This window comes from Clavelina lepadiformis, chromosome 4 (genome assembly GCF_947623445.1).
Source record: "Clavelina lepadiformis chromosome 4, kaClaLepa1.1, whole genome shotgun sequence".
In the NCBI taxonomy this organism is placed as follows: Eukaryota; Metazoa; Chordata; class Ascidiacea; order Aplousobranchia; family Clavelinidae; genus Clavelina; species Clavelina lepadiformis.
The window spans coordinates 2,896,545-2,957,492 of record NC_135243.1 but is presented as its reverse complement, the minus strand read 5'-3'; the positions used below and the strand labels follow the sequence as shown (position 1 = coordinate 2,957,492).

Genomic DNA, 60,948 nt, shown 5'->3' with positions numbered 1-60,948 from the left:
CAAATCGACGACGGTTGTTCACACTCGTTGATGTGACGGAAGCGAACGATGTGAGGACGCATCACCGTCAATAACTAATTTACAAGTTTATTCTGCAAAAAAATATCATCACTTTGCATATCTCTTTGTAATTATATGAGAAATTTTAAGAATAGGTCTTCACACGGAAGTGACGTAAACTAAGAAAAGTTGCCAAGTATTAAAGTGTCAAAGGAGCAAGCGCTACCCCAAGTTCGACCTTGACAGCCGTCAATCAACGTCACAAGATTTCAACTGAAGTCAATCGCGACTTAAATTAATCATTTGCTTGTCCTGAATAACTCGCTAAAGTGAAAATAATGTTCATGGTTTACTTTGTTTTATTTATTCTTATGATAAAGAAAGTGTCTAAACTACGGGAGCACGACATATGGCCGCGGGAAAGTGGCCGCGAACAAACTCACCGGGGTCAACTGAACGTGACGTAAATTGACCGCAGACAAACTGACTGTGACATAAACTGGCCGGCGATCAAATTAACCGTCGATAAATTGGCCGGCGATCAAATTAACCGGCGACAAATTGGCCGTCAAAAGGTCAAAATTTTAAACTCGGTAGTATATGATATGTAAAGTAAATATTTGTTTGTAACTATTTCCTTTGTTTTTAACAAAATTGTTTTTTATTTCAATACACATTGAAACGTTTATTGAAATAAACAGAAGTGACTAGATAGTGAATTAGAATTTTGACCTTTTGACGGCCAATTTGTCGTCGGTTAATTTGATCGCCGGCCAATTTATCGACGGTTAATTTGATCGCCGGCCAGTTTATGTCACAGTCAGTTTGTCTGCGGTCAATTTACGTCACGTTCAGTTGACCCCGGTGAGTTTGTTCGCGGCCACTTTCCCGCGGCCATATGTCGTGGAACCCTAAACTACATAGATTATAGAGTGACGCAAACTGTGTAAAATCGAAGCTTGCCGCTGTGTAAAAGTTCGGTTCAGTTTTTCCTGTAAGTTATATCAGTGCCAGATTGAGACAAATTAGAGGCCAAGTTACATTAACGATAAGTGACAGGTATAGGACGATAGGTGACGTATAAATAAGCTAAAAGCGATATTTTTATTTACATTCATCTGGTTATGAGCAGGAAACGCTGGAACGTTATTTAGACTTCATGCAAATTATGACGCTTAATCTGCATAATTTTAAGCATATGCGCAAATTGTAGACTGTGAATTACAACTGTTGGGATGTATGCCAAAGCGCTGGGATGTAAAGGAATAAAAGTTAGTTTAAATTTTATATGAGAAGTTTGTCAGGAATTGTTTGTTGCTTTGCATAAGACTTGTGCACTGTGATGGAGAAACAAAATGGCGGAATAAAGGAGGCGGCGAAATATTTAGACAAGCGCAAGTTTCAACTTCCTTGTGCGTGTTTTCGTAACGGGATCATCATTGTGACGTCACATACACAAAGCTCATCGTCATTAATTGTATAGTTTTTATAGAACTATTGTATTAACGACACTTGGACTAGATTATGACTCATTCGACTGAAGTCCACAGAATAGATGAGCAACAACTTGCATAAGAGAGCCCATAGGCGTATTTAACGTTGTCAAAACTTTAAAATGCTCGCATTTATCAACTCGACTTAATATCATCAACTACTCGACTATATCATCTCAAATACCGCGATAAGTTAATCAAGGTGGATCGAAAGCATGTTTCTTGATTAGACGTGATTTTTAATCACTTCATAGCTTCGGGCAGTCAGCTGCCATAATGCCATGCAACATTTTGTATGACTTTCTGTTTCCTGTTTCCTGGCTAAGATTAATTATCAGTGCGTTGCATTGCTGCTTTTAAAAGTGAGTTATAATCTTCACAGAGAAATGAATCTTTAATCAACATAAAAACTGTGCAACCGTTATGTGGATGCAGCAATGCTTCTAAATTAACTGCTTCTAACTTCGAGGCAGTAAAATGACCATTAAAACGAACCAAGAGTTCAACAAGAGCTAGTTTGTGGGTCCGTGGGTTGAGGTGACCCCACTTGGCTGAGGTTCAGTTAATGTTGAGTCGTGATAGAATGTGAATGACTTGTTGTTTCTTCATCGTTTATTTAAAGTGAAGCGATGAAATCCACCATATGCCTACTCACGATATGAGGTCGGCAATTTTATATCGTCTTATTATTTTAACGTTAAGCTGAAGGCTGATCAAGAGAAGCCCTCGGGTGTTTGCTGAGAGTCGATGTTTCAAAACTGTTGTTAATAGGATATTTCAATGGTGAAAAATAAAAGTCACCATAATTCCATTTGTTTTATTTTGCAGGTTTCAAGTTAGATGTATGATTAATACTAGCAGTAATAGCTGATTTATATTAATATCTATTGTATTTTCAACGTTTGCATCTTGAAGATCAAGTAAATGTTGTTGGTTATTACTTAGCTATATCATGTTGCTATCACCTGAAAATAGCGTAATAACAATGTTGCTGTTATGTGCCGTGTATCAAGTAAGCTTATAAGATTTACCAGTACAAGCAAAATAACCAAACGCTTATTTAAGCTTAAAGTGATCTTAAGCAATTAGCAGAAAATGCGAAAAACTTTGTTTTATTTGATAAAACACTGAAGTTGAAAATATGTCCAAACTTTTTGAATATTTTAACGTAGTGTTTTAATTTAATTAACTCTTTTACTTAGTCAGTTGTAGAGTCAGTATTTATCATTGATTGTGGCGTGATGTTGCTGACAAGTAGCTTGGCCACTAAATCCGAAATTAAAATATAAATATAAAAATGACCATTCTTCTTTTTATGGTCGGTTTCCTCTTTGAACAAATATGCAGTTATGTAAATGTGTTGTGACGATGACGGGAGCTGTGTTAATGTTTTTGAATGATATAAAACCAAAGGCTTTAATTGTTTGATTAGAATTTTTTTGCCTTTTTTACTTTTGTCTCGGTTGCTGATTATTTGAGCTTAATTGAGCTGAACAACAGCAACACGCTGAACACATGATGTCACAATGGCAACATGCCTACAGCAGTAGTAAGGATTTTATTGCAAATACGTCAAATGTTCAAACACGGCTTGAGGCACGAGATTTTCCTCACCAATGGCGCACAATTATTCCCGCATAAACTGTGAAGGTTTTAAGTCAACGAGCGATAAATCTTCCATTAACATGTCTGTGTGGTCTGTGCGCTCCTCGAAGCTCTTTGCAATTAAATGCTATAGTTTGTCAAAACACTCAGCGCCGTCATGAGCTTGGAGACCTAGCTGCGATCGCAGTTGCGAATGTGTCATTGTTCCAAGGACTAAAATATATCGTTGCAGTTGCGTCATAACATGACACATGTCCAGCTTACATAGGACTAAATTACACCATGATTCGACGTCTTCGGGAAAATGGCCGTAATTTAAGTTGTTGAAACGACGTGGTTGGTTGAAGCGCTGTCGCGTTTGATGGTCGATGCGGCCTCGATGGTCCAGACTTTGTCAGGTTTTGACCACGGATTCCGGCCGTCTCTATCCTCTTGGTATTGAACTTGCGTGATCTTAAATAATACTCGTGTTGCGTGGTTTTAGAACTTGGTGTTTCCAGTCGAGATGCTTTCATCGACCCAGTAACCTTTCGAGTTAGCAAAATCGCCCTAAATTTATATATATATATATATCTATGGATAAATTTATGAACTAAAAATAATCAACTCCGATACCATGTGTAGCAGGTTGCCTGCGGTATTACGTTGTGGTAGGAAATAAGAGCTTGCGTGGCTGGAGAGAAATTTGTATCAGCGGCAGTTAAAGATCAGTTGTGCAGTTATTGAGAATGTGGCGTTTTGCGTTGTTCTTTCTATTAGGGAAATCCTCCTGATCACCGCATTCATAATCACAAACTGGCGGGAAACGTACCATCGCAGATTTTATGTCATAATCGCTATTGTCTGTCTCAGTCAACAAAATATTATTTTATTTAAAATTATATCCGCTATATATATTCACATACGCGCCTACTTCCCGCTTAAGTCTGTATTATGTGAAAGATATTGAAAATGAAAGCTATTAAGCCTGTTTTGTAAAACCCCATATTTGGTTGTGTTGCTTAAGTGCCGTTTGCGTCAAGGCTGTGGTTGATTTTACATTCGTGTTGCAGTTGGGCCGACATGTCTCTGCGTATGCGCTGAAATCGAGACGGATAAGCAAGCCTGATTTCCTTCCGCATTGAAATGACTTAAACGCTGTCACGGTATGTGCTCACTGTAAACAACTCCGCCATTTTATGTGATTCGGTCGACTGCGTTGCTGGATTTGGATTTTCCATAGAAATTCATTATACGTTTAATTTCTCAAAACCACAACGCATTAACACCTACTTGACAAAAAACGCATTTTGCAGTTTAACGACACTTTTGACCTCAATGTGAAGTAAAAGCACGGAAATACAATTGTGACTTTTCCCACCAAGGACTCTTTCACCCAAAGAGCAGCTTTTACTCGAATTTTTTCAAATCACCGATGCGGTCGTGTTTGAAATAATTCGCTGTGAAAAGCTCGGCATGATGACAATATTACTTGCATCGTTGGCAGGATCATCAGTGTAACGGGAGACCTGCTTGTGGCAATTATGCGATCAAAGTGAAATACACGGCGGCGTGTGAAGGTGAACTCTTGGATACAGCGCACAGCGCAAAGCTCTGGAACGTGACACATCAAACAAAACCTGGAAAGATTCGAAAATCATCTAACATGCCCACAAAGCCATACGATGTCGCAAAGTACCCAGTACTCGTTTCGACAGGCATATGATTGATTGATCATGTATGTCAAACGTCAGCGCAAACACCAGCGATTAAGAGCGGCCCTTAAACAATAAGATTCAGCAATTTATTGTTTTTAACCGATAGTTTCTTGAAATAACAACTATCGCCGAGCGTCTTTAGCATCTAAACAAAATCCCGCGCACTTTGATGGAGCAATTGGTCAGGTTGGACTAAATCTGATCGCAGCTCGTGGGAAGCTCAACGCTGTTGGTAGCCTAGGTTGCATGTTGAATCGAAGTTCATTGATACTATTGTTTTTACCTTGGATTTTTTATCTCGAATCATGACCGATGGCATCCAGGAACAGCAACAAACTCAACATAAAAGATTAGTCACAAACTCACGGTTTTTACGGACACCAGGCTATATTGCTACTTCAACGGGCTTGGCTGACAAATTCAAAGTTTTCGTCATTGCTCCATCTCTCCATCTAGCGGTGATTGAAATGCAGAGATGACTTTCGATTCACTTGAAGTAAATAATTTTTTACAAAACATTGATGACTAAATAAGCTAGCGTATTAACTGTAAGCATAAAACTTATATTCTATTTTTTACTGAGCACAAAAACAATGAAAAAAATGTAAGTTATATTGACGAGTTATCAGCAAGCGTTGTTTGCTCAGCGTAATTCGGTGCCAGGACGCAATAAAGTATCCAGGGGATAACCCACCATATATCAACGTAAGCAAACAAGCTCGGCGCTCATGGCTTTTCTCACCCAGGACACTTTCCCATTTTCAGTGCAAAAATGCCGCTTTTAGTTGATTTTTTCAAATCACCAATACGGTCATGTTTAACCAGCTACCACGAAACCGTGTCGCAAAATATCCAGTCTCAATGCTTTCATAACTTCGGCGGCAAAGTGACTGCTCTGCCAACACCGGCAGCAACGAGATCGCTCCGGATATCCGGCGACAAGAAGACGGCTCTTGAACTCCTGCGGCAAAGAGGCGGCATTGGAACCACCGGCGGCATCGAGACGGTTCGGCAACTCCGACGGCAAAAAAAACAGCTCTGGAATTCCGGTGTCAAGGAGGTGGCACCGGAACTTCAGCAGCAACAAGACTGCTCCGAATGTTTTGTTCAGGAACTCAACTCTGTTGGTAACTTCGTCTCTTTGCGTATAAGTATCAGCTCATCAAACGTACTCGTACTCTCGTCCCGTCTCGTCTCGTACTTTGCCTCTCCACCCTGTCGACTTATGAAGACCTTAATATAAGTTTTAATTCGTGACTACTTACATTTATGATACAACTCAATTAAGTCAGTGCAATAACAAAATTGAAGGAAACGGTAATAACATACGTCATATTTACAACGCAGCATTCGCTGATCCCTGAAAAAGGGATTTATCCACAGACATATATTTGTTACGCAGGGGAGCCATCTCGCGGTTACAGTTTTACACTCTATTGCCAAGTTAGTTACACTGGTCAATTAAAAAACCTAATTCTAGACGTGGTTCTGACTTGGCTGCGGCTCAGTCCTACATGTCCGCCTCTACGTCAATGATTTGGTGGCATCGAGGCTACTCCGGAGTTAGGCTCAGGCGGCGAAGACCCTAGCCCAGGATCGTCGTCGAAAAAAAAATTGAAACAAGCTGCACCGGAATTCAGCTCAATCTACAACAAGACTGTTCCGAAACACAACTCCAGCGGAAACGAAACTGGTCCTGAATTTAACTTTTGTGGCAAAATTTTACGTATGAGTATAAGCTCATCAAATGTACTCGGCCAGATGTTGGAGCCAGCTCTACATCTCCTGGTCCAAAAATGTGAGGCTTTGCGCAGTGTTGGGAGGGCGAATGATCCCACGGTCAAATAGTATATGGTCCGCGGTCTGGGACCCTGCTCCACACTCGCATGCTGCTGATGATTTTAGCTCCCAGCGCTGCATGTTTGCGCCAAAACGGTCACTTCTGTTCTAGGGTGGTTTCGGATGAACTAGGTGGGGCGGTGGCTCTGGGCCAAATTTTTCTTGCAGGTTTCAAATATTTTGTGGTCAGGGTGTAATCAGTGTCTTGTCTCTTTTGTAGTGTCTTGCCGAATAGCAATAGAAAGGGGTGGCATGAACTCAGACATTGAGGAACAAGCATCTGGAACAAGGTTGTGCAGATGTTGTGTTCTTCATTAGCCCATGGCTGATAAGCTGTCTTGTTCGTAGCACAGTTCCTTCTCAGTGATGCTGGAGCAGTTCCTTGTAGTACCGGCAGCAGGTGTGTAGTGGCAACAAAACAGTTTCAAAATTTCTTCCCGTGTCAACAAGATTAAAGTGCTTGGAGCAGTCTGGAAAACTCTGGAACTTTACTCGGAAAAAGACGGAAACGGAAACGCGGACACGACGCTGTTCTAGGAATTTCGGCAGAAAAAAGGCAACTCTGGAAAGTCGTCGGAAACGAGAGTGCTCTAGAATTCAACTCTGGCGGATGGAAGTCTACTCCGGGAACTTTGGTGGAAGCGATATTTCTCCGGAATTTAACACAGACGTTAACTAGGCTGCTCCAGGAACTCCGGCAGCCACAAAACAGCTCCTGGAACTCTATCGGCAAAGAAACTGCTCTAGAATTTAACACTGGTGTCAGCGAGACTGTTTCGGGAACTCCGTCAACAACGAGGCTTCTCCGGCAACTCGGACGGAAAAAAGACTGCTTCGAAACTTAACCCGACGGCAACGACGCTGGTCTGAGAAATCCGGCGTGAACGATTCTGCTTCGAGGACTTTGGTGGTGACGAGGTTGCTCAAGGACTTCGGCAGAAACACGACTGCCCTGAAAATCAACTCAGGTGCCAAGGAGGCTGCTCCAGAACTTAGGAAGAAGCGAGACTGGAACTTAACTCGGGAGGCTAGTCCGGAAATTTGACCCAAACGAGATTGGAACTTTACTTCAGCGGCAACGACGTTACTTCGGAGTTATACTTTGGTGGCATTGACACTGCTCCGGGAACCTCGAAGTTTACAAGATTTCTCCGCAATTCCGGAAGAAACAAGGCTATGCAGCAACTTCGGCATAAACAAGCCTGCTCAGGAACTCAAATTCGTCGGCAACGCACAGACGTGCTCGTGCTGGCAGCAGCAGCACATATAATCATCATATATATATATAAACTAATAAAATACTAAAAATACTAAAAATAAAATACTGAAATATAAAATGCAAAAAATACTAAAATAAAATGCTAAAATAAAACTACATAGAGTTATAGACTAAAGAACTAATCGTCATATTAACAAAGTTTAAATTTCAAGTTCACGTCATCAACAATTTTGACGAGGTATAAAACATAAGCTAAGATAATTACTGCTACGTTGAAGTATGTCGAAGCCAGAAGAGCAAAGATTGACCGAAGATAAACCTCAACTTGTACAACCTGGTAACAGTGAAGAGAGCTCATCAAGTGAAAGTGATGAACAACCTGGAATTTCACGTGTTGTTGCAATGCGAGCGGGGATGGCTCATGGTGAGTAATCTGAGATTGAAATGATTAAGTCTTCGTACTTGGCTGTAAATACATAAAAACCTGTTAATATATTACTTGGTATAAAAGTTTTATTTTTCCTTTGCTTTAAATCCAGGGCCTGCAGATGCAGAAAATCAAGTCTTGCAAACAATGCAAAATGCTGAAGCTTCTCAGAATGTTTTAAGTAGAATTGATCCAGGGTTGATTGAGCTTACAAGCAAAGTGGCTGAAAGCAGAGTTGGTAAGTTTTATGAAACTGTGTCGCTGAATACGTAAGCACACAATTGTTTTTAAATACTTAGGATAAAGCCTATTAGTTGCATTTATCAAATTATGTTTCCATATTATTGTGATGCCTTTTTATAGATGAAAATCATATCTTTTACCGCAAATCAGGGCCAGTCATGATTAATTATGCTCCTAAAATTTACCACCACGACGAAAGACAATACCAACATCACGATCAAAGACAATACCAAGACAACAGAGAATATAAGCAAAAAGACATCAGGGACTTGAAAAATATAAAACCAACACAAGTTAAAGAGAAACAAATAAATCCTTTAGGTAAGCATTATAAGACCATACAACTTTTCCTTGTAAAATTCTTATTGTCTTTCATTATCGTATCACATTTTGTTTCTTTCCTCTTATCACTTCCTGAATTATTTTACATGTGCCGCTACCTGTTTAAGTGCTTCGCGTTTCTTTTCTCCAACAGCGGTACAAGACCCATGCATCTTTGCTTAAATATTACATCTTATTTCAGGACCTAATAATCCACAAGTAACAAATTCACCTTGTGGACCTGGGACCAGTCAACACCAGGATGACAACAAAGCCAACCAGCATATAATGATCAGTTATAACTGGAATGATTCAAAGGATCTCGCTCATAAGGTTTGTAAATAGATTTTATATTCTCAGTTTACAGCTTTTAACGAAATACACGAAATGTTAATAGAATTAAAAATCAAAAAATGTTTGAAACTCCAAATTAAAACTTTGTCTTTTGGTAAATACGTACTAGTTTCGTTCTTCACTTTCGCTGTATCTTAACTTAAATATTTGTGCTAGGGCAGGGGTGGGCAACATACGGCACAACATACGGCAGGGTACAACAACAACATACATACAACATACATACATACAACATACATACGGCACAACATACAACAGGATAGGAAACATACGACGTGATTTTCAGCGGCCCGCAGACAGTTTCCAGTCTCACAGGATATTGTGGCCTGCGGCCACATTCTGCTGCAATCCCTGTATTGCGTCACTGAATAAGTCCAAGTTTGCCATCCTGAGAAAGATGGCCATGAATCTACTTGTTCTGTTCGGGTCTACATACATTTATGAGCAAACATTTTCGACCATGAACATTAATGAGACAAAGCTGCGTTCCAATCTATTTAGGAATCCGGCCCGCTAAGTACTTCATTTTCTCATATCAGGCCCGCCGACCGAAGAAGTTGCCCGCCCCTGTGCTAGGGTCAGGAAGAAAGTTTTATTTTATACACATATCGAAAATATCAGTTACAACATCACTTAGATGATGTGGAATATTATAAAATGTGCTGTTCTGTTTTCGTCTTAGATTTATTTTGCAAATTACTAATAACCGAAACCGCTTGTTGGTTTTAGAAAGATTACGAAAGCAGAAGAGTTGCAAATTAGCTACTCACAAACTTAACTTAACAATCTAGTTTAATTTTTTCGCCCTTTTGCAGATATCCGATGAACTCTCTGCCGCTGGTTACAAAGTGTGGATTGATAAAAACGAGATGAGAGGAGACATTTATGACAAAATGTATGAAGCTGTTGACAACGCTTACTTGGTCCTCATGTTTCTGTCCGAAAATTATAAACTCAGGGAAAACTGCCAAAGGGAAGGCAAACTTGCTGCTGACAAGAGAAAACGTATAATACCCATTATCACCCAAGACAATTATAAAATGGAAGGCTGGACAGGTATGCATTTTTATTATACTTTTCATTTGTGCTTAGTTGTTTTCAACGCATTTTTATGCCTATGACTCGTTAATTTTTTTAATTGATTACTACGTCACAAAATGGGATGTTGCTTAAGGTTTGAATGGTAACATTATATTTAGTATTGTTATTTTCATTATTAATCATAATTGTTACACCAGAAGACGCAAACTCAAGTATACGAAATCTTGTGGCGATAAATCATTGTTAACTTTAAGAGTGCTATATATTCTGCCCTTGCCTTAACTAATCATTTATGTAAGTTATGTTAATGTTTGTTTCTATTTTTACCTTTCGATATTCTTTACTGAATTGATTTTTATCGCCAGCTTTCACCACAGATAACATTTTTATTTTTACAAATTTTATCAAAAGCTCTTTTGGTGTCGGGAAAACTCTACTACGATTTTAGCAAAGAATCATTTGAGGATAACTTTGACAAACTTATCCAAGAAATAGGTAATTAAACTCATAATTTAAAGTAGGAATTTTCACAACATTTTATTATTAAAAAATTAACTGAAGTTATTATTTGTTATTATTTTTTACAACCAAACTGCTTTTATTATTATCATACTACCGTTTTTTAACAGATTGCAGCTGTACATAGCAACGATTAAGAAACAATTTAAACTTTTAGTCAAGTTTTTGCATTTTTGCACTGTCATGGCTTGTATTTATTTGGGTTTGGAACCAAAACCAAAATGATTCCTAAGAACCTTTTTCCTTTCAACGATGCATAACTCTTTTTTACCTGTTCCATAGATCATCCCAGTGAACAACAGCAATTCACGAAAGGTTTGGAGACAAATAAAGCAGGTTAGTGTATACAATGATGTATTTAATGGACCATTAATGTTTATTTTATATGCCGTAGTTGCTGAGGAAAACAACATGTGCATTCTGCATCTGTTCCGATTTATAAATATATATATAACCTTATGCAGTTCCCTTTTTAAATATTCATGCTTTAAAGCTAATGCATCTAAATGCTAAATGATCTGATACGCTTATACCATTGTTACAGTCATCATTATTGTGTGCTGAGTTTATTTAGGCTTTTAATTGTCCATCTTTACAACATCTGGTATATTTGCAAATTTCCTTGAAGTTGCTAAAATCAACTGTTTAAAATTGTATGATTTTTAATTTGCAAGTTATTATTTGTTGCTTGCAACTAAACCTTCATGCTTTATATAATGTGTTCATATTTTAGAGCAAACCGGTCTTACGCAACCTAAACAACCAATTTCAGCATCAACTTCACAAACTGCAACACCAAGTACCAGACCATCAGTTGCCAATCCACCAACGACTTCATCTGCAGGTATGTTTTGGAAGTGTGCAACATTGCACCTTTTTAAAGTTTTATTTATACATCGGTTTAAAATGTTACTCGAGTTAAGCCTATAAGTAGACTTCATAATATCACTCAAGTCAAACTCTGCCAAAGTTTTGTGTGAATCAGCTTTTTTTTAAATACTGTAGACAAAAAACAAATGCAATGGCATTACAACGAAAGTGCAATGGGTATCGAACACTGGTTAAAGTACAACGAGTCAAGCGCTCTAACCGCACCGTCACCATGTAACCATGTCTAGTGAAGCTAGTGATTTAGTGATCTAGTAAAGAGATGTGATTTCCCTATTTATGCTGACTGCATGGCCAGCACACAAGTATGCATCCAAAGTTTGCTTTCAGAAAGCTTCATTTTAGTGCCATTTCTGTTGAAACATGTTTTCTTAGGTCCCGGCAGAAAAGTAATCGGTTATTGCACAGAAACATTTAGTGATATTTCTGTTGAAACATAACGCTACTTTACTTAGTATCTAAATCGCTATACCTTATGATTTGCCTATTTGCACAATATTAAATCAAAGTTTGGTTTTAGGAAACAATGCTTGGAGCTTTGTAAGTTATTTCAGCTTTATCGAAGTAGTTGCTGATTGTTCATTAAAACTTCTTCTATTGTGTTATTTATCAGAAAATAGAAAGGACACAGAAAGAAGGATTAAAGAACAAGAAGCCATTGAAAAAGTCAGGCAGGAGCAAAAGAAACATCGAGGAGCTGATCTTCGGCCCCAAGCTGGCATCAACGTACCACTACAAAACTTTCCTGTGGTGCATCCTAACCTTGCCGAAGTGACGTTTTATCAAGGAGGAGCAGCACCTAAGCAAGAAACATTTGTTGCATCTACTAATCACTTAAAAGATATATCACATGAAAGAAGTATTGACTTCGATAACCTGGTGAGGTCAGACCAACGCTACACCGGTGTGATCGGGAACCCCGGTGCAGGGAAATCGACCCTGTTCAAGCGTCTTGCGAAAACTGAGGAGTACACTACCTTTCACATCAACTTTATGGATTTACCCGATGATGACAAGCTCACTTTACCTGAGATGCTAATTAACATTAATTATCCTAATTTAGATGAGGAAACCTGGAAAAACGCATTTGAGTGGGTTAAAAACAATCAAAGCCAGTGTCTACTGGTATTTGACGGGCTGGACCAGGCCGATTTCACATTTAAGAAGAAGTTTGCTAAACGCACTTATGACACTAAACAATCTGTGCAAAATATCATTGCTGGCCTTTTTAATAAAAAATACCTTCCTGGTGTTAAAATCATAATTACTTCACGACCTCATAGCATGCTTAATCTTCCCCACTCCCTACAACCAAACCGTACCATTTTTATTCGTGATTTGTCTGATGAGAACATGAAATTACTATTTTACGCTTACACTGGTAAACGTGCTGACGAGTTGTGGTTTCAACTTTCTCAAAACGCTCCTGTTGTGTTTTCATTGTGTTACAATCCGTTGTTGCTTCAGTTAGTAATCGCAGCTTCTCTAAATCCTTCAAAAGATGTTGGAGAAATCACCACAACAACTCGTGTCTTTGCTACCGTTTTGGAGGGTCTGAGACGTAGTGATAACACTCGGCACTCTGATATCACTGCGCTGATACTGCAGGTTTTCAGATTATAACTGGTCATTCAAAGCTTGTTGAAAGTATTCATCATACAGTAGTGTGTCTTTATTGCATTGCAGATTAGCAGGTTGGCTTACAATGCCACTAAAAAGTCAACGGTTGTCATTACACCAACCGAAATGGAAGAAGAAGGTCTTTCAACTGATGATGTCCAGGATATCATAGTGGCACTTCATGCTTATAGTGGATTGTCACAACGCGTTTTTGATGGCGACCAGAAGTACTTCTTCTCACATCAAATGTTCCAAGAGTGTTTCACGGCTTGGTACTTCATTAGCCAAATGTCGCTGGCTGAATTTCAGATTTTTGTTACAAACGAGGCTTTTGCTGATGAGAAGTGGTCAGTCATTCGACGATTCATTTGTGGCTTGTTAATAGATATGCTCCGAGGTATGTCCACTTTATTAAACTGGTCATCTTAAGCACTAGCTGATAATTTGCTGTTTCTCAGCAATTACACATCTGCTTTAGAAGTAGGTGATTCATAAGTTAAAATCAATGAAGTTCCTGAACACATTCGTTGATTCTTGATGTTTTGGCCAACTCTACAACAACAAAACATCGTTTTCTTTCTTTATAGCAAACTTGTTCTGTTATTGTATTAGCGTAACATGTTTTAACTGGTCCATCTTTAAGATTGTCATGGCAGAGGTCCAGTGTCGTCAACAAACATGCAGACAAGAAGCACATTTTCCATGAAAGGTCTGTCGCCATCAGGTTAGTTGATGTTCATTGCGTGTCGGTATATAGGCCTATGCTTTTTCTATATGCTTGATTATGCTTGATTCTATTTCACTTTGAGATAAGTGTAACGCAATTATGAAATGTCATAAGTTTAACTCTGATCTATGTGAATTGTACTGGTAATTTCAACCATCGCTATTTTTACATTAAAACTCTTAACAAAAGTGATCAGTTTAAGATTACCCAAATTTAATAATGTAATTTCAAATTTATATCTACATTGCAGAAATATGTGTTGTAGTTAGAGAGAACCACTGGGTTGAGATTTTGTACAATAATATAGATTAGATATTGTTAGAAATTTGTTCAGAAAAGTAAGGTTCGATGAAGGAAAAGTGGATAGCTTATTGGCATCCGTAGAAAGTCAATAGAAGTTTTACAAGATTTAAAGAGAATAATATCCTACCAGACCAGGGCTGTGTTATTGGTTTTGTTCATAATGCAAATGGTTTATGGTTTGTTTGAATTGATTTGAAGGTTACTTGGAAAGTAATTTTTATAGTTATTATCTTGTCCTGGGTACTTTGTGTAGCTTTATTTCTGAGTAAACGTATTAAGCCTTTTATTTTGTTAAATTTTTTTGTTTATATTTAGTGGTTTGTCATCAAAAGATAGCCCAAAGTTTACCAACACACTTGTTAGACCTGATACAGACACAGTTAAAACCTTTGTGACTACCCAGTTTACACACCATTTACATAGACACATTGTTTGTGCTAGAGATATCGAAATATAAGTTAGTACCCGTACTTTGGTCGTCTACTTGCTAGTATTCAGACAGAAAATTTGTAAAGATTACAAATATAACAAACAAAATGGCACCTCTGCCAACAGATCATTCCAGTTTTCCGACATTACATTAGGAACCATTGCTAGGCATTACAAAATTGCAGTTAGAAACTGCATAGGCTACCACAAACCATTCATCAGCGTCTAGCCAGCAGCCAGCCAACGTAGGTTATTATATTTCATGTTCATTGTGCTGATGTGAGAAATTATTTGTTGTTTGGTGAGATACATAGCTACTGGTATAAAGGTTTATTGGTCGTGCTAGTTGTTACCAGCAAATATCAACGTTATTTCTGTTGAGCACGTTTTAGGCCTTTTCGGTTTTGTAACTTTTTCCTGTTCATTGGCGGGTGTTAGTAAAAACTGGATAAAGGACACGGCTTGATCAGTCTACTGGTAGGCCGCTAAGAAACACTTGGTTACTAAGCACCATATCTTACTAGTGGACTTTTATTGACTAAATACAAAAATGTGCAATATTTTTACATTTAATTTACGCAGTTACTTGTTTTTTTTAAAAAAAAAAACGGGTTTATCTCGTATTATATAAAAACATAGGCCTACATACCCATACAGGTAAATTGAAAAAAGCAATTTGAAAGCGTCATCGTAAAAACATCGTCTAAAAATACATAAGCTATTGTGAAGATGTCATCTGATTTTATCTGTTGCGTCATTGTTTTGAAAATAATGAAAACAATAACAAAGTCAAGTGATAGATTCATTGACTTCTTTTGATAACAAACCGATCTAGCCTGGGAACTGCTAAAGTTAACTTTGAAATTGTGCTTGCACGGTTTAACAGTTTTCAAAATTCTGTTGCATTCCAGAAGTAAGTAGGTTAATGGGAAGCTGAAATTGACACTATTACGACATTGAGAAAGGGAGTTTTTTCTGTCGCCGGAATAGTTAGGCTACACATCAGACATCAGCACCACCGATATAGGTTTTGCAAACTCCCAGTATGTTATTATACAGAAAAATAAGCCGATGACTATGACAAAAAGCAGCCTTTTATGTATGGTCTAGACTCTAGCCTATACTTAGTGCTAATTTAAGACAAGTTGCTGGAGATTAATCCACGTTCCTGCGTATGGTGAAATCAGTGAAGAACCTGGCAGCAGGTAAAACCAGATAGGCTATAAGTTCTTGACAAAATAGCCTACTTGGTATAACACTTGGTAATACATACAGATGATAACAATAGAATACTCATTTGGTTTCCAGAAATACTCCCATATGTTGGTAAAAACACATCTTTATATGTATGCAGATTGTTACTTAAGGTTAGATAACTTGAACACTATTACGCAGTTTGGCAGTGGTGGTCAAAGTAACCACATCAGTTACTTAAGTAAAAGTATTATTACTCCGAAAAATCTTGCTCTACTACAAGTATTGCTGTTCAAAACTACTCCATGATTCCTCATCGATTGAGCCCAGCTTTCTGAGGTAACCTTTGTGTAAGTTGCGATTGTCACGTACATTTTTTAGTTTGATTTTTTTATAGTATTGCTCGAATTTAGAATTGTCCACCAGGACCACTGAACAGGAGCAAGTGTTGTTAATGCCTTGTCCTTGCATCACAATGTTGAGGCGCCTCTGGGTGTTGAACACGGAACCTGAGTCACATATATTACATTGCCAGTGCTCGAACCACTCAGCTATTTAGCCGATTCAAGTAGTTTAAGGATTACCAGTACTGATAGTTATCAATCTAAAATATGAGGTTGTGAAAGGACAAAGTACCAAGATCTTACTAAAAGCAATACAACTGCAGGAAAATACATAGTCTTATGAAGCTAATTAGTTTCAGACATAGTTTTGTTCTTTGTCAGAGCATTGTTACTTGAAATTCAAATTATAGACTGTATATAAATGGTTTGTGCAGATGTGATTGCAAATGAAAATTACTGCAAATTATCTTTGAACTAAAACATTGACTACTTCAGCTTTCGGTAAACCGACTCAAGTATGTTACTTTGGTGTAAAAATTACTTAGGTAAAAGTACCCATAAACCAGACTGGAATCATGGAATTTTTGAACAAGATCTCCAGGGTGCAAGGCATCTAGATTTAGGTTTACCTGGTGTAAAATGGTACATTTTGCTGGACATCTGGAAAGCAAAGTGCAGTGCCTGTGGGCTCTTTTTTGGGAAGTAAATAAATGTGAAACGTTTGGGTGCAGCAAACATAGTCTACAAAAATCTCAAGGGTGCAGTTGCCATGCGTTCCACTATGGCCCATGAACAAAACTACTTAAGTAGCCAAAGTAAAAGAAATTTACTTAAGTAGACTATTCAGTAAAACTACTCTGTTACTGACTAGAACTGCAATTTAGTAAAAATATACAATTGACAAAAAGCAACCAATTAAATTACATGAGTAAAGTAAAATTGGCTGCAATTAACCATAAAAATATGACTGGGATAATGGTTGCATATTTATCACTATTTGTTTTTGCTTGTAAAAGGTAATGTCCAACTGTTATTGCTACTTACAGTAGATCTGGTGCTGTTGGCCTAGTCTAGATTTATCATTAATCAAAGTAACCTTTCTGAACTGCTTTCTTTCTTGGTTTTATTCATTTTATATTTCACCGTAAATGTTTGAAACGAAAAATTGTGCTGACACAGATGGTTGCAAACAAAATAGCAATATCGATGATAATGATAACTGCCACAAATAAGTCAGGCAAATGTGGCAAGGCCTTGAAGGCAAGAACATGCATTACGAGATAATATAAAGTGAAAGGATAAAGTTTTTAGCGTCAGCATTTGGCAGGACATAAAAGTTGTGTCACCGTCAAGTTTAGTTAATTCTTCACATTACAAATGTTTCTAATGTTGTGTATATTTCAGTAGCCCTTGACTTAGGTTCTTAAATTTTATGCGCTGGAGTCTACTTTAGCTTTGAGTAGAATATAGAAAAAAATTAATAAGTTTAGAGAACTCTGAATTTCTAGGCTATGACAACCCATTTGTTAAGCGAATCGTTATGGTGTATATAATGTTATGCTGTTTTAACAGTGAATGATTTTTTACCATTGTTGAGATAACAGCAGCTACTTATGGCCTTGAAACCACAAAAACACTTGAAATTATTGTTAGTAGTTCACATACATATTAACGTAAATATATGGCAAGCACACAAACAAACAATAATAAATAAAATTTACGCATATGTTTGTTTGGACAGTGTAATGCACATTGTTTGCAAGTGCTGTGATTCATGTAAATATAATGTGAATCCATAATTTGATTCTTCTTATAAAACACCACATTGTTAGTCCATGAATTATGATTTTTATCTTCTGGTGGCGTATGAGAATGTGTGTTGTTGCAGTATATAATACTATTCAGTGTCCATTGTCAGTTCAGGTAATTAATGTTCAGTCTACTTTAGGCTGCAGTTGTTACTGGAGTAAAGGTCAGTGGTTGAGCAGTCTCATTATTACTAACTGCTGTTTTAAGCCCATACTTAAATCTATTCATTACCTTTTGCAGGTTTTGTTTTGACACACAGTTCACTCAAAGGTCTGTTGCAGTTTAGTCTGTAGCTGTTACTGGAGTAAGAGTCAGTGGTTGACTTTTGGGTTGACTATTGATCAGTTTCAGTATTGTAACTGCTGTTATAAGCCTGTACTTAAATGAGGCTTTTCATTAATTTTCATCAGTTTTGGATTGACACACAGTTCACTCTGGTCTGTTGCAGTTTGATAGCATGTTGCAAGCAGCACAAGGTGGTATTCACATCAAACAAATGCATGTGATGTTCGTGATATGGTTGCTCCTTATGATAGACATCGTATTTGTTGCGCATGTCTCGGAGGTTGAGTGCAGGTGGTGGAGGAATACATCAGTGGCTGTTTTGCACATGAGTTGTCATTCTAAGAATATGAATTTCATTAAATTTAAAACAGAGCAAATGTATTGCAATTTAATTACTACTTACTAGTAGTTACTAATTTACAAGTTTTTGTGTCACAGCTGGAAAGCATTTATATTGCCATTTTCCTATATACAAGTATTTTGGCACTGAAAATCACAACTAAACATACTAGTAGAAAATTTGAATAAACTAATTTGGAGCATAAGCACAGTTACAGTCATCTGTATAATACAAACTTTTACAATATTATAATACATGGTTTGGTCGCAATGTTTCGATTGATTTTCAAAAATTTGGTTTTGAAACTGATAAACTGATTCATTACTCCTCTACTTATTATTACAAAAGCAATTACAGCATTACTACTAAAGCAAGCAAAACCTGTTTCTGTTTGGTGTCTCGGCCAACAGAAAATAATATAGCTCAAATATGGTTTAGGCGAACACTTATGCTATTTTACTCTGGCCGCCCCTACCAACTAATGTAAAAAAATGATAGCCACCATATGGTGTGCTACACATTTATATGCAATAAAGTCGACTGAATATGACCACCCGCTTTATATGACCATGTTGATATAGTCCCAAATTTTGCCAGACAAATGACTCTGTATACTATGACCTGTGTTTGAGTATTACGACCACTTTTTCAATTTTATTCCCCCAATGTTTCTTTGTCAATTATGCAATGTGACAGGAATGATTGTGCCATGTGAGTTTTCTTTCACACCATGTAAGAAATGTATGAGATTTTAGAAAGTTTAGTCAATTTGTTTCTGACTGTGTTGTTACTGCTTGGTGCGTGGTGCTGTATCGGGTTTGCAGCTTTGGTTATTATGACTAATTCCGATGTTGTGACCAGAATGGTTTGGTCAAGAGAGTCATAATAAGCGAAGTCTACTGCATTAACATGCAGTGTAATAATTTCGTTCATTTCTCTTTGCTAATATGGTTTTAGAAGATAGTTTTTACACGACCTCAGAGATGATTCCCCACCAATCAAGCATCGGTTATTGAGCAAGACTTAGTACAGTTCTCAGAGGTGAGCAGTACAGCAGTACTATAGTACCAAAATATTTTATTGCGGTACTTTATTCAGTACCGATACCATCGGTACTTTTAGAGAACAGTACAGAATCCCTGTACTGAATTACTTTTTTCTAGAAATTTAACTTGGTCCCAGTGCTTGGTACTTCTAAAATGATTACTTCAAGGTTTTCAGAAGTTTGCTTTTTAAAATTTCATTTTAATTGAAACTTGATTTCAATTTTAGTGTTTTTTGCTCTTTTTTATTCTACAAATGTCTAATAAAGTCGCATAGAGTGAGTTCACATTGTTTTTGACCTGAAGTAACCTTTAGTAGTATCCATATTATCAGCAAAAGTTGCACTTGCAACATGATCCACTGTACGAAAAGTAGTTTGGTACCGAGTACTGGCAAAGTACTGAACTACTTTTTTGAAATAGTACCAAATACCGGAACCATTGGTACATTTTTTGCCAAGTACCGTTACCGACGGTACTTTCAAAGTACTGACTGTCCACCCCTGACAGTTCGTGATCCATGTACTTTATAATAAAACAGTCTCATGCACAGTTTGCTTATTATTTAGAACAATGCGTTGTATTTGTTATATATAACCGTTATAAAATAAAAGATCCTCTAACAACTGCTCTTAACATGCAGTCTGAAAATATTACTGCAACCCATTTTTTTGTTTTTAGCAATATATATACTGTGCCTATTTCGAAGACTACTGTTTATCAAATTTGGATGAAAATAGTGTTTTCAAACTGTAGTAATCAGCATCAAAACGATAAAATAGTTGTCTGTTTTATGAGCAGCCATTCGCCCAGTTTGGTAAACCAAAAATGCAACTTCAGTAAATGGCAGCCAGAAAAAATGCAAATTCGGTGGTATACAGCAAGCATATGCAAAAAATGTGCGATATTTGAAATTAGTACAATTCACTGCATTCTAGCCTACATTTTATTGCAAGCTATTTCGTCTAGGCCTAGACTATATTTGTCACCTGTCAGTATTAAGCTTGATAATAATTTATTTCCAGATATTGCTGAGAAGAGGAGGATTTGGACAGAAGCACTAAAGTCACAGCTGGTACGATTTGAGAAAATGCAGTTCACAGATTGGTCACGTAAGTTTATTTTCTGACTTTGTCCTAAATCTGCGATTAAATGAATAAACTGCATGTGCATGTTATGCATTATTTGCCATAGACACGCATCAAGTGCAGCAGAACACACATTTATGTTGAATTTCAAAACTTACCTTTACTTGGCCTAGTACAGTAAGGCTGCTGGCTGACTGGTGATGCTGTGAAAATATTTGTGTGATAATATTTTGTGAAACTTGATTGAAATGACATGTAGCCTATTTAGCCGGGAAATATTTCCACATAATCACTGGTAGATTAGTACAGCAGCCTACTAGGCCAAGTAAAAGTAAGTTTTGTAATTTACATGTCTATTGCAAACATATTGCCAGTGCTAGTGTACAGAGCCTAGCTTAGTAGGCTGCCGGTAATTCTGGTGAAAATATTTACCGGCTAAATAGGCCACATGTCATTTAGATCAATTCTGGTTGTTGTATTAAGTTTATCTTCAGTTTAAAATGCCTGCTTCTTTTTTTAATTCGTCCCGAACAGATAATTTAAAGAAAAGTAAGTTTTCGCTTTCAACTTGACTTTGTTGCCTAAACATGAAAAATTTCCGTCTTAAATTTATTTCTATAACGCGGCGAACTACAACCGGTAAATAATTAACTATTATGTTTGTTTAGATGAGGACAACCAACGCAGATATATTTCGCTTTTATGCGAATTAAACGAATCCAGCGACATGGAACTCTTCAATATGGCGTCACAGCGCTTTCCAACAGAGATGAGTCTGTCTGGTTTGAAATTGTCATCATCGGAAGCCGCGATCTTTTGTGACGTTTCAAGAAAACAACGAAATGAGTTAAAGGAGCTTGATCTGAGATTTTGCTTCTCCCCTGATGATGTGGAAAGATTAATTTCGGCGATCTCTGAGATGCCTGGAAAGGTTTGACGATTTATTCAACTTTTTATCGTTTGCTTAGAACAGCATATGACGTCATAATCAATTGTTTATATTTGTTCTTATGACGTCATAATCGCTTGTACGAAGATATTTTTCAAGGCAGTTTGTTGAGATTACTGGGCAGTGTAGGTCGGATATTTTGTGCTAATTTATATAAAATTGCAGAATGATTTTGCGACGGTTTAGTGATTACTTGAATCTACAAGGAATGTGGAATCTGCGATAAACTTGGTCGCTTGAAATTCCTTCTTTTTAATGAAAAAATGACAAAATTTTAATGGATCAGTTTTAGCCTGGCATGTGCAAGTTAATTTTTGGGTCAACAGAAAAGTTTCAATTTTTTTAAAATTGAAAATATTTTTGCAAACTTATTATCAGGATTTGTTTCTACAACTAATACTCGATACCAGTTTTAATTGGTCGCTCAAAATTATTTCTATTTAATTCAAAAACCAAGAATTTGTGTTGGACCAGTAGGCTAGGCCTAAATCTGACCACATGGTGCTGGTTAGTTATTAACCAATTAATAGTAATATTAACTTGTATGTAGTAATATATTAGCTTCACCAATACACCAGGTTGTAGTTTACAAACATTTCATCTGCAGGTAAAATGGTTGGACATCAGTGGCAACATAATCAAAGACATTCCAGGACCAGAATTTTTCGCTAAAATTGAAGAAGGTCTGTTTATGGCTGGTTGCTTCGAAGATGGAAGAGACGCAAATGCGAGCGAGAAACAAAAAATTCAACTCGTCCTTGACCAGCTTCATGACTCGGTATTCTTTATATCTTGTCATGTTTGTGTCAACTTGAACTTTGCACAGAAATTTAATTTTTAACAAAAATTTTAATTTATAGCTGTTGGGAGTTGATGTTGGTGACAACAATCGCGTCATACTGGTCTCTAATTGGTCTCGATGACGATGGTAATGGCGTCATACTCACTCCGCGCAAGAACTGCTGACGTAATAATGGTAAGTAGGTTTAATTTTTAAACAGAAATTCATTATTTACTCAATTTTTATAAAAATTCCTTCCACACATCTATTCACTTTCATAAAAGGAATTGCGTCGTGGCCGGGATGCGAACCGCGGACTTCTGCGACATCGATCAATCGCTCAACCCGATGCGCCATCTACAGATTTACAAATTCATTGATAAAATTGAGTTATATTTGTACATAAACTAATAGTGATGTCATAATTATAATTGTTAGACATGTTTATTCAAATAAATATTCACTGCATTATGTTAAATGGTGAATTTGCTGCAATGTTTTAGATATGCTGATTTTTGTGATTTGAAATATCCAGAGTGAGTTTTGTGGAAATAAAATTTGTTGTAAGACAGAAATTGGTTTTGTGTCAATATTATTAGCATCATATTTCTGCCCAAGCGTTATAAGTAGGTTTTTATCATCGCTAATTGCTTTGTAGAGTTCAGCTCTAAATTGCTTATATCTGCTCAAATCTAATGAGACTGGTGCTATGGCTTGTGGGCTAAAGCATCTGCCTCGAATGCTGCCTCTACCTTGTAACCAATGATTAACAGAACTATAAGCTACCAAAATTTTTATATCAACTTCAAGCAGACAAATAACAGCAGTAATAATAACAACAATGCGACGTGTAGTTGGGACAAGACATCAAACACACAGAGTTATATCAGGGGATTAGCTCCCTGCTGCAACTTTCGCTACGAGTTGTTCGGCTGGAAATTTATGAAAACAGTCGCTGTTATGCGTTCCTGAGATGCGGAAAGAAACTGCGTCTTTGCTTACACCCCGTGCTTATGACAACCAGGTTAGCAAGCAGTGACGTATTTTGAATTGCGTTGAGGAGCGGGGAAAATTGTTTTAAAGCCCGCTTTAAAATACCAGCGTCTGCCCACTGTATGGTCCTATCAAAATGCGGGAAGTGAAAAAGTTTTGCTTGTTACGCTTGATAAACTGCTTAACGATTCGAGATGTACTGCATACTCTATTACTCTCATATTAAGGCAGGGGCATTTGAACGCGCTCCTATTCTTTAGGAACGATCTCGAGAGGTCGCTCTTGTGTCAACGTTGGAACGGAACCACGCCGCGCTCCCTTTTAGGGGTTATTCGCTCTTCGCTCTTTTTTTGCACAAGCAACGCTAGGTTTATGGACTGCTGTAAGAACATTATTTTATGTAGTGACTAAAAAATATAGCTTCGAGACTAATTCAACAACAAAACGGTGAAAAAGATACAACTTAATACGCAACACAATGCACAGCAGCACGTCAGAACCTTGTTTTAGACTTTAGAGGTTCGATATAAACGCTTTGTTTTTAAGCTGACATCATTGTGTCGAGACTCGTAAGTTTGTCAATGTCGTGCGTGATCTACTTTCGCATGAGATGCGAAAGCGATATTTGTCTTGAGTTTTATGCAGTCTGATATCACTTTAAAAGCTTAGCAGGGTCACTGCCATACTTTCATACTCAGTTTATGGTTGTAACAATTGTTATGAAAGGACGGTTATGACGACACGTCATCAACATCGTTTTCTGATATTACCCGGCTTGGAAAAACGGCAAAGTTGTCAAAGAGCCGAGTGCAGATGTCGCATTTCAATCGCATCTACACAGCGAATTCATACAGATAAAAAGCTATTTAACGATGGTTTGTGTGCATAGAATGTACCAAAAAAGAAGATTGCGTAATAACGTAATTTGTAGCAAACATTCGTGACAGGAGCTCCGTTACGTGGTTACGTACGTTGCGTAATTATTTAAAATTTCGTGCAACATTAGCGAGCACACACACTTGATATAAACCTATTGAGGTGCAAATGAAAACTCTCCAGGGAAGTTGACTCTCTTGCGCAGCGAAAAACTGGTAGTTATACCACATCATTTTCACGATGGCCAGTTAAGGTGAAAAGCGAGACTCGGCGGGGTCCTGGATGCATAATATTTGCCTCTTTTACTTTTATAAGATGTCAAAAATTTCCTCTTACTGGATGAGAACTTCAAAGACTTTCATCGCGGAACTGAAAGATCGACCAAAGCTTCCACCTTTGAAGTCGTGACAGAGATGCCTCTGGTTTTGCGACGACAATTCCGGGCCATCTCGGCGTTGGTGATGGCTTTGCTGACGGCCGCTTGCGATGGCATCCTCACCCCAGTCTTCTGCATGAGCTCATTTCTCTTCGTTTGGCGAAGAAGTTCGAGGTCGCCGGAATCCCATTCGATGATGCAGCTCGACATGAACTAACATTGGATGAGATACTTTAGTGCACCTCTCAGCTAAGCGACGCATGAAGCGCCAAACAATAAGCCACACGATAAGGTGAAAATTTAGAAATTTCCGCAGCGATTTTAAATGTAGCCTAAGTACGAAAATAAATTTAACTTTTGAGGCATTTTAAAGCGTTTTATATGAGGTGTAAAAATAGAAAAGTTTTGCGTCCCTCGCGTTCTGAGCTGGATGGTCGAAACGCAGGAATTTAACAACCAGCCTTTAAGCACTTTCGGCTTTCTACGAAATTCAAAATATGGCTTCAGGAATGGGGCGATATTTTCTGCCTTAGCGCAGGGCGGCTAAAACCTAGGTTACGCCGCTGTTTCAGAATAACTATGACGTGGTGACAATGGAGCTCCACGATTTAAAGAGCTAAAACATCACATCATCATCATCTGCCAATGGCTTATTGGAGTCTGCCTCGCGTCCATCGTAACAAAGCGACTGGTTTGCATAAAGTATACACATGATGACGCGTGTAGGCGCATGACGTATACACAGTGGTGAAAACAAACCGGAACGGTCCGGAACACAGTTCCCGTAAATGAGTTATTGCCGGTACGGTGCACCTGCAAGGGAGAAACGCCAAGATGTCAAAAAGTAATAAGTTAGTTAGTTTAAGTAGAAAGTTAAAAGTTTTGATACGAAATGAAACAAAAATTTCCGTTTAAAGTTTTTAATACATATTTGCACTAAACGTAGTCACCGCTTTATAAACCAGCTCGAGACCAGAATTCTTTTACACTCAACGACCGTGTCAATTTATCTTACTTGTTGTCCTGCTTTTAGCCCCTCTTGTTCAAAAGTTGGAGAGGACAGTACCCCTTTTTCGAAAGTTGAGACATGACCCAACTTAAAAATAGGCCCTACTCCTTGGTTATTGCTGCATTTAATAGCGTCAATATTTTGTTTCTCTGATAAATTTTGGAGTCTATCATGATATATGTTGCAAACACAACACTTCTTGTCAAGATTCTTGAGATAAACAGTGCATGGTTATGCCTGCATTTACTAACGTGGCCTGACAATTATAGCAAATATCGCAGCTACCGCCAACTAACGGCTAATGCAATCCAGCTGTCAGTTATAGAAAATTCTCGCCCAACACAGGAATCATTTAGACCTAAATAGTTTTAATAAGTCATATCATATAGTTTGGAAATAACATAGTTAGGGGAAGTATTAATAGGAAAGAAAGATATAATTCTTCGAGAGGTAGTCTACTCAAAATATGTCGCAAACGGTCTTTCATTAAAACATCAATTGCTATTGTTGCACTTAGTGCAGAAGTGCACCGTCAGTCTGTTCACGATGTATCGATTCGAACAAAGTTAATATTGTTGGAATTGGAGTAGAATTTGTTTGACCGTCAATACATCGTTGGTTCTGGTGAAAATCCAACACAGCGCCAACAAGTGGGGACTAAACTTACAATGAATCTGTTACCAAATGACTCGTTACCTAACAACAACAACAATGGGAAGCTTCAGCCTTTCTACGTATTCATGTTAATACACAATTCTTTTATAAATTTTTTTTTTAAATATTGCATTTTTATAGAAACTTGTTTGTTGACTTATACATAGTTTGATGTAGGATCTGCTTGACGTCAGAGGCGGTATTGCGAACGCACCTCGCAAGGATTTAGTTTCTCGTAAGCGATGCTTTCACTCACAAATTTCTTCCGAGTTGTACCGGAGTGCTTCTTGGAAGGATAATGAGGTTTAGTGGCTCGTAATATTTACAAGTTCTTCGTCAGACCACCCTAGAGCACATTGCAAGGAAGTAGGCTGCTTAGGGGAGTGTATATGACGAATGCTTCGAAACAGTTGTGTCTTTGATGAGGTTAACAGGTACAGATAAATCAACATTAAAATGCTGTCTTTTCATAACTTACAAATTTTCAAAAATTCTTAAATTTAGTTGCAAAATTTTCCTTGTTGAGTAGTTGCTGAAAGGAATGGTTTTATTGCGACACAATTTCCCACAGTATAAAAGAATCTAAAAATACAACACTTCTACGGGCAAGTGCGGACGACACGCGCAACTAGACACTCAGAAATCGTGGTTTATAAAAAAAAGATGACTTAATTGTACAAAATTACAATCCAAGTTTTGAAGATCAAGATTGCAACAAGACAATTGAGTAGAAAAATGGCATTATGGAGTTATAAGTGAATACTTAATATGGCCTCGAATTTACACTCTAATTGGATATAATTCAACTTCAGAAGAAATGGCATCGCGCAAAATTAAATTTTCTTCATAATGTAGTTTACCATATGCTTGGGTAGTTAGTTCAGTGCAGGGCTGTATAGAGTACACGGTGTCGTGGTGGATTTATAAAATTGCATTGATCAAGCTTGCTGTGTTCATTGAAATCTATGCTCAGCTGTTTCTTTTATGATTGCGGTTCGTTGTTTCACTCGAACTTTTAATGTTAGACTTGCATGTTTCACTCATGACTGTTTTCGCTTTCTGTCGTCTAGGAAAGATTTATAAGTAAGGTATAATGAAAGATTTATAAAGTTATTGTTATAGCCATAGAAAGCCCACATCTCGTTGCAATAAATGCAAAAGTTGTAGTGCGAGGCATCTGATTTATAACCAGAGCAGAAGATATGTTCAGGAATTAATGGGTATGCTTTTGTTAATAAAATTAGTTGGGATAAAATTAAACACGTTTTTTCGCTTTTTTCTGCATCAGCTATAAGCTTGTATAAGAAAACTTTCAATTAATAGATTGTTCAAGTAATGACGTCAATGAAAATGATGTCATTCTCGTAAAAATGAACTTGGCCGCACAGGTATTAAGTCAAAGTACAAGATAGATGATAAAATATGACGTCTTATGCCTAATTACCGGGCCACGTCGCTGTAACTTGCATTTTGACGTTGTCAAGTAACTAAACTAAGATATGTGTAGATATGTAGAGCTGTTTATCAATGTGGTTATGACTTAACAATTGCTGTAGTTTATAACTCTACGTTTATTTTTGATCAATCAAACTTTCCACCAAAACAAAACCAAGCGTCATTTTCTGCTGCTAGTTTTCAACGGAAAAGTTCTTTCAGAGATTCAACGCTTTATTTTCAACTTTTTAGTAGTCATGAGTGTCTTAATGTTTCATTAAGTCTGCCATAATGTTGGCGACTTTGACTAAATCTTTAAATAAATGTGAAATATTCAGAGCGAGATATAGAATTGATGGAAATAGAATTGTTGTTTATAAAAGATTTTTCATATTTTATTCTGAAATAAGTAAAACTAGTTGAAACCGAGTTATATAAAAAACTAAACCAGAAAAACCTGTCGTTCATTCGAACTGAAATACGATTTAAGCCGCAATGACGTAACAAGGATCGGAAGTAACGTGGACTATGTATCACCGCTGTGAGAAAGCGAGTCTTCTTTTCTTACATCACTTTCATATACCAACAACACTTCTGGTGAGTTGTACAGAGTTGATTGACTTTTAATTTTTGTATTTTTCGTCACTTTTATTCTTTTCTTAGTTGATGGTCAGTGGAATCACTTCAACAAATTTGGACAAGATGTGCGCCAATTATAGGTATTCGCTATATATCCAAAATGATGTCATAATAGTTCTCTGTGACGTCTTATTTTAGCCGAACATGCTACTACTGTATTTTGAATTTCCTATTCGACCCAGCCAAGAGCCCCATGACAAAGAAATTGAGTTTCTGGGAGAGAAACAGACGAGTTGCGTCATCATTGCCAAATTCTGTCAAAATTACACCAATGTTCCCGGTAATAATATGACGAAACAATTTCTTGTTTCAATCTCAACTAACAAACATGGAAACAATTCCAATTTTTCACAAAACTAGAAATTTTTGATATTTCCACAAAATTCTCATCTTTCTTTCCTTGTTAAAGTTCACTGCCCTTACATCAACACTCACGTGACCAACATGAATCCCCCGGATGTCTGCTTTTCCCAGACGCTTGGTGGCGGCATTGCCTACACTAGATGTTTTAAGAAGTTCAATGGAGTTCATTACAACAATTCATGTATGAGGGTTTTAACCTGGATGACATTAAGTTATTTACAGTATACTTTCTATATTCTTATTGCAATGGAGCTGCCTATATCACTGTTTACAAATAGATAAACTTAGAATTTTATATGACATTCTATAACCTACAAGGTTATCGATGAAAATAAATGGAACATTTATGAGTTACGTTCTTTGAAATCCAGTTAACGCGACTCGCAAGTGTAAATCAGACGGAAGATGGTCTCGCATTAATTTTACTGCTTGTCGTCCCATACCGGACTCGGTCAGTTCTGCATGAATGCGTTTACATAAAAATTTTATAACCTGCATGGATAGATTTAATAATTCCAGAATAACAACAAATAGAGCTTACATTCAATTAACTTTAAATAAATTCAATCTGGAGTCAAAAAACTTTATCAACTTATATGATTAAGATTGCTTGTTTCGAATTATATGATTCAATACTAACATCGCATCAGGATAGAAATTTTTAAATCTAAAAATTGATTTACACGATTTTTAAATTTCAGAGTGACCCTGCCGAAGATTACGTCAATATTCATCTCAAGATTGTCGTCATGATAACTTACGTAGGCAGGGGACTTTCCCTCTTCACATTGGTCATCGCTTTTTTACTCTTCTGGAGACTCAGGTACATCTATGGTGGGCGACATCGATTTTAAAACATCGCGATAACTCGATTTAGAGGTCATTGACCCCGTATTCTTTGATCTCAGTCTTAGCCATTTAAGACTTTGAGTCATAATTATACTTTGACTTCAAAGTAAATTCAATTATGACCTAAACGTAGTTTGGGAAAATTCACAGCGAGGTGATGACGAAAATTCGCGGCTTTACGCGATGGAAGTTCTGCAACGATTCAATTATAAGAAACTGGTTATAAGAAAGTGTAGCGTTTGTATGTTGAAAGTTAAAAGACTAATGTGAGAAAAATATCTCTTGCATAGGGAGGGCTCTATCGAATAAACTCTATGCTAACACTTTATACAAAGCATTAAGTGATGTCCAATTCTGTTGTTCTCTTGGCAAAAATAGGTTATTTCGGCTTTATTACGGCATGCATACGTCATTTTGTTTACGTCATCACATTGTAGAAGCATCCGGTGTTGGAGAAATATCATTCATTGGAATCTTGCTACGTCACTCATTCTACAAAACGTCATCTGGTTAATTCATAGTTTCTTCACCAGCTATCAAACAAGAAAAAACAATGAGGTATTTTGACGTAATTAGTATGACGTAAACGATATCTTATGCTTACCATTACTCTTACAACGAAGCTAATTAAAATGTTTAAGTTTAAGTTTAATTACAAATTTACGGTTTATTGTATCGACATTTTTTGGTAAACAAAATATCTTTGTATAATATGTGCAAGTCTGCACAAATGTTTACGCCACTTCTTCTTCACACAATCACCCAGGTTTGGTTCCAGGTTCTATGTCGAGTCCTGGCCGCCATCTCCATCTACTCTCAAGTGGCCACCTACTGCTGGATGTTCGTAGAAGGCGTCTACCTTCACATGATGGTGGTCATGGCTTACACGTACGACAGGTTCAGCATAAAGCTATATATCGCGCTAGGTTGGGGTAAGTCAGGATTAGTAACAGCTGCTTTGATCAATATTTCGATTTCCATTTTACGAGTCAGTGGGTTTCGACCTACAGTCAGTTCTGAAGAAAGAATTATTCTTCATCACACATTTATTTATTTTTGCCAAGTTTGGTGACAGGGTATCATGGTCACGTGGTAGTCTCAAAGCTACCTACACACATACTGACTATTGTGATGTAAGATAAGTCCATTGTTACCGCCATTGTCTTTGGCTTCTACAAAATCCTGTTCAACCATTGACTTAGTCAGGTTATTTAATGTCATATATGTCATGCAACTTAAAATTGGTCCGAATATTAACCTCCTAAAACTTGTCCTAACTCTTTTAGATTGCGCTAGGAACGTTTTGTTAATAGCGCTGTATGAGTATAAAGGAGTCTTTTGTGTTTTTATACGTGTTTCTGAGATGTTGCATAAACCAAAGCTTATACCTGTTTCATTAAGCTGTTTGTATCAGATATGTTCAGCACAAATTTTCACCGAAAACATGTTAATTAATTACTAATAACACAAGATGTCTATGACGCAGGCACACCGATCCCAATCACAATTATATGGGCGGTGCTCAAAGCGGTTTATGAGGACAAAGAATGCTGGATGCAGAACCCGACAGACACCTGGGTCGAATATTTCTACCAGATTCCCATCTTTGTCTTGTTCGCGGTAAGTTTTTTATGACGTCACATTATAACAATGATCAGAATAAGGTATTGGCAATAGCAGTCAAGATCAGAACTACCAGTCGCTCGGAGTAACTTATTTGAAATAATTTTTGCCATCTCTTAGTAAACCTGAAGAAGAAACTTATGCTTGCGAAAGCTCGTGTAGAAGAATCAAAAATAAAGTTAACCTTCTGAGTGCAGTCAGCTTATATCTTGTTTTTATTTTACTATCTACTGGGTCAACACGGTTCATCCACCATCAACCAAGTAATTTATGACGCTTTGGAATTAAAACATTTATTTCCTTCTAAACAGATCAACGCGTTGATAATGGTGAATGTCGTCCGTATTTTGGTCACTAAACTCATCAAGCAGAACTCGCTGGAAAGTGCAGTAACCTATTCAAAAGCAGTGAAGGCGGCTTTCTTTCTTTTCAACCTTCTTGGAATTACTTACATCTTGTTTTTTCTCAGTCCGGGAGATGGCGCTGGTGAAATCGCTTTCTTCTACGTCAACGCCATCTTTCAGTCATTTCAGGTAAATTTGTTGATTCCTTCGATTGTGCGGTCAGAATTGTCTTTCATCTCCGAAATGCAACTGGCAACTTTAACTACATGTCTTACAATCGCGATCTGCACATAATTGCGCTTCTCTAACTTACCATTTGTGTATTGACGTCATAGCACTCTGGCGTTTCACTGACGGAGCCATAAATGTTTTGATTGATACATTTCGGACGAATTTCAGAGAACTTATTGTTTTCTATGACACGGCAGGGTTTCTTGGTCTGTTTGATTTATTGCTTGAGCAACTCGGAAATTCTGAACGCGATTGGAAGGAATTGGCGGCAATGGCGTCACAATACAAGAGTACCCTGCTTCGAGAAAGACCTCCGTGGTATTGGCTGATGTTTGATCTGCAATTTATTAAATATTTTTTAACAAATGAAGTTTGCCCCCCACCCAGCCATAGATCGAAGATGTCATGTCATTACTTGATATGATCGGTCTGTTTGGCTTATGACGTAACAATCACAGTTAAGGCATGATTATGACTATATTTAGTGAGACGTCACTCGACTCAATCCACATCACCGACCACTCATTTCCACGTAACCGTCAAGCTAGACAGGCATTGTGACGAATCCGGAACTGAAAGACCAGAACCATTTTCTTCCCACCAATTGCGCTCGGTCATTTTGCATGAAACGAGTGCTCCGACGCTCCATCCAGCGGAAAACGATTTGTAGGAGCACAGTGTATTACTTTGTGGCATCATCCCTGCTTAATACCATGTACTAACTAAATGCCTTTCATGTAAGTTGTTACCTCACTGTATTACAAAACCACCAATGAAAAGCTTCGATGACGTCACACCTTGCCAACATAGCAAACGCTGTTACACGTCACACTCAAGTAATTACATATTAGGTCCTATATTAGGTCCTATACGTCCTATTACGTCCTATAGATAGGAACCACATTTTTTAGCTTAAATTAATGTTATCTTGAATATATTTGCTATGATTTTTAACATAAATGCCATGTTTTTATGTTAAAAGTAAATCAATTAATCGTAGCTCTTGTGTGCGTTAGCATTCCCGGATTATTTAAAAAAAACGTTTTTACGTTTCTAAGAAAGTACTTTTGGTTGTGACAATTACGTCACACGTGACTCGCGAGTCATGAGTTGTTGTGGAAATGCTTAAATTTTAATTTGGGATCTTGCAATTCAGTTGCAGACCAAGCTTAAATTCTCCTTAATGACGTTCAGAGAAACTACCTGGCTTGAACTGGTGTGCCATATAATTACCGATATAATGTTTGCAATCTTTCTTTTTACTGTTCCCATTCACTTGTTACTACTGCACAATGTAACATTCAGTAAGATTTGCCCAAAGGTGTAAGCCTTTGTGTCTGATAATAAATAAAAATGGGACTTTAACGTTTACTAATATGCATAGACAGAATTTAAGCAACTAAAACAGCATAGTCACGCCGTTTGAGAAATGAGAACTCATACCATCGAGTGAGAAGTAAAACAACTATCAATCAACATTGAATTTCGCTCATATGGTAACACGAACAGCCAGAGAAAATCCGGTCTTTATGGCAAAGGTGTTTGTTGTGTAATAATTCAAGCCAAGTAATACAACAACGAAATTATTATTTGTCATAAATTAATTTTTCATAGGTTAATGAAAGTTGTAAAAAAATGTCGGCCTGTTATACTTACACAGGAGTACTTCTAAGTTGTTTTGACCTTATTGCACCTTGCATTTAGTAGAAAAATAAAAACTCATAAAAATATGACATTGCAAGGATAAGGAATCTTTTAAACAGTGACGAAATGTCACCATGTCAATGTTAATGTGATATTTATCGCGATAACAGCAACTATTAGGTCAATAACTCTGACTGTGTCAAGTGGTTCCATATATTACATGACACGAATGAGATTAAGCCACTAGTCTTTCACATATAACGAAGTAAACGCCAATCACATCGTATAATGGGTTTTAGTTAACCAGCATTGTTTCCAGTGCATCGGTGGGACGTAGTCAGCCATAAAAAGGCGTTGCAAACTGTATGTAGGTAGATTTGTGGGTACTTGACCACAATAAGGCATGGCAAATGTTTTTGAACGAAATCAGCGTCTTATTAGTCAATGATAAAAATTTTGGACTAGGCCTAATGACGGTCACTTTTTTTCCAGTGTAGTTGCTGAAGAATTGTTTGGTTTTAAAAGAATAATATTTGAAAAGCAAAATTTTTAAGTAAATGGCCTTCAGTAGGCTGTATAAGAACATGTATACACTGGCTGTCTGAAAAATGTTGACCCTGGTTTGTTTAGCCTGGAAAATATAAATATAGGAAATATAATAATTTTGTAGTCAGTTTCGATATCGTTAGCCTAGTATTTGTGTTCACCTGAATGCAAATGATGTTCGGCGAATCTATTCTAGTTTGGGTTTGTATCGGCCTAACTTTACAGGCAGCCTTGCAAGTGCCTTTTATTATGGCATGAAAGAAAATAATGGACGCACTCCGACACTATGCTTAGATTTTAGGAAACACTTAACATGATAAATGCTGCATGAGCAAGTTCTAAGAAGAAACAAATTTTGAATCAGAAAAGTAAACACAAGGGGAAGGATTTTGAAGGATTATGGAAGAGGTTTGTGACAAAAATAAACATATAGCCAATATGGTAAAGTTTATCATAATTTTATTGATGATTTTATGTCTCATAGTTGTTTCAAGTTTACTAATTTCTTCGTTGACAAGGCTAAAAAGATTATTATGAAAAGTAGTTTGATTTCAAGGCTGGTGTTTAATTACAAATATATCCGTAATTTTGTCTCTAATTAAACTTAGCTTCCCTTCATTTCCTCAAGTTTAACCATTTGTCGACTTGGTGAAAACCACTGCTAAGAATTGTTGTTTAATTCGATAGACTGCCTAATTATGTATACATAGGAGTTGAAAATTATGATGATCGAATCATTCGACTCAAGTAAGATCGATTTCATCCAGATTGGAACGACGGTCACCACAAATGCTCTCCTTGAGAGGAAAGGTGAAAGAATGGCACTTGCTCTCACTAAGGGTTGGATAGATCTTCTTTACATTGGAAATTAGTCCAGACTGAAATTATTCAACCTCGTAAGCTGATCAACTCTGATGTTTCCAGTTGACAATGCAGTTGTATTAAGCTACTACCCACTGGTGACGCTAAATGTGGGTTTTGTATTTTTCGTCTTTGCTTATTTTATAGTTTCTATGGTTTTAAATACTTAATCAGAGATGAGTTTATTACCACTTTTTACTTTGATTTAAAGCAGCGGTTCTTAACCTTTTTGATCTGCTTTCCCATTAAAGCCAACCAAAAAACTCAAATTTCCCCTTACTGATTTTCTAGTTTTCCGTTAGTTTTAGTACAGTAAATACTAGTGTGACTTAAGCTAGTGTCTGACTAGAGCTCAAGTAGGCCTCACTTCTGTATGTAATTATAGTAGTTTATTTGTTTCATGCTGTTGTAGCTAGAAATAGAAACAAGTGAGGACTCAAACTAATTATGACGTCATTTGTGCATATGGTTGTGCCTGCCTGTACAAACTCAACACCCACAGCAACCCATGAGTTCAAAACTGTTGCCCATACTGGGATTACATCTTCTGATATAAAATATAACATCTCACACTCCTCTATGCTCAGGTTCAATGAAAGTTGAACAATATTATCCGGCCCAGCAGGTGGCGTTATGTGGTACGCTATAACGTCATTTGAAGACTAACATAGCATTTGGGTACAACATGAGAGGTATGGTGCCGCTAATATATCCAGTATCAGTATGAGCATGTACATTGCATGCATGCACAAGCTAGATAAATATTAATAAGATTACGTAAGTTATGTCCTTGTGTTGTCATCGTGGTATCCCAACCATTTATTCCAGTGCTTGGTGTTGTGGCCGTGTGGCTCGACACTTGTTTATAGAATTTGTGAATCTCCTGACAAGTTCTTTGTTCTGTAATAAAGAATGATTTTGTGACATGCAAATACTTAAATTGTGATGAAATTTATGACACTATTTACACAGGAACATCAACAGATCTAAGTCGATACGGCTGGGAATATGAGCATGTGTTCAAGTCTACTACAGCTGGTGTCACCATACAAGCACCACAGGTATTTTGTTTGCAAATCTTAAATTAAAGCAAAACTTCAACAATGGCACAAATTTTCCTGTTAATGTCAACAACAGAACAAAGTGTGTTTTTTATTTCAATGTGCCGATATGTGCTGGTATGTGTTGTTTGGACTCTACATGCTTTGTTATATTTTTGTGTATATGTTGTATTGACTATCTTGTTTTCTTTCAAGCTTTTTGATATTTTTACCTATTTAGCTTTTACAAATTAAAGTGGACGTTCAAAATTTGGAGAAAGACGACTTGTCTCATTTGTTCTTGTCTCGTTTTGCATTATTTCTACTGACAGTAGAATATGTTGTCTTATTTTGTTTGATTTCTATGACAGCTGAACATTTTCATCACAGCTTGACAGCGACACCGTCGCAGCACGGTCTGGTCTATGCAATTTTTCCGGTTGGGTTTGTTTGTCGTCAGCCCGAGTCCTCCCTGAATCTGTTGGGGCCCAACCAGGCCCCACATGCTACAGAAAGGGGATTCTCTAACTGTGACGCCAATCTGTGTCTGGGAATGTTGTTGCCGGAGCAAATGTTGTACGACAGGTAACAATATGATTTGTGATGATTAGGACAACAAGTTTTTTGACCTAAAAATTTTAAATTTTGACCTTATTTTGACCTAAATCGTTTAAACTTTGACCTCATTTGGAAAAGCGCTATACTGATAGTCTCTACACTGTCTACAGCAACTTTCTTATCTAAAGCTGCATTTAAAAATGATAAAATGCTTTTCTAGTGTTGACTTTTTTTCGTTTCTGCGTATTAAGATTGACAACTTGCAGTTTCAAATGCAATGCCGTCACATCGTGACGTCACCAAACGCGCTGAAAAGCCTTCCCTCTCTTTGTGGCTTTGGTTTTAAGTAAAATTTGCGGGACTGGAATTGTTTGCGGTACAAGAAAAGAGAAAAATGGAAGAATAATATTACAAAATGGTTACAAAATTACAAGTTTAATAGATTTTGACCTAAGAAAAAGACCTAACGAAACAATTTGACCGTATTTTGACCTAACATAACATTTTGACTTTATCTGACCTAATAACTTCTATGCCACCCGTCGTACAAAGCTGAAATTTGTTTTGTGCTTGTTTCATAGCATTCTGAGCAGGTAAAAAAATTGAACATATTGACTTTTGGTTGCCCTAGTGATGATGTAAAGTGTTGTTAAATATCAATGCTAAATTTTTATTTGCTGCACCTATGTGTATGTTGTGCTATCGTCTTATTACAAATACTTAAATCACAAACCGTGCATAATTGCTTCAATCCGAGGTAACTTATAAAGTGATTGTGAAGATAACATGCTACAAAAGGTATCTTCGTCGCAGTTTGTGCTACTACTGTCACTAAACGTTAATTAAAATGGCAAAATTTACACACCCTAAGTATGCTCTGATTCTCTGTGCGTAAGATCTTACCAGACATAAGAGCAAATGCATGTCGTCAACTGCATGCATCGACTGTTTATTACAATAAGTGATGTGATAATAAAGCATGTGTGGTGCAGGTGGTGTCATGTTATTTCGATGGAGGTCATCTCGACATTAACGTCCATTTCATTGAGGACCTGTCAGGTGATTCACGGTCCAGCGATCATCATCCACAAGAATAGCACAATCTTGGTCGAACCCGACTGCAAGACAGAGATAACTAAGAAAGGTATTGCATTATGACATCATGGTGACATCACTTAGAGTTTGATGAGGGTAGTCTTTTTCTTACATGATAGGTTGACAACATCATTGTAGCTTGCCGTGATTAGAAATTGTAATTTTGTGAAATTTTACGTATTCAGGTGACGTCATCATCATGGTATGGAAGGGAAAGCCGAAGCATATTGGCAAGGTATTGGACGCCATCCAATTCTCTATATTTTCACACAGGTCAGTGTTATTTCGTAGATACAGTTTTTGGAAGCAAGTTTATAACTGACAATAACTGGAAAATTGAATATCAAATGCATGCAATGACCATTGGGGTAGTTGTAAGGTGCGGCTGGGTTCTGGGTCATTCTCCGTTATTTTAAATATATAGGTGTTATTTGTAAATGCTAATTGTTATTTCGTGGACTGAATTTTTCGAAGCGATTTTTATAACTGACAATTTACTCGAAAGACAATAACTGGGAAATTGAATATCAAATGCATGCAATGATTATGGGGGTAGTTGTAAGTGGGGTTACGTTATTTGTCATTCCGATTAACTTTTATTGTGTGTGTGCTAGACTGGGATCACTGGTCTTATCAATATATTATAACCCCTGACCTTTGACATCAAAGGTTCATGAGCATTGCAGAACAGACAGGTAGGATTCTACAACAGACAGCGATATCCACTAACATTAAGGTTTTTGCCTGGCTGGAACTTGTCATATTTATACATGTTTGTTATTTGTACGTCACTGGTCTAGATAATCGTCCAACACTGCTTTTGTTTGTTTGGTCAAATTTCTAACGCATATGTTACACCAAGATTTCTCAGCCCTTGACGTTTTATCTGTGGTTCAGTCGTTGAAAGTCCGGTGTAGTCTTGTGTATATTGCAAGACTTGCTTGTGTAAATATGTTCTTGATAACAGAGTAGGCGTAGTTCTATTTTGATCATTCTGTGTCATTAGAACACTCATTGTTTATTGTGTAACATTACATGAATCGACAGGAACGACTTGACTTCTTGTGCACTCTATTCGGACCCGATGGTCGTCTTGTTTCCAACGCTTCTCACATCCCAAGCCACCTAGAGGCCATGTTGGATGTCGTGCAGTACCAGATGTGGGCAATAGAGATCAATGAAAGAAATTGCATCGTCTCCAATCATCCATGTGCTGGAGGAGTTCATCTTCCTGTTTACTCTCGTGAGTATGATCATGTGATTTGCTTAGTGATGTGATCAATGTTATAGATCTGATCACGAAGTTTATCATATGATTTTCAAAAATTTCATAGTGTGTAACAACGGTGTTTGTGTTAACTAACCGCTACAAAAATATTATCAGAAGGTTGCGATTTATGCTGGGATGTGAATGTGATTTATGTGATAATGTTGTGAATGACGTGCTTTCTCGTATCATATGATGCTGAAAAGTTTCTTGGTAGTTGTTATGTGAAATGACGAATTGATTTCTGGTTTTGTAATGAGTCAGAATTACCTTTAAACCAGTGGTTCCCAATGTTTTTTTAGTCGCGGACCCCTTTTAATAAATTTTCTAACCTGCGGACCCGTACCTAAAATTAGCCAAGAATTCAATCAGAAAATGTCTTGTTATTTAATGCATAACCTACTATTGAGGGATATTTACTGTAATATCGGATATATTTGGGAGCTGCTGCAAATTTCAATGAAATAGTGTCTTAAAATGTTTATGATTCTCTTCTTTCGTTGCACAAACAATAGAGGAATAAAGTAGCCTACATGCAACCAAGACACTCACGGACCCCCAAGTGGTCCGCGAACTCCAGGTTGGGAACCACTGCTTTAAACCCTATTGAACTTGTTTTTACTTGTTACCTCATAGAAGTAACAGCGTTTCTCACGCTCCCAGGAGAATTCACTAGTTGCAGCCGGGCCCACGATCTCCATGGCAACCTGGCCGACTTGAGAGCGCTAGTTGCCGCTAACCAGAAGGTAAGTGTCTTTATGACGTCACAGCTGCATCAATCACAGACATTTCAACGAAGCTTTCTGTTTAGGGTATCCACCTGGTCCAGGAGCTCATATCGAGAAGCGCGACATTCGATTTCGAGGGGACATCCCCTATGGTGATAAACAAGTTGAACGCGCCGAGAGCGATCAGCAAGTCTGTCGTCATCTACTGCCTCAGGTGCATGGTGGGCTACGACATCCCGCTTAACCAGGGCTGCCTCGCCCCTATTCCCGTCAACAAACTCAAGTGGTCCATTCTCGACCCCAAGGATGACGCGGCCGTCGTCGGTGGCAACGTGCTCACGTCGCAGAGGATCGTTGACGTCATAATGAAGGCGTTTATAGCGTGTGCTGTGGCGCAGGGTTGCATGAACAACACGACCTTTGGTGATGAGAGCTTTGGTTATTACGATACTGTCGCCGGTGGAGCTGAAGCGGTAAGTTCTCGTTTTATGAATGACGTTGTGCGTGACGTAATGATGACGTGGCGATTTTGCAGGGACCAACCTGGCACGGTCGCAGTGGGTTTCACAATCACATGACCAACACAAGAAGCACTGATCCGGAAAGATATGTTTGAAAAGGTGGGAAAGTTATGTTTTATTGTGACGTCATATAGATGATTATTTGGTAACAAGTTTGTTTATGGCAGATATCCGGTCGTCTTGACCTTCTTATAATGCAGGTGGTGGACCTGGAAGTCAGGGTGAGATTGTTACGTCATAAAGGACAACAACACCTCTGACCCGTGACGTAACATTGGAGAATTTTGAATTTCGTCTTCCGCAACATTGCCCATAGTTTTACCGTTTCGAGTGAAGTGCGTGTTTCTTGCGGAGAAATTACAGTTTTGTGTTTTTAAAACTTTAAAGATTGTTCGTCTTTCGCGCGCATTTTGCAACCGTTTAACATTGAATGAGGCGATGGCCAAGTATTAGTGACGGTTTTTTATTTGTTTGTTAAAAATATTTTTAGCTACTTGTTTGGTTATTTTGCCAGCTTCAAGATTTTGTTAAAAGGACAGACATTAAGAGTGACAAGTAGAATGCGAAGGAATTTTATATTTATTTGCTACATTTAGAAAGTATCGTTGCTGTAAAGTGTGTCTCAAGGTGGCGCCCTGCAGCTATTAAAGCAGATTTCCAACATCGTTTTCTTCAAAAGCAATAAAAACCTACAGCCCTCGTGTATAGGAGTCATATAAGAACCTCGACCGCTTTAAGGAATTTTTGCTGGAACGTTTTCTTCCTCGCAGCGAGTTTATCTTATGGACACCCAGTGGCGTTATAGCCCGCAGTTGTAACGCACTTGGACAAGGCATTAATGACACTTGCTCCTGTTCAGTGGACCTGGTGGATTGTTCTTAATTCAGGCGATAACTTATTATATAAAAGTCAAAGAGAAACTAATAAACAACGTGTGAGAATCAAAATTTGCACAAAGGCTACCTCGGCAACCGGGACTCGAGGGATGAGAAATCGTCGCCATGTTTAAGACTTGCAAATACTGTTCTCAGTCCGAGGACAACGATTAGTTATCATACCAAGCATTAAACAAACCTTTCCTAGTTTTATGACAATAATAATCTTTACTTCTCTGTGCAGGGTTTCGTGATATATAAGTTGAATAAATTTCTCCTTCGTAGTCAACAGCTTTATACCTGCTGCTCGGTCTCCTCTCACACAGACACAACTTCCGTGTGGCCGTGAACTTGGTGCTTTGCTCCTCGGAGTTGTCTTTGTTTTTGGCAGGGAATATGGAATTGTTAAAGCATGGAGTGAAATGAAAGATTTCATTTATGGAATGGAACGAATCTTCAATAATAAAGTTGAATGCACATTCACACAATTGAACTAAGTTCACGCATTTCCAGAACAGTACACGTGCACGCTCATTCACACAATCAAGTGCGTTCACCACAAACTTTTAAAATTATAACAGTGTGGTTTCTTCCATTTTCGAAGGCGTTAATATCGTACAAAGTATGGAATATGAAATGAAAGATTTTGCAGGATATGTAATTTGGAAAATTTCCATTCCACAGCATGTCTTGGTCTTTGGAATTGTGGGAACGTCGCTCAAGCGAGACCAAGCGTTGAGACTGCGCATGACTCGTGTTTCATTCATTCTATCTGTGCTGTTGTGGAAAGCGGCCACTTCTTTCATGTGGTGCTTTTAACATGTTATTCACTTATTTTGTCCGGGTCGTTGATTGCTCGGAAACCTGCAGGTTTTAAAGAGCCTAAGAAAACGCAACACTATAACTGGTGCTTTACCGTCATCACCGGTAACACCAACACGAAACTTAATGTTAATCTGAAACTAACAAACCTAAATCCGTCCGTCGCCTCCTATCAGTGAACAGTAATTTGATTGGTTTAAATATTCCCACAACTTTATCGTAGCAATTAACAAGTTTTTTCATCATACTTCGTTCACTCTCTTCATCGCCCGCCAGTTTGTTGCATTTAGTTGAAAGCACGTTGTATTGTTCTATATTGTTATATCTATGAGGGTCATTATTAGGGCCATTTAAAGTCATTAAAGTCATCTTTTTTTCTATGCATCAGGAAGTCGTGAAATCAACTTTAACGCTAAAATCTCATCCCTATGAGGTATATTAAAAAAGTTATGAAGTCATATAAAGTCATACTTTCCTGGTTAGGTCATAAATCATCTTTTTAAGTTATATAGTCTAATTTTTGAGTTATAAAGTCATATCGTTGTATACTTTAAATAAAAAGTACCAATTTAAGCGGTGAAGCAATGAAGCACTAAGAAAGTAAGGCAATTTCTGATTGAACATAACACTTACAGTCACAGACCTATATTTTATGAGGTCACAAATTGCATTATGAGGTGACACTCACACATTGCATTGTGTTGCAACACAATCTTTTCTACTTCTGTGCATTGAAGTGGGACGTCATGTGAAGTTCAGTCAGTGGGTAGGCAAGCTAAAAAGCTCAACCTTGGTCTAGCTTAACGTTGGGGTAGCTGGTTGAATGCTGCTCAATATTATGCCGAGAGACTTCCACAAGTGAAAGAAATAGTCAATGCATAGGAAGGTGAAGGAGTTATTGTAAAGAGCGTCAAAAATTCAGTCAACGATCCAAAGTTGACTAGTCAGTTAACAGAAATATGCCTCCACTACAACAATATTTCAAACTTAATACTCAAAATGGAAAGTTGTACGTACACCATCAAAGAGGCCCATGCTGATCTAAATGCCCTTGATTTCGGAAAAGATCCGCTTGAGCTCAAAAATTACATTAAGAAGCGATTGGACAAAAACGATGTGAAACAAATTATGGAGCTACAAAGACAAGACATTTCACCAGCGTTTTATGCAAAACTGCAGAAGTGTCAACCCACATCAGCGTCTGTGGAGCGCTCATTTTCATTACTAAAGTCATTTTTACGTCCAAATCGTAACTTCAAAGACTCTAACATTCCACGCTACATAAAACTGTGCTACAACAGTGGTTTAAAATAGAAATGGATGTGTATTACTGTTATGTTGCGTATGTTTTACTCTTTAGTTCCGTGAGTGACATTGTTCGCATGTAAAAATACACAATTTTCACATAAAGTCATATAAAGTCAAATTTTCCAAAAAATAAAGTCATATTATTGATTTTATAAGGTCATATAAAAATGGCCCTAAGCCCCTAACTCATTATATAATCTGGAAAGTATCATATTTTCCTTCGAACATTTATACAATATTTATACCAGTGCTTTAAAGTCTGATTTTATGACAACTCTGTTTATCAGTAAATCCATGTAGGCAACGTCACAAGGGTTATTGTTTCATCATTTGACAAATGAAACTTTCTGCGCAAGTGAATACACCAGTATCAAATTTTATGTGAGATCGTATCACATCTTGTAGGAAAGAGTTCTTCATTATAAAAGAAATAAGATCTGGTCGCCACTATCTCTGTGTACTAACTGCAGCTTGTGGTAGTTTAAGCCGTCCCTGGAATTGATTTGTTTTATAGGGACTTTATATTTTGATAATATTTTATTCTGCTGCAAATCCAGCATTTATCGTTTTTAAATTTATTTGAAGGTGGTAAAGCTCTCATAGTTTTAAGTTCATTTGTCAGTTACAACTTTCGCAACCGAGAAAAAACCATGACGTCACAATCGGTGAGTCTATTAATGATCAAACAATGTAGTAATTTGTTGATTGTCTTGCTAGTCGTTGATGTTGTCTCGTACATTGACCGTTCAATTTACTTAATTTGTGTTTAAACATTCCAAACAAATACAATCACATGTTTCCTTGCTGGCTTATTCTGTGCATGCAGTGGAATTCATCAATTCACGTGAATGTAACGCGTGGTAATTAGTAGCGGTAAAGTTTCAATTATTTGAGGCTTAATATGTGTTGGTCTTAGGCTTATTTTCATCTACATATTTTACAAAGGGTCACTGCGAATATGTTGTCAGTTATGGGTAAGCTGAAATTAATTTGGCTTGTGTCGCAAATATTAGAACCGAGGTAACTTTGCAGCATTCTATTACATTGAGGATCGTTGTAGTGATGTATTGACTTAAACGTCTGGTCAATACAATGGTTTCATTCATTATTTTATGTTTTGATAACTCTACCAACTCTGTAGCTTTGTTTGAACTGAGACCTTTTGTCATTTCTTTATTGTGACGTTTGTTCGTAACAATCCCAGCGCAAAGTGCGGTCTGGGCTTGATTAAAAATCATTTAGCCGCTGAATTTTATATCTGGAACAATTTTACAAAATAAAATAAAAACTTCCATTAAATTTAGTAAGATTTTAGATTTTAGGCATAAAACTTTGTAGTTATCACAGACTTTCATATGAAGCCTTCCACAATATAGAGCGAAGGAGATGCTTTGTTCTTAATGAGTTTGTCGTGAAACCTGGTTCAGCTTAAATTACAACAGTTAAGATTCCAACCATTGTTTGATATTTTCCCGATTCTCCCCGCTCTTTATTCTTTCAATTGAATTTTTATTTCATGCGACCGCTTCATTGTGACCGTTGCTACGTCGAAGAACACGTTTCTTAGAAATTCTACGTCATTAATTTGGGCTTTCATCAAATTTTTAAATTCTAAATTTTTCCCAGAAAAATTCTTAAAGAGAAACCAGTGATCGGAAACGAAAACATACGAAAATGCTTCACATACGATGTGTTTGTTTTTGGTGTGTCGTGTCCGATGACCATGGTAGGCCTATTTAAGGATAAATGGTACCAAACTATTTAGCTTACACAGAAATGGTTTCCAACCTTTAAAATAAAACAAAATGCGCGATGGCCGCCGCTTAATAAGCCCACCTGAAGATTGATTGACCCGCAGTGCGGTGCTTTCTACAGCACAAAACCAATCAACCGTGAACTCGTTCTGGCTTGAACTGAGTTTATGACGCAAACGTTTTCCGCCCGGAAATAAAACGACGTTTCGCTTGACTGCACTTGGCTTGAAGCAAACTGCGCGAAAACTTGCTCACTCCGTCTTTGCACTCAATATTATGCGATGGTGCTTGGAACACGGGCTCATATGAAACGGGGTTTCGTTGTTTATTAAATGTGGTATTTTACTACCGGAATGAACGGAGTGCGTCTGAACCGCGCAACATCGGGTTTCATTGGCAGGAGGGCTTATTATACACCGGAACGTATAAAGCGGCGACCACTGCATTGAAACAAACAGTATTCTTCTAAAGATGTAGTAAAAATTCTTTTTATTAAATAGTTTATCAACACCAACCAGACAAAACATGTTAAAATGTTCCGATTTTCGATGGGTCGAGTGGACTACGCTGTGATTCACTTATTTAAGAATTTGACCTCTAGTGTCGCATTAGGGTAATTACCGTCGAACGCAACGTATTCTTAAACTGTTACGTTGTTAATGATACAGGTGGAATAAGCAAGATGATTGCGGACTTAGCGATAAAAGCGTCAGGTTCCGATTTTAAGTAGGGCGAGTAAACTACCGCTATACACGGAACCTGTTCTGTGGTTTCGCATGAGGGAAATAACCTTTGAACGCATTATGTTTGAACTCTTCCGCCATTATTTAGGAGCGACAACATTTGTAGATGTCATGAAATGTGTTGAATTAAATCGTTAATTTACTGAATGCTGATACAACACTCCATTATGGATGAGCGTATATTCACGAAATCATTCCACAGTTTAACTTTTGAGCAATGAATAAGCAAGATGGTTGCGACTTAGTTATAACAGCTCCAAGTGTTCAAAAGTTAGTCTATGGCATATGTTTTTTTTCGGATAAAGACTTGTGGAGGTCGTTACAGCAGGTGCAGAGCTTGTCCGACTTATCCTATGCTATATTAACCTACTTTACCTTTGGAATTATTTATCTGACTCTATCGTTGCGTGCGGTTAGAATTCTCTAACCTCGTGTCAGCCGAAAGCTTTTAATGTTACAACAGATCTCGTTTACCAGAAAAGGTGTTATTATAGGTGCTGTACACTTTCCGATTATTACGCATAATTACAAACATAGTATGAAAACGCGAATTACAGGGAAAATGCTCGTGTAAAAGTTCGAGCTTATAAAACATGAAGCGATGAGAGCGGCAATATCCGACAAAAAACACGTTGGCTTTCAGAACGCGTGAAACGGTAAAAAGAGCATGCGTTGGCAATGGGGATTGAGTTCAGTTAAAACTGGCGCGTTTTGAAACAAACTTGGTAACCTACTAAAGGGTTTTCACATGATACCACATACGCGTAAACTATAACTATATACGCAATACACGATTTTCACACGAAATTATTCAGACCGAGTTTCCAAATATCAAACAACAAATGAAATGTCATCAAAAAACAAAACTTCAATCAATAACTGGGTAATGGTATTAGGGCCGTCACCCAGGCCGCTACAGACTGACTTGAGTGGAGGGACTGACTTGGCTTTTGCATGACTTGGAGTGGAGTCATGGCAGAACAGGAGGAGACCTGCTTATGGTAATTATGCGATCAAAGTGAAGTACACGGCGGCGTTGGAAGGTAAACACTTGGATACAGCGCACAGTGCAAAGCTCTGGAACGTGATACATCAAACAAAACTTGGAAAGATTTGAAAACTATCTCCCATGCCCACAAAGCCATACGATGTCGCAAAGTACCCAGTACTCGTCTTAACAGGAATATGATTGATTGATCGTGTATGCCAAACGATTGTTGAAACACCAGGGAGTAATAGCGGAAAGACTAGAAAACATTTTGGCGATTTCTTCATTATTAATTGCGTATATGATGCGATGCGTAGATAACGGATTTATTGTATATATTGGATGAAAAATCTTGTCCGGGTGGTTTCCTACTCTCTTTTGTGCATTTTAACTCGCTTTAATCGCTTATAACGGATACATTCTATAAGGTCCATTGTAGAAAAAACAATGGAAAATACCTCTATATAACGGATCCATTCATCATTCCAAAGAAATCTATTTGTGACATTACAACTGGTATTGTCACAGAAGAAAGCTTGTCTCATTCTTCACACTCCAGTCGATCTTTCACTTGTATTGTGTGTACTCTACTGTATTAACCAGTATACCAAAAAAAGTTTCCATTTCACAGTGAAATAGTACACAGAAAATATACAGCACAGTTTGTTGTTTCTGATTTGAAAATGTCTTGTGATTAACTCTGGAGTGTGTGACGTAATATATAGGAACCTAGCGAGTCTACGTGGTGTGCTGAGAGTCAATTTCGTATATAACCGATATCGAGTGTAACGGATAAATCACGCTGAAGCCGACTTGTCTGTTATATGCGAGCTTTACTGTATTGTAAATGAGATCTGGTTTTGATTTAAAAGCTTAACTTAAATTACTTCAAAAGCGATAAGTCTTCTGCAGTTATCTGCTGTACAAAAGGATGGATGGTTTAGGTTAGGTTGTTAACATCAAGACTAAACTGATAGCTTTTCATCACTTGAACCGTTTCATGACGGATAAGGTAAACTTAATGTAACATAAAGTAAAATTGCTTAGTTCGGTGATCTGTCAATTCAACTCACAGGGGTTGGTTCGGTCATCCTGGGTTTAATGATTCTGGATTTAATCGTCCGAGAGCCGTTTCGTTTTTACCGCTATTAATAAGATTATGAAAAGTCCAACTCTTCTTTTCTTTATGGTTTGAAGGCCGAGTTCATCGTGTTCAGATATCTGGTTTATAAAATTTAAACGCATCAAACGCCTGTAGATGCTACCGATTTAAATTGCTTGCATCAGTCGGCCAAGGTTTGATGTAAAGTGGAAATCAGTTAGAGTAACAACCATGGGAAATTCATATCCCTCTAAGCGATTAAAAAACTTTGGATTTTGATGATAAACAATATTAAATCAGCCCCATATGATAATAACACGTCATTTCCGAATTATGATCGACCCTTTTTTAAACGGCAAACTCTTTCGGTCGTCTATGATTGTCCATGTAAATTATCGACAAAATTTGGTCCGTTTTTAACTGCAGCCGTTTTTGGCTTTTGTGAAATGAAATGTGAGATCCTTACAAATCGATGCCCTTAATCGCCTGCAGAGTAAATAAGAATCCAAGCGGGTAGATAATTGTGATTTCTACGCAACAGATAGGCGAGTGAAATATTTTGAAACATTTGCCCATAGATGCAATCACGCTCAGGTTCAATAAACCTTGATTCTGGTAAATATCCAATACAAACAGTGTATTGATTTTTGTCAGGCAAGCCCCGGCAAAATTAGATTATTCGCTGCATCTGAAATCTTATGCAACGTCAAGGGAAGCTTGCTTGGTCGCGGAGGGTTTGGTACTGTCCGGTTAGGACATCACCAGGTGTTGGGCAGACTGGCTGTGAAATGTCAGCCCATGCAAGGATCTATTACTGAGATGAAAGAGGCAAAGCAAGGGTGAGGTTCCCCGCAAAATACTTAAAGGCTTTAATGTGGTTATGCTTGATTAATTACGTCAATGCTTTTCAAATGCGAGAAGTACACATTTGGAATAAGTTTTGATGATTATTTTCGTTCCAGATTGTTGAAGGAGGTTAAAATGATTTTGCTGGCTGCTCACAAGCACGTCATCCGCATCGAGGGATTGATTGATGAGGAGGACTGGGTTGGAGTTGTCATGGAGCACATGTCAGCTGGATCACTTAACGATCTGATATTCAACCAAAATATCGAGACTATTCCTTATCCTCTTCTGCTCCGGATGTCATACGAGAGCGCTGATGCCATCACTTACCTCCACAAGATGCTCAAGGATATCAGGATTGCCCATGGAGACTTGAAGCCCCAGAACATTCTTCTTAACTCGGACCTTCATTGTAAAGTGGCAGACTTTGGTGGAGCCGCTTTATCTCATCACACCAGAACAGCTACAGCGAGACCAGATATAACAGGAGAAGGGAGCCAGCACACTCTTCTGTTTTCTGCTCCGGAGAGATTGGATCCAGACTGCGACAGGCTCACAACATCCATGGATGTCTACAGTGTTGGTGTGATCTTTTACATGATGATTGTTAGGAAGTATCCTACAATTGCAAACGAAATCCTCTTCAGGATGACGGGAAAGTTTCAAGGTGTGTTCCTTCAACAGAAACTAATCGATGAGATCAAAAATGGACTGAAACGAAGGAAAGATGAACAAGGTGTTAGGATCATCTCTCTCATGGAGAGCATCATGACCAAATGTGTAGACAATGATCCTTCCAATCGACAAGCAATGATCGAGATACGTGACCAACTCCAAGAGCTACTGGAAACCATCAAACCAACCACCATAATGTTCCATGCCGCCAGTGTGGCCGAACAAGTTACCATCAGAGATGACGCACTTGATCAGGTGGCAAGCAAACCAATCAGTCACGTGATATTTGGAACAGGGCGTAAGCAGGCTTATATAATTTGGATGGTTGTCTACGATCATGTTGAAAATACGAAAATAACAAAAAACATCGTTTAAATTATTACGTTTCTAGAATCTTCTCTGGGAGCAACAGTTTCAGAAACCTCTCCTAAACAGAAAAGAGCAAGTGGAAATGATTCAGGTTAATCTTCAATAATTTTTTCCTATTGGTTACTCGAAAAATAATATAAGTGCAATTGGATTTTGAGTTGAAATTTAATTTTGTCTTGATCCCCACAAAGTGAAATTTTTGACAGGTCTTGCTCCCTCCACAAGCTCAACACTAGATAACGGACGAAACGTGGGAAAAGATTTGGACAAACTGACCATAAAAGAATCTCCTCAAAAGAAATCAAATCCCTCCGGTTTGTTGAAGTTATCAGATAAGATTTCCTGCATAATTTGCAAAAAGGGGTTAACCAGTTAAAAACCGTCATCTGAATAAATTTTGTTGATCAAATCAAAACTTTTTGCGGTTCTGATAACTTAAAAATTTTAAGTCATATCACAATGTTATAAAGGGTTCGATCTACCGCAAACCATTAGACCAGTGGTTCCCAAACTTTTTCAGGTTATTAAACGCTCGCGGCACACTTACAAGAGAAGAAAAGTTACTTTTGAAAATTACCCTACTCTATCGGCAATTCCATAATTGGTTTCATCGTCACATGTGCTTATTTATCAGCTATTGAAACAGTTAGAAAGCTTTTGAGTCGCATATGCTTGTCTGCATGCCTTATTTTACATATTTATACAGTTCTTTTCCAAAATTCCATAAAGATTCGCGGCACACCTGAGAATCTGTGGCGGTACATTAGTGTGCCGCGGCACACAGTTTGGGAATTACTGCATTAGACTGAAGCGTAGTTTAAGCTAAACCCAGTGGAAAGGTAGCCATAGAAACACTGGCCACCGCCATTGTCCTTTACCATCGTTGTCATTTCCGCCATTTTTAACGCACCGATCTAACAGTGACATGTCCCAACTGCACCGCACAAAGCGCTCACTACTCGCATTGACTAGTACTTTTACCATAGACAACACATAATAGCTGTTTGTTTTTTTGTATATTTTTGGTTATACTCAAGGAACGTTTGGGTCGCGATATCATAAGATTGTATTTGTGAGTCACAACAAAAATAACTGTGCACACTTGACATTTTGTGAAAATGTCGTTTGTTTTTATTTTTGAATGATTGGGCTGAAAATAATCAAAACAATAACAAAGTCACGTGATCGTTTTAATCTTGTCATTTTGTATCAACTATGAAATCCATCCAGACTTGCAACTGACAAAGTTAACTAAAACGCTGCTTGCACAGCTCAATAGCTGTCTAAACATTTGCTTTATTGCCGAAATAAATGTTGCAAAGTTAAAATGAACATTATCAGACTCAATCAGATATATAGCTATAAAATTGCGTCTGAATTATCAGGCTATCACTATTTCACCAGTCGAAGGCCAAAGTTTAAAATAACGATAATAAACCGATAGTGGTCACGTCAACAACCAAAGTTTCTGGATCAAACGTAGTTTAGGTAGTTTTACGTAGTTTAGGTCAGTGTATGAGAAAGATAGTGAAGAATCTGGCACCAGGTAAAACGAAATTTAACTGTATAAATAAGCTAATTTTTTGAAAACAATTATGTAGGCCTAGTTATAGGCTATCACTGTTAGCCAAGACTAACACAGATCTACATAACTAGCAGCTACCGAAATCCAATTGCGTTTTTTGATCATTTTTAAGACACAGCCGACTAACTAATTGAAAAAATTGCATATAATAATTGATTTTTTAACCGTTAAATTTGTTAATCTTTTCTATAATGATACCATACTTCAGCAATATGCTAGACAAGCTGGAATATGTAGCACTACATTTGTTTTCTTACTCAGTAATACTCTGGTTTGTATGAACTATGATATGACGTGAGTGTTTTCATTTATAGTATGTGGGCAAATATAATTTTCCCACTCAACTTTTTCCACTTCAACTGTTATTGCATTTTACAAAAACTTTATAGTCTATGTAGGTTACATTGTTGTTATACATTGAAGAAAAGTCGGATGTGGGTACTTGATGTACTTGTACTTTCAATGTATGTGTACTGTGAGTGTGATGTACTTTCAATGTACCGGTTCTGGTGTTTGGCACTATTTCAAAAAATTCATTCGTTACTTTTTGTAACTAAGTGTTAATTGTTAAATTAGAATAACTAATTAGAATTAAAATAACTAAGTTAAATTGGCACTAAGTGTTAATTAAAGTGAGGTTTTAAAAAACATACCTCTCCAAACCATAAAGTAACCGTTTTAGAAGTACCGAATACAGAATTATATTAAAAATAAGTAATTTGGTAAAAGAATTTGATACCGGTATCAGTACTGAAAACGTGCCACGTTACAATAATTCGGAACTATCGTATCGTGGTACTGCCCACTTCTGATAATAATGTACTTTGGAAAGTAGTTAACGTTTAACTTCAAGTATCTTAGCTGGTAAAATTAGCTGAAAATAACCACGAACTCATGACTGGGCGAAATCAAGTTCTTAAATGTTACAGTCGAATTAATGAAACAGTCGAATTATCTTGCCTTATCATAACCTATTATTGAATCAAATCGCTATGGTGTTTATAAGTTGTATGAAATGTTTCTTTTGTCATTGTCTCAATGTGGCAAATGCTGCACAGTATACAATGTTTACTCTGTTTTAAGAGATAATGATGAACATTGTTACAGTATTATAAATAATGTCCATTGCCAAATCATGTGATACTGCTGATAGTCTGTAGTTGTTAATGGAGTAAGAGTCAGTGGTTGCCTATTAATCATTTTCAGCGTTGTAACTGCTGTTATAAGTCGGTACTTAAATAAGGCTTTTCATTGATTTTCAGCAGTTTTGGATTGACACACAGTTCACTCTGGTCTGTTGCAGTTTGATAGCATGTTGCAAGCAGCACAAGGTGGTCATCAAATCAAACAAATGCATGTGATGTTCGTGTATGCTTGGTCCTTTTGATAGACATGGTGTTTTTTGCGCATGTCTCCGAGGTTGAGTGCAGGTGGTGGAGGAATACATCAGTGGCTGTTTTGCACATGAGTTGTCATTCTAAGAACTAAAATTTCATAAAATTTAAAACAGAGCAAATGTATTGCAATTTAAGTACTAATTTACAAGTTTTTGTATCACAGCTGGAAATCATTTATATTACAATTTTGCTATATACAAGTATTTTGACACTGAAAATCACAACTAAACATACTAGCAGAAAATTAGAATAAACTAATTTGGAGTACAAGCACAGTTACAGTCATCTGTATAATACAAATGTTTACAATACTATAATACATGGTTTGGTCGCAATTTTTCGATTGTTTTTTCAAAAATTTGGTTTTGAAACTGATAAATTTATACACTGATTCAATACTCCTCCCCTTATTATTATACACGCAATTACAGCACTACTATTAAAGCAAGCAAAACCTGTTTCTGTTTAGTGTTTAGGCCAACAGAAAATAATATAGCTGAAATATGGTTTAGGCCAGGGCTACTCAACTATTTTTAGCAAAGGTCCAGTTACAAAAGTTCAAAATTTGCTTAGGTCCGTTATAACTCTCATGAAATAATTTACAGTCATACAAATGTATTAAAAGACAGTATATAAAATAATATAATTCTGTGGATGGGTATTAATTTAATTTTAAAATCTCTGGTTTTTAAAATATTAAATTCTCTGGAATTTTTTAACACAACAAATGAAATATGGTATATACAAAATCCGGTAAAGCGGTATTAGCAAAAGCAATAAGCGAAATTTATTTATTGTTCTGTTAGTCAAAGCTAGTGGGAGAATTGGAATTTCTGGTTTCTTGATAGTTCATTAAATCTTGGTTCTAAAGTAGTGAGAGCGAGTGGAAGGCAGTGGTGAAGGTTTTCATTGGTCATGCAGATGCAAAATTTATTCTTTAAGAAGTTCATGATTGAAAACGCTGACTTGCAGCTTTGCATTGTGACGTCAACAAGCCTTGTTTGAAATTGTGCTATTGTCTGCTGTTTTTTTGTTTTTGCAAATCAAAGATAAGGGATTTGGTTTTGTTAAAAAACTCGTGTTTTTTATGAAGTCATAGATATCATTGTGCCTTCATAAAGTTTCTTTATGGGTTGCAATTAGCACCTTGCTGATGATGGGCTTTACCCAGAAACAGCGTTGTCGAACGCTACATCTCCTTAGTTGTTTTGTAACTTGTGTAAACATCGTTTAATCAACAAAAGATGGCTAAAAACGCCGATTGACAAACGACCTATTAACAAAAACCGCTAGAAGACTAATTTGAGCTACCACTTACACATTCGCTGATTAATTGAATAAGCAGGAATAACAAAACTAATGATGAACGATTTCATTTGCGTAAATGCTGAGACAGATAAGGTCCGGATTCAACACTGAAAAGGTCCGCATTCGGACCATGGTCCGCGAGTTGAGTAGCCCTGGTTTAGGCAAACACTTATGTTATTTTACACTGGCCGCCCCCACCAACTCATGTAAAAAATGATAGCCACCATACGGTGTGCTACACGTTTATATGCAATAAAGTCGGCTTAATATGACCACCCGCTTTATATGACCATGTTGATGTAGTCCCAAATATTGCCATACAAATGTCTCTGTTTACTATGACCTGTGTTTAAGTATTACGACCACTTTTTCAATATTATTCCCTCAATGTTTCTTTGTCAACTTTGTCGATACTGCTTGGTGCGTGGTGCTGTATCAGGCTTGCAGCTTTGGTTATTATGACTATTCCGATATTGTGACCAAAATAGCTTGGTCCGAAGATAGTCATAATAAGCAAAGTCTACTACATTAAAATGCAGTGTAATAATTTTGCTCATTTCTCTTTGCTAATTTGGTATTAGAAGATAGTTTTTACACGACCTCAGAGATGATTCCCCACCAATCAAACATCGGTTATTGAGCAAGACTTAGTACAGTTCTTAGAGATGAGCAGTACAGCAGTACTATAGTACCAAATTATTTTATTGCGGTACATTATTCAGTACCGATACCATCGGTACTTTAAGAGAACAGTACAGAATCCCTGTACTGAATTACTTTTTTCCAGAAATATAAGTCGGTCCCAGTGCTTGGAACTTCTAAAATGATTACTTCAAGGTTTTCAGAAGTTTGTTTTTCAAAATTTCATTTTGATTGAAACTTGATTTCAATTTTAGTGCTTTTTGCTTTTTTTAATCGAGTGTGTTCACATTGTTTTTGACCTGAAGTAACCTTTAGCGGGGCCATAATATCAGCAAAAGTTGCACTTGTAACATGATCCACTGCACGAAAAGTAGTTTGGTACCGAGTACTGACAAAGTACCTGACTACTTTTTTGAAATAGTACCAAATACCGGAACCGTTGGTATAATTTTTGCCAAGTACCGTTACTGACAGTACTTTCTACGTACTGACTGCCCACCTCTGACAGTTCGTGATCCATGTACTTTATAATAAAACAGTCTCATGCACAGTTTGCTTATTATTTAAAACAATGTGTTGTATTTGTTATATATAACCATTATATAATAAAAGATGCACTAGCAACTGCTTTTAACATGAAGTCTGATCTAATCAGCATCAAAACGATAAAATAATTGTTTGTTTTATGAGCAGCCATTCGCACAGTTTGGTAAACCAAAAAAGCAACTTCAGTAAATGGCAGCCACTCAGTCAGAAAAATGAAAATTTGGTGGTATTGTGGGGATTATGTATATATATTGGCATTGCATAAAGTTTGATTTTTCTCCAGTCTAGATAAAAATAATATTTGCAAAGCTTTGTAGCGTGCTAACTGCTAACATAGATTGAAGTGTTTCAAGTACCTTGTTTTCGTGGTGTAATATGCGACACGTGGGTTATGGTAGCGGGTATTGTTTTAGTATCTTTAATCACAATCGTAGTTTCAAACCAATATGTGATATAGTAAGTGTGTCAAGTGGTTTTTTTGTACTGGTGTAAAGCGGTTTGAATTCTTTGTGAGAAAAAGGCTTAAATTGGAACTGACACGTGATTATGGGCTGATTGGCTAAAAGCTGATTGGTCAATACTTTAGTATAAAAAGAAATGTTTTGTTTAAATCTCTCTCTTCTCTTCGCCCGTCACTTACTCGTGGAAATTCTCTCTTCTCAGAGTTATTTCCCTTGTTCTGTAAAATTGAAGTTATTACTGAATTATTAAGAAAATGGGATCATGGTGTAAATATTGCTAATTCGATATCCTAATTCGGACAAGTTATTCGGACAATATAGCAAATTTGAACTTATGAAGTTGGTGTTGATTTAAGAAGCAATATAGAGACAGTAAACAACGGAGTCAAAGACAATCATAGGAGTCAGACAATAAAACTGAAAGACTGGGTTTGGCTTAGGCCATCCCAAAACCATTACACCCCAAATCCCATAGTATACAGCAAGTATATGCAAAAAAATGTGCGATATTTAAAATTAGTACAATTCACTGCATTCTAGCCTACATTTCATTGCAAGCCATTTCGTCAAGGCCTAGACTATATTTGTCACCTGTCAGTATTAAGCTTCATAATAATTTATTTCCAGATATTGCTGACAAGAGGAGAATTTGGATAGAAGAACTAAAGACGCAGCTGGAACGATTTGAGAAAATGCAGTTCTTGGAATGGTATGGTAAGTTTATTTTCTGACTTTGTCCTAAATCTGCGAATATTTGAATAGACTGCATAGGCATGTTATGTATTATTTGCCATAGACATGCATTATGCGCAGCAGAACACACATTTACGTTGAATTTCAAAACTTACCTTTACTTGGCCTAGTACAGTAAGGCTGCTGGCAGACTGGTGATGCTGTGAAAATATTTGTGTGATAATATTTTGTGAAACTTGATTGAAATGACATGTAGCCTATTTAGCCGGGAAATATTTCCACATTATCACTGGTAGATTAGTACAACAGCCTACTAGGCCAAGTAAAAGTAAGTTTTGTAATTTACATGTCTATTGCAAACATATTGCCAGTGCTAGTGTACAGAGCCTAGCTTAGTAGGCTGCCGGTAATTCTGGTGAAAATATTTACCGGCTAAATAGGCCACATGTCATTTAAATAAATTCTGGTTGTTGTATTAAGTTTATCTTCAATTTAAAATGACTGCTTCTTTTTTTAATTCGTTCCAAACAGATAATTTCAAGAAAAGTAAGTTTTCGCTTTCAACTTGACTTTGTTGCTTAAACATGAAAAATTTCCGTCTTAAATTTATTTCTATAACGCGGCGAACTACAACCGGTAAATAAGTAACTATTATGTTTGTTTAGATGACGACAACCCACGCAGATATATTTCGCTTTTATGCGAATTAAACGAATCCAGCGACATGGAACTCTTCAATATGGCGTCACTGCGCTTTCCAAAGGTGGTGAATCTTAATGGATTGAAATTGTCATCATCGGAAGCCGCGATCTTTTGTGACGTTTTAAGGAAACAACAAAAGGAGTTAAAGTTGCTTGAACTGATGAGCTGCTTCTCCCCTGATGATGTGGAAAGATTAATTTCGGCGATCTCTGAGATGCCTGGAAAGGTTTGACGATTTATTCAACTTTTTATCGTTTGCTTAGAACAGCATATGACGTCATAAATGTTTGTTTACATTTGTGCTTATGACGTCATTATGGGTAGTAGGAAGATATTTTTCAAGGCAGTTTGTTGAGATTACTGGGCAGTGTAGGTCGGATATTTGGTGTTAATTTATATAAAATTGCAGAATAATTTTGCGACGGTTTAGTGATTACTTGAATCTACAAGGAATGTGGAATCTGCGATAAACTTGGTCGCTTAAAATTTCTTCTTTTTAATGAAAAAATGACAAAATTTTGTTCGATCAGTTTTAGCCTGGCATGTGCAGGTTAATTTTTGGGTCAACTGAAAAGTTTCAATTTTTTTAAAACTGAAAATATTTTTGCAAACTTATTATCAGGATTTGTTTCTACAACTAATACTCGATACCGGTTTTAATTGGCCGCTCAAAATTATTTCTGTTTAATTCAAAAACCAAGAATTTGTGTTGGACCAGTAGGCTAGGCCTAAATCTGACCACGCGGTGCTGGTTAGTTATTAACCAATTAATGGTAATATTAACTTGTATGTAGTAATATATTAGCTTCATCAATACACCAGGTTGTAGTTTACAAACATTTCATCTGCAGGTAAAAGAGTTGGACATCAGACACAACATAATGAAAGACATTCCAGGACCAGAATTTTTCACTAAAATTGAAGGAGGTCTGCTCATGGTTGGTTGCTTCGAAGGTGGAAGATTCTCCGCAAATTCGAGCGAGAAACAAAAAATTCAACTCGCCCTTGACCAGCTTCATGGCTCGGTATTCTTTATGTTTTGTCATGTTTGTGTCAACTTGAACTTTGCACAGAAATTTAATTTTTATCCAAATTTTTAATTTATAGCGGTTGAAAGTTTGTGTTGGTCGTGGTGACAAATTGAAAGGTGAAAGGCGTTTCGTCTATCTCACTCCGCGCAAGCACTGCTGACGTAATAATTTTAGTAGGTTTCATTTTTAAACAGAAATACATTATTTACTCAATTTTTATAAAAATTCCTTCCACACATCGATTCACTTGTTTAAAAGGAATTGCGTCGTGGCCGGGATTCGAACCACGGACTTCTGCGACATCGAGCGATCGCTCAACCCGATGCGTCATCTACAGATTTACTGATTAATTGATAAAATTGATTTATATTTGTACATAAACTAATAGTGATGTCATAATTATAATTGTTTGACATGTTAATTCAAGTAAATATTCACTGAATTATGTTAAATGGTGAATTTGCTGTAATATTTTAGATTCGCTGAATTTTGTGATTTGAAATATCCAGAGTGAGTTTTGTGGAAATAAAATTTGTTGTAAGACAGAAATTGGTTTTGTGTCAATATTTTCAGCATGATATTTCTGCTCAAGCGTTATAAGTAGGTTTTTATCATCCCTAATTGCTTTGTAGAGTTCAGCTCTAAATTGCTTATATCTGCTCAAATCTAATGAGACTGGTGCTATGGCTTGTAGGCTGAAGCATCTGCCTCGAATGGTGTCTCTACCTTGTAACCAATGATTAACAGAAATATAGGCTACCAAAATTTTTATATCAACTTGACGCAGACAAATAACAGCAGTAATAATAATAACAGTGCGGCGTGTAGTTGGGGCAAGACGTCAAACACACAGAGTTATATCAGGGGATTAGCTTCCTGCTGCAACTTCCTCTACGAGTTGTTCGGCTGGAAATTTACGAAAACAGTCGATTTTATGCGTTCCTGAGATGCGGAAAGAAACTGCGTCTTTGCTTACAATCCGTGCTTATGACCACCAGGTTAGCAAGCAGCCATGTTCCCTCTAATTCTTCACGAGTCTGAGCAAACATACTAACTCCCTGAGCGGTCCTTCGACCACTGTGAGCAACATCAGACGTGTCACGTGCGTACTGTGGCCATTATTATGCGTTTATTTTGTTTTCACTTCAGGTAGAATTCTTTTCTTGTGTGCAGCAAAGATTTTTTGTGCGTGAAAACCGTGTCAGCAGTGCGCACGCGCGCAGCTTAGAGGGAACATTGGCAAGCAGTGAGGTATTTTGAATCGCGTTGAGGAGCGGGGAAAATTGTTTTAAAGCCCCATTTAAAATACCAGCGTCTGCCCACTGTATGCTCCTGTCAAAATGCGGGGAGTGAAAAAGTTTTCCTTGTTACGCTTGATTAAGTGCTTAACGACTCGAGATGAACTGTATGCTCTATTATTCTCATATTAAAGCACGAGGTTTTGAGATCGCTCCTATTCTTTAGGAACGATCTCGAGAGGTTAAGCAGTTTATTTGGTTATTTGGTTTGAGCTAACAAAAGCTCTTTTGTCAACGTCGGAACGGAACCACGCCCGCGCTCCCTTTTAGGGATTATTCGCTCTTTGCTCTTTTTTTGCACAAGCAACGCTAGGTTTAAGGACTGCTGTAAGAACATCATTTTATGTAGTGACTAAAAATTATAGTTTCGAGACTAATTCAACAAAAAAACGAAGAAAAAGATACAACATAATACGCAACACAATGCACAGCAGCACGTCAGAACCTTGTTTTAGAGGTTCGATATAAACGCTTTGTTTTTAAGCTGACATCATTGTGTCGAGACTCGTAAGTTTGTCGATGTCGTGCGTGATCTACTTTTGCATGAGACGCGAAAGCGATATTTGTCTTGAGTTTTATGCAGTCTGATATCACTTTAACAGCTTAGCAGCGTTTATGGTTGTAGCAATAGTTATGAAAGGACGGTTATGACGACACGTCATCAACATTGTTTTCTGCTATTGCCCGGCTTTGAAAAACGGTAAAGTGATCAAAGAGCCGAGTGCAGATGTCGCATTTCAATTGCATTTACGCAGAGAATGAATACAGATAAAAAGCTATTTAACGATGGTTTGTGTGCATAGAATGTACCAAAAAGTAGTTTGCGAAATAACATAATTTGTACCAAACGTTTATAACAGGAGCTCCGTTACGTGGTTACGTACGTTGCGTAGTTATTTATAATTTCGTGCAACATTAGCGAGCACACACACTTGGTATAAACCTATTGAGGTGCAATTGAAAATTCTCCAGGAAAGTTGATTCTCTTGCGCAGCGAAAAACTGGCAGTTATACCCCGACCTTTTCATGATGGCCAGTTAAGGTGAAAAGCGAGACTCGGCGGGGCCCTGGATGCATAATAATTGCCTCTTTTACTTTTATAAGATGTCAAAGATTTCCTCTTTCTGGATGAGAATTTCAAAGACATCCATCGCGGAGCTGAAAGATCAACCAAATTAAGCTTCCACCTTTGAAGTGTTGACAGAGATGCCTCTGGTTTTGCGACGACAATTCCAGGCCATCTCGGCATTGGTGATGGCTTTGCTCACGGCCGCTTGCGATGGCATTCTCACTCCAGTCTTCTGCATGAGCTCAATGTTCTTCGTTTGGCGAAGAAGTTCGAGGTCGCCGGAATCCTATTCGAAGATGCAGCTCGACATGAACTAACATTGGATGAGATACTTTACTTTCTCGCACCTCGCAGCTAAGCGATGCATGAAGCGCCAAACAATAAGCCACACGATAAGGTGAAAATTTAGAAATTTCCGCAGCGATTTTAAATGTAAGTACGAAAATAAATTTAACTTTTAAAGCATTTTAAAGCGTTTTATATGAGGTGTAAAAAAATAGAAAAGTTTTGCGTCCCTCGCGTTCT

General features: G+C 37.3%; 5 protein-coding genes and 1 long non-coding RNA gene across 9 annotated transcripts; all 6 read left to right on the top strand.

Moving 5' to 3' along the window:
• Window positions 1–878: 878 nt before the first annotated feature.
• On the top strand, window positions 879–23,125 carry LOC143452369 (uncharacterized). The gene is made up of 17 exons (XM_076953312.1): window positions 879–5,291; window positions 5,443–8,277; window positions 8,393–8,518; window positions 8,644–8,844; window positions 9,047–9,177; window positions 10,014–10,254; window positions 10,651–10,734; window positions 11,041–11,094; window positions 11,492–11,602; window positions 12,260–13,254; window positions 13,333–13,663; window positions 13,910–13,990; window positions 20,766–20,852; window positions 21,497–21,759; window positions 22,385–22,555; window positions 22,638–22,753; window positions 22,843–23,125. Exons 2-16 carry the CDS (start codon window positions 8,133–8,135, stop codon window positions 22,698–22,700), a joined length of 3,084 nt encoding a protein of 1,027 aa, XP_076809427.1. The 5' UTR covers window positions 879–5,291; window positions 5,443–8,132; the 3' UTR covers window positions 22,701–22,753; window positions 22,843–23,125.
• Window positions 23,126–28,683: 5,558 nt separating this feature from the next.
• Window positions 28,684–32,083, top strand: LOC143451817 (corticotropin-releasing factor receptor 2-like). The gene is made up of 9 exons (XM_076952561.1): window positions 28,684–28,819; window positions 28,949–29,083; window positions 29,274–29,353; window positions 29,604–29,725; window positions 29,859–29,970; window positions 30,530–30,683; window positions 31,238–31,371; window positions 31,686–31,907; window positions 32,054–32,083. The coding sequence occupies exons 1-9, from the start codon at window positions 28,684–28,686 to the stop codon at window positions 32,081–32,083; spliced, it is 1,125 nt and encodes a 374-aa protein (XP_076808676.1).
• A 1,764-nt stretch (window positions 32,084–33,847) lies between these two features.
• LOC143453421 (uncharacterized) lies at window positions 33,848–36,009 on the top strand. 2 transcript variants are annotated; one of them, XR_013115172.1, is made up of 3 exons: window positions 33,849–34,547; window positions 34,850–35,110; window positions 35,588–36,009. XR_013115172.1 is itself a non-coding variant. In XM_076954767.1 (2 exons), exons 1-2 carry the CDS (start codon window positions 34,539–34,541, stop codon window positions 35,009–35,011), a joined length of 171 nt encoding a protein of 56 aa, XP_076810882.1. In that variant the 5' UTR covers window positions 33,848–34,538; the 3' UTR covers window positions 35,012–36,009. The 2 variants fall into 2 exon arrangements, 1 of the variants encoding a protein (XP_076810882.1); XM_076954767.1 differs by having other exon boundaries at window positions 33,848–34,547; window positions 34,850–36,009.
• A 556-nt stretch (window positions 36,010–36,565) lies between these two features.
• On the top strand, window positions 36,566–40,702 carry LOC143452375 (5-oxoprolinase-like). 3 transcript variants are annotated; one of them, XM_076953320.1, is made up of 8 exons: window positions 36,566–36,625; window positions 36,850–37,742; window positions 37,879–37,966; window positions 38,741–38,936; window positions 39,597–39,706; window positions 39,772–40,161; window positions 40,224–40,308; window positions 40,377–40,702. In XM_076953320.1, the coding sequence occupies exons 3-7, from the start codon at window positions 37,898–37,900 to the stop codon at window positions 40,302–40,304; spliced, it is 846 nt and encodes a 281-aa protein (XP_076809435.1). In that variant the 5' UTR covers window positions 36,566–36,625; window positions 36,850–37,742; window positions 37,879–37,897; the 3' UTR covers window positions 40,305–40,308; window positions 40,377–40,702. The 3 variants fall into 3 exon arrangements, with proteins under 3 accessions (XP_076809435.1, XP_076809437.1, XP_076809434.1); XM_076953322.1 differs by lacking the exon at window positions 36,566–36,625 and having other exon boundaries at window positions 36,632–37,742; window positions 40,410–40,702; XM_076953319.1 differs by lacking the exon at window positions 36,566–36,625 and having other exon boundaries at window positions 36,632–37,742.
• Window positions 40,703–42,905: 2,203 nt separating this feature from the next.
• On the top strand, window positions 42,906–57,257 carry LOC143451813 (uncharacterized). The gene is made up of 8 exons (XM_076952555.1): window positions 42,906–43,155; window positions 43,800–43,879; window positions 48,456–48,640; window positions 48,764–49,620; window positions 49,714–49,782; window positions 49,898–50,005; window positions 56,258–56,344; window positions 56,989–57,257. The coding sequence occupies exons 1-8, from the start codon at window positions 42,906–42,908 to the stop codon at window positions 57,255–57,257; spliced, it is 1,905 nt and encodes a 634-aa protein (XP_076808670.1).
• Window positions 57,258–57,792: 535 nt separating this feature from the next.
• On the top strand, window positions 57,793–58,543 carry LOC143453419 (uncharacterized). The gene is made up of 3 exons (XR_013115171.1): window positions 57,793–58,050; window positions 58,133–58,229; window positions 58,315–58,543. It is a non-coding gene; the product is annotated as an uncharacterized LOC143453419 (long non-coding RNA).
• Window positions 58,544–60,948: the final 2,405 nt, after the last annotated feature.

What these genes read in the sequence shown, in the direction of transcription:
- LOC143452369 (XM_076953312.1), top strand. Translation starts at nt 8,133, where the DNA reads ATGTCGAAGCCAGAAGAGCAAAGATTGACCGAAGATAAACCTCAACTT. An exon ending in TTTGGAGACAAATAAAGCAG is followed by an intron (nt 11,095 to 11,491) that starts GTTAGTGTATAC and finishes TTCATATTTTAG; the next exon opens with AGCAAACCGGTCTTACGCAA. An exon ending in GCAGTTCACAGATTGGTCAC is followed by an intron (nt 20,853 to 21,496) that starts GTAAGTTTATTT and finishes ATGTTTGTTTAG; the next exon opens with ATGAGGACAACCAACGCAGA.
- LOC143451817 (XM_076952561.1), top strand. Translation starts at nt 28,684, where the DNA reads ATGCTACTACTGTATTTTGAATTTCCTATTCGACCCAGCCAAGAGCCC. An exon ending in TTACTCTTCTGGAGACTCAG is followed by an intron (nt 29,726 to 29,858) that starts GTACATCTATGG and finishes TTGACTTCAAAG; the next exon opens with TAAATTCAATTATGACCTAA. An exon ending in CCATCTTTGTCTTGTTCGCG is followed by an intron (nt 31,372 to 31,685) that starts GTAAGTTTTTTA and finishes CCTTCTAAACAG; the next exon opens with ATCAACGCGTTGATAATGGT.
- LOC143452375 (XM_076953320.1), top strand. Translation starts at nt 37,898, where the DNA reads ATGGAAGGGAAAGCCGAAGCATATTGGCAAGGTATTGGACGCCATCCA. An exon ending in TTCTCTATATTTTCACACAG is followed by an intron (nt 37,967 to 38,740) that starts GTCAGTGTTATT and finishes ATGAATCGACAG; the next exon opens with GAACGACTTGACTTCTTGTG. An exon ending in TCATCTTCCTGTTTACTCTC is followed by an intron (nt 38,937 to 39,596) that starts GTGAGTATGATC and finishes GTTACCTCATAG; the next exon opens with AAGTAACAGCGTTTCTCACG.
- LOC143451813 (XM_076952555.1), top strand. Translation starts at nt 42,906, where the DNA reads ATGGAAAGTTGTACGTACACCATCAAAGAGGCCCATGCTGATCTAAAT. An exon ending in AAACCATGACGTCACAATCG is followed by an intron (nt 43,880 to 48,455) that starts GTGAGTCTATTA and finishes GATTTTTGTCAG; the next exon opens with GCAAGCCCCGGCAAAATTAG. An exon ending in GCAGTTCTTGGAATGGTATG is followed by an intron (nt 56,345 to 56,988) that starts GTAAGTTTATTT and finishes ATGTTTGTTTAG; the next exon opens with ATGACGACAACCCACGCAGA.